At 42.1% G+C, this 72,089-nt stretch overlaps 3 protein-coding genes across 3 annotated transcripts; 2 read left to right on the top strand and 1 right to left on the bottom strand.

The window, feature by feature from the left end:
• Positions 1 to 2,038: 2,038 nt before the first annotated feature.
• Positions 2,039 to 13,637, top strand: LOC143285729 (trypsin-1-like). The gene is made up of 6 exons (XM_076593137.1): positions 2,039 to 2,193; positions 3,320 to 3,521; positions 6,885 to 7,003; positions 8,061 to 8,192; positions 11,820 to 11,980; positions 13,319 to 13,637. Exons 1-6 carry the CDS (start codon positions 2,136 to 2,138, stop codon positions 13,499 to 13,501), a joined length of 855 nt encoding a protein of 284 aa, XP_076449252.1. The 5' UTR covers positions 2,039 to 2,135; the 3' UTR covers positions 13,502 to 13,637.
• Positions 13,638 to 28,667: 15,030 nt separating this feature from the next.
• On the top strand, positions 28,668 to 40,977 carry LOC143285728 (trypsin-2-like). Its single transcript, XM_076593135.1, has 6 exons — positions 28,668 to 28,772; positions 30,369 to 30,582; positions 34,526 to 34,647; positions 37,185 to 37,316; positions 39,023 to 39,183; positions 40,492 to 40,977. The coding sequence occupies exons 1-6, from the start codon at positions 28,712 to 28,714 to the stop codon at positions 40,663 to 40,665; spliced, it is 864 nt and encodes a 287-aa protein (XP_076449250.1). The 5' UTR covers positions 28,668 to 28,711; the 3' UTR covers positions 40,666 to 40,977.
• Positions 40,978 to 45,241: 4,264 nt separating this feature from the next.
• On the bottom strand, positions 45,242 to 68,884 carry LOC143285959 (trypsin 3A1-like). The gene is made up of 8 exons (XM_076593410.1): positions 68,770 to 68,884; positions 68,401 to 68,525; positions 59,334 to 59,502; positions 58,299 to 58,497; positions 55,464 to 55,573; positions 54,597 to 54,728; positions 46,070 to 46,227; positions 45,242 to 45,749 (listed from the first exon to the last, which is right to left on the bottom strand). Exons 1-8 carry the CDS (start codon positions 68,882 to 68,884, stop codon positions 45,579 to 45,581), a joined length of 1,179 nt encoding a protein of 392 aa, XP_076449525.1. The 3' UTR covers positions 45,242 to 45,578.
• Between the last annotated feature and the right edge of the window lie 3,205 nt (positions 68,885 to 72,089).

Genomic DNA, 72,089 nt, shown 5'->3' with positions numbered 1-72,089 from the left:
ATCATAAAAAAAATGGAGCATTTCTGGCAAACCTTGTGAACAAGCTGAGACTTATAACTGTGCTTTGTGATATTTTTGTGGCAAATGGACACCCAACACTTCACAGCCAAATTGATGCAGACACCCTGATCGTTGAAAATGTTGAAACTGCCATCAGACATACAGCTGATCATCCTGTTGTTGTCATTGTTGAAGACACCGAGTAGCCGACCTGCTGATTTTGCTCTGATACCATGCCAGCCCAAATTTTCAGATCAGGTTCAAAGCCAAAGATAAAGAAACAACGAGTGCGGGTCATCCAAAGGCTACAACAGGAAATTAGAGAGAGGATATATATGCCAGGCATTACTGTTTGTGCATGCCGTCACATGATAATTATGCACAACCTCAAGCTAGTTTGGGATGGGAAAAAGCATACCCACACTAAGGGAGCTGAAGGCAGAAAACATCTTTCAGGAAGGAGTGGTGTCTGCAGGCGAGATTGTCATCATCTTGTACAATGGAAAGTAGGTCTAATCACCCAGCTTTGTACAGGTCCACTCTGTGCCACCAACCAGTGACGCCAGCAAGTGTCACAATATCTGGTCATATCTTCAAGTACCACAATGGGTGCACTGTGACTGCAACCTGAATCCAGAGGGCAAGGGATGGCATGAAAATGACGACCAGCTTGAGCCTTTCATGGCTGACCCGCCACCTGCTCCAGACACACTTCTTTAAGTAATTGGATACAGCTGCCAGTCAGACTATGATTCAGGGTGGTGGAGCAACAAGAAACATGGACTGGCCTGCTCTGTTACATGTGGTAACTGCCGCAGTGTTACTTATGCAAATTCTCCTGTGGTTATCTTTGGAGGAAGTGACCGAAGAATACCAGGGCAAACTGATCTCATGCTTACTGGTGACTGACACACAAATAAGCCTTTTATTGTTGTGATTTATGTTATGAATATGATTTGATGACATATTTGAACGTAATTTTTAAAGACTTTTCCAATGAGGTGCAACTTCTGCATGTTCCCGTGATAATTTGTAAAGTAGGTCATTTGTTCAAGGTATCGCGTAATGTGACCCAAATTTCAGCTAGTAGGACAGTGACCTGTGGTTCCTAGGGTTGATTTTCAGATTCTACAAACCATGTACAGTAATATTCAGCAAAAGGAAAATATATTGCAGCAAACTCTCTTGTGATATCTTTGGATGAGCTGTTCCCCTAAGAATTTGTAAAGTATATCATTTATACAAGGTATCGCGTAATGTGACCAAATTTTCAGCCAGCAGGACAGTGACCTGTGCATCCTAGGGGTGATTTTCAGATTCTATAAACCATGAAGAGTAATATTCAGCAAAAAGAAAATATATTGCAGCAAACTCTCCTGTGATATCTTTGGAGGAGCTGACCGAGGAATACTCGGTTAAGTGGATCTTATGTTGACTGGTGACTGACACACAAATAAGCCTTTAACTGTTGTATTTTATCTTATGAATATGGTTTGATGACAGATTTGAACGTAATGTTTCAAGACCTTTCCAACGAGGTGCAACTTCTGCATGTTCCCGCACGAATTTGTAAAGTAGGTCATTTGTACAAGGTATTGCGTAATGTGACTTAATTTTCAGCTACTAGGACAGAGACCTGTGCGTCCCAGGGTTGATTTTCAGATTCTACAAACCATGTAGAGTAATATTCAGCAAAACAAAACAAAAATAAATACATTGCAGCGATTTCCACTTTTAGCATATTTTTCGTTAATTTATGTAGCCAAAAAGTGAAATACAAAAATGAGAGAGAAAGAGAGAGAGAGAGAGAGAGAGAGTGTGTGTGTGTGTGTGTGTGTGTGTGTGCGTGTGTGTCTGTGTGTGTGTGTGTATTCACGCGCGCTAACACGTGTTTGTCTTTCATATGTTTGTACACATCTGTGCGTGCGTGCTGAAACAAGAGACAGGCACAGACAAGAGACAAACAAAGTACCGGTCTGTAAGTCATACCCATCCAGCTGTGCAAACACCACAAGAGACAATATAACCACCGTGGCTGGGCTGCCCAACATCACAGCGGTGCACCGCTTCTTCAGAACCCATCACCAGTTGTACGGGACTGTGAAACGAGGCGAAGGGAACAGGAAACCTGCAGGATGAAGGCTCTTCTGGTCCTTGTTACATTGGCCGTACTGGTGCTTTCGTCTGTCAAAGGTAGTATTGAGTGGGACGTCTGTCAAAGGTAGTGTTGAGTGAGACGTCTGGCAAAAGTTGTATTGAGTGAGACGTCTGTCAAAGGTAGTATTGAGTGAAACGTCAGTCAAAGGTAGTGTTGAGTGAGACGTCAGTCAAAGGTAGTATTGAGTGGGACGTCTGTCAAAGGTAGTGTTGAGTGAGACGTCTGGCAAAAGTTGTATTGAGTGAGACGTCTGTCAAAGGTAGTATTGAGTGAAACGTCTAGCAATGTTAGTTTTGAGTGAGACGTCTAGCAAAGGTAATATTGAGTGAGACTCCTTGCAAAGGTAGTATTAAGTAATACTGGGTGAGACGTACAGCAAGTATTGATTGAGACGTCCAGCAAACGTAATACTAGGTGAGACGTCCAGCAAAGGTAATATTGAATGAGACGCTTAGCAAAGGTAGTACTGTGTCCACAACAGGGAGGCATCAAGCACCGGGCGGGACCTGTGGTTGGAATGAGGCAATATACTGAGTCTTTTAAAAGAAGAAAAGAACAACAAAAGGAAAGAATAAGGAGAATGACTGGACAATATAAGACAGAGCAGAAGTTACAGAACCACCTGCAACAAGGCATGCAATGAAAAGGGGAAAGCAAATATATGGGCAAGGTGTCTGACTGACCACTACAGTTTTCTTTGCTCTTTCTCCTACAGTTAGTTTTCGTGGCCAAGATATTGATGTTTTACATAATATTTGTCTTTTGATTTGAAGTATTTAGCTTGATGGATATTCTGATGGCAATAAATAATGAAAACAGACGACGACAACAACAATGATCCATACGAAGAAGAGGATGAAACAGGACAAGTCAAATGGCTTACACTGCATGTCTGTTTACCAAGTGACGTTTACCTCATGTCTGTTGACCAAGTGACGTTCACCGCATGTCTGTTGACCAAGTGACGTTCATCTAATGTCTGTCAACCAAGTAACCTTCATTTAGTGTCTGTCGACTAAGTAACGTTCATTTAGAGTCTGTCGGCTAAGTGACGTTAATTTAGTGTCTGTCGACTAAGTGACGTTCATCAAAGTGACGTTTGATTACATGTCATGTTCTGCTTTGATAATCAGGTTTTATTGTCACAATCTCCACTCACAGCACATTACTGCGGAAACAGCCATGAGCTGGATAGCATCAGACGTGCGAGATCACACAGCCGAATTGTTGGAGGCGAGCTGGTCAGTAAGTGTTCTGTTGTGCCCTGGCAAGTGCGTTTGATAATTGGCGACAACCTGTGTGGGGGATCCATCATCAGTGACCGCCACATCCTGACTGCTGCTCACTGCCTTCATGAAATGCAGTAAGAAGTTGTCTTGCAAAGATGTGTTGTAGTAGTAGTAGTAGTAGTAGTAGTAGTAGTAGTAGTAATCTTCAATTTAACGTCTTTCCATTCTAAGTGATATTAGATGAAAAATGAAAATAAAATGAAATGGAATAAGGAGGGGGAGTACGAGGGGGGGGGGGGGGAGCGGGGAAGAAGGGTGTGTGTGGGATATGTGTGTGTGTGTGTGTGTGTGTGTGTGAACGTTAAAAATATACAAGTAAAATGATAGAAAAAGCTAACATCAAACAACTATAACAAATGTTCTATTGGACAGCATATCAAACCTGCAATAGCAGCTAACATATTGAAATTGTCTAAAACACATTTAAGTGAACTTCCCGAAAAGTTTGGTCAAAATGATTTCAAACATTCAATTACTGGGTGTTTGCTAGAGATGGGTTCTCCATTTATGCATTTTAGCCTCTTTGCTGAAACTTTGTCACAAAGGTGTTCAGCTTTATCCGGTTTGACAATGCATTAATCTTATTAAATTACTACACGTATCCGATTGATTGATAGTTTCCAAATTTATAAACATTAGTTATGCTATCACTTGATATTTTACTGGTATATTTTGTTGGTATATTTCTCTGACTTTGCTCCACAATGCTTGTTTTAGTAATCGGTAGCCCTCTTGTACAGATTCAAACATGTTAAGTTCTGTGGTTCCATGTTCGTGTTTGGAACTTTTCTTGCAGCCCTATCAGCCCATTCATCATAGAAAAGACCAAAGTGCAAAATATAGTATGTGTTCCTTTCAAACTAAAAAAAATTATAATCTGACTGATTTCCATTATAATTTTGGACTTGAAGACTTGTTCTTACAATATGATGTTTAAAAAGCACATAACACGGATTTGGAATCAACGCAAAATAAGACTTGTAGAAGGCAAACTGGAAGATGAAGATTATGATTTAGAGCTATAAGAACAGCAATCTGTACAGCTATGAATATTGATTATCACCATATAGTATGAATGTGTGTGTGTGTGTGTGTGTGTGTGTGTGTGTGTGTGTGTGTGTGTGTGTGTGTGATGCCAAGTATTAATGATTTTATTGAGGGTAAAAGAATGAGCTTATACAACTTTTAAAATCCTGCCTTCAGAAAAAAAAGGAAAGTGTGTGTGTGTGGGGAGGAGGGGGGGAGGGGGGAAGGGAGGCGGGTGTGGGGTGCGTTGGTGGTAGAGGTAGAGGTGAATTGGAGGCCTCTTTTATGAATGTTGAAGCACCCAAACTGTCCACAGATGGTTTTGTATCACCGTGTCGAGACATACAATGCACAAAACGGTGTCGACTTCGCAAGAAACACACACACACACACACACACACACACACACGTGTCGTTAGGCTGGCTCTGAAGGCCTGATCAGTGCATTGGCCGCCTCCCCCCCCCCCCCCCCTTCTCCTTTCTGGCATTTTAAAGCGTATGTACTGCAGCGCATATGGACCAGTCAGCACGCTAGAATACATCCTTGAAACAAAAAGTGATGCTGACACGTTGTAAGTTGTATTGATGGGGTCACATGAATTCATACGAAATCATACTGACGTCACAAAAGTTGTATTAATGACGTCACAAAAAGTTGCATTTATGTCGTCACATGAGGTAAAAGTATTGATGATTTTATATAAAGAGTTGTGACAATAACATCACGCTAAAAATCGTATTGATGATGTCATTAAGATGTGTTGATGACGTCACGGACATAATCGTGATATTGATGCCATGTTTGTCTGTGAAGAGTCTTCTCATTCACTCCCCCACCCCACCCGTTTCCAGTTTTTTGTGGGGCCTCTAGCCTCCTATTTCCATCACGCTTTTTGCTTTTTTTTTTTTTTTGCTTTTTTTGTGGGGCTTACAACCCCCATTCTCTCCCACTTTATTTTACTTTCAATTTTTGGTCGAGCCTCCAAACTCTTTTCCTTTGTTTTTTTTTTTGTTTTTGTTTTTTTACTCTCACGCAGCTCATTTCGCCCCATCCCCTGCCCCACCCACACACGGCCACACCCGGGTTCGTCTGTCGCAGTCCCAGCGTCGGCAGTCCACAGGGAACCATCGATGTAGGTCGCCAGGAGGCCACACACCAGTGGAGACCCTGCACTGCTGCTGAGTCACTTCGTTGGTGTTCAGTGGTGCCTGTTCTGATTTAACGTACTTAAAACACCACCTACTAAGCCCCCTACTGACAACAATGTTGGCTTAGTCGCGGAGCCAACCTGAATGAGTGTCTCCCGAGAGTGGAGACCGCCACCACGTCCCTCCAGTGAAAGTCCCCCATGAATCTGCTGACACCGAAGACCTTGCCAGGACTCACCCGTAGCACGGAAGTGGAGGGGTGTCGAAACTGAGGTCACCATGAGAGCAGGACATGTAAGGCTACATAATTTGGAACTTTAAAAAGATATCTGATGGAGGAGGAGGATGACGATGATGATGGCGACGATACTGCTATGGAGGTCCAAATATTTAGGTTCGGGACTACGGGACAAGGCTGCACTCTACGCTTCCTGTCATAATGATATCCCGGCGTTAACCAGGCCCGAGAAATACAGATACTTGCACTGATGGAAAGGAAATTAGAGCAAAACACCCAAAGACGCATAAAGCCCATAGCACACACACTCCTGGGTTAGAGCCGGCCGTGGGCCGAAAAACACACCTCTACCGGGATTAGAACCCACGTCCCTGCAGCCGTCAGTCCGCGACGCTAACCGCTTCGCCACGGCGGCTGGTGGGCCTCCAAACTCTTATTAGTCGTTCGTCTTTTTAACGACAGAACGTTGTGACACCCACATCCGAACCTTTCACGCCCATACATTGATGCATACAGTAGAATGTTAATCTTTATCAGTATCAAGCAGGTTCTACTGCCAGCTTGCCTCAATGTCGGTTTCTGTTGGAATCGTTCAACACGCTACAGCTACTTTTTTGTACACACACACACCCACACACACACACACACACACACACACACACCTATCTATCTATATATCTATCTCGATCATGACGCGGATGATGACGATGCTGTTGTGTGGGTCCATTTAGATTTGAGACTACTTGCCAAGGCTGTACTCTCATAATGTATTCAGGCATCATCCGGAGAGAAAGATACACCTGAAGTGCTGGTCAGGAAATCGGAGTTGTGTTTGTATTTGAAATCTGCATTCTTATCCTGAGTGTGTGAATAGAGGAACAGAACCCAGCCGTTATTTCGGTTGTACTAAAGACTACAACGTGTGTGTGTGTGTGTGTGTGTGTGTGTGTGTGTGCTTGCGTGCGTGCGAGCGTGCGCGCGTGTGTGTGTGTGTGTGTGTGTGTGTGTGGTTTGCCGGTCCTAGGGATGAGCGAATTACCGTGACAGCGGGTGATATTGAAATGTGGGTCGACGAGCTGAATGAAAAAACCTTCGAAGTTGAACACTTCATAATCCATCAGGATTATGATCCAGGGACTTTCGGTAATACGTGAAATTGTGTGTATCTATAAGCCTTTCTGTGTCTCTGTTTGGACTGTCCGTGTATGTAAAGTACAGTCGTGTATTGACCTATTGCTCAGTGGTCTCCCATCTTCTTGTGTAGTGCTCTGTGCATGGACTCTGTGCGCCTAATTATTCCCCTTTGACTGTATTGTATTGTGTGATGCTGCATCGTATTGTGTCGTCTCGTATTGTGTGTGTGGCAGCGAGATACGTGTCTCTTAATTTGCTGGTAACCTTGACTTTTACGTTATGGAAAAAAAAAGAGTGTCAAATGTATGACAGTCAGTCGCGTTCGACAATGACCAGCAGAGGAGGAAACTGCTGTCCCGACAATCTGGGCTAGAATTTTTTTTTTTTTTTTTTTTTTTTTTTTTTGTGGAGAGTATCTTGCCCAAGGTATATCTCCACTCTCTCGGCCAAGAGTGTTTTAGGACAGTCAGTTTTTCGATGGTTCCCAAAGGCCAACTAACTCCCAAGGCTGCAGCACTAAGAGCCAGTGCAATTTTGCCTCCTAGTTTGAGAGTCATTCAACAACCTATCATGATTATAATCATCATGACTGTTGTTAGTCTTTATGTAAGAATACAACTTCCCAGAGCTGCTATGGATGGTGAAATGGTGGCTGGAGCGGCAGAGATATAGAATCGAGGGTCGTTAATGAATGACTAATAGTCATCTGATTGAGAGTTTATAAAGTCTGACAGAGGTTTGGTGTGGAGAACGGAAAGAAATGGTACCGATGAGTACCGAGCTGTATGGATCGCTGTGGTTATTTGTTATTCTCACTGTAAAGTGATGGAGTTGAAGTGTTGCTGCTGCTGCTGTACTTTCCTGCTCTTCTTCAACCCCTCTTCTTCCTCCACCTTCTGCTTCTTCTTCTTCTCTTCCTTTTCTTGCTGCCTTTTCCGCTGCTGCTGCTATTAGTTTTGTTTCGGGTATCCGTTTGGCTATATTAATGATGTGGTTATTGTTCTTGCTCTTGTTGCAGCAATTGATGCTGCTATGAGGTATCCCCTATGTTTTCTTTTCCCAACAGAAAATGACATTGCTCTCATCACACTCGGTGAAAAAATGGATTTCAACAAATGTATCCACCCCATCTGCCTCACTCCAGTTCATACCCCAGCTGGCGAAAAATGCACTGTTTCTGGATGGGGGACTACGTCCTGTGAGTTTTGATGAAGATAACAGCGACAATGACGATCACGACCGCAACACCGAAGACAACAACGACTAAGACAACTATCATACTGATGACGGTGTTGATGGTGATGGTGATGACGACGACGATGGTGATGATGACGACAATACGGACAACGATGGTCATATGATGATGATAATGACGATGTTGATGATGATGATGATGTTGATGCTGCTGCTGGTGCTGCTGCTGCTGATAGTGATAATGATAACCGGAACATCATACAACTTGCATCCAAAACTAACTCCACTAAATCATTTGCACCATGTCTTAATGTTCCCAAAATGGTGTTATGGCTCTCTCTATGGATACCCATTGACATTACTTATGAAGAAGTCAAGTATTGCCTTACTTAAATCACTGAATGGTTGTGATTTTCATATGCTCTATCTGAGCTGAAATTGTAGCAAACTCCGTTTCATGTGATTACTGTGAATGCACCCAGGCATGAAAAGGTTTACACATTTTGTTGCATTTTATCCTTTGAACACCAAATGGAGAACGTTTATAAAAACTGTGGGTTGTAAAATAAGACTCACTTAGGAAGAGGAAGAGCATTTAGTGATCAGAAAAGGAATGGGGGATGGAAGGCTGGTGATGCTTCTGGTCACTCTCTTGTGTTTAGGCCTGCTGGGTGGAGTGTGCCAAGGTGGGCGATTACGTGGAACTCCATGTGTTTTCTGTATGTTCTGTCGAGTTGGTTCTGCCATACAGCTGCAAACTTGGCATGGGTGTGACTGTGGTTGGCGCTGTTGAAGTGTTGACCGATGGGGTAATTATAGTTAAGCCTAACTGATCGCAGGTGTTCTGTAAAGCGGTCATTTAAGGTGCGGCCAGCTTCACCCATATATAATTTGCCTCACAGGGTGCAGGTCAGGACCTCGCCCATTTATGAAAGGGAAAGGGGAACGGTGGAAAAGGGAAAAAAAGGACGTAGAAGTCGCTGAAGTGGCAGAAGACGCAGAACCGGATTAAGTCGTAGAGGACGTAGAAAGTCTGCACAATACACTCGCCTAATTCTTAGTTTGCAACATATGCAGTCGTTAAGACATTCTTTTTTTACTGGACAATCTTTGTACTGGACACATTCTTTTGAATCTCTTTTGAGCCTGGGTCGACGGTCCATTTCGGTGACAATAACAGTCGTGTGTGGTTTTACTCAGAGACCAAAGAAAACACAGGTTCGTTTCGAGAACTCAAGGACTTCATAACCAGACTGACCATTTCAGCTTGTCGACCTTTGCGTTCTTCCCTCGAAGACACTTTTCACAATTTTGAAACTTTTCTAAATCTACCTCGAGAAAACTTTGACAATAGTCTCATGACGCATAGTGCCGTACGATATCTGATGAGAGTCCTGACTAGTAAAATGTCTGCCATAATTTTCCCTGTGACTTATCAAGAGGTGCCTAGCTGTTGCCACACCATGAGCGTTTTAACACTTCTTGTCTTTTTTGTTTTGGAACCACGACCTGACTGTGTCTGCCTTCAAGTCCTCGGTAAAGCCACTGCAGAAGCCCCTTTTTCCACAAAAAACTGTACCGTGCCTTTCTTTCCAGATGGTCTGATTTCAGCCCTGTCAGCAAGAGCAGAATCAGTCTTTTGTGCTGTTTGCAGTTCTGTTCGAGAGGCAGTCTTAATCTGTCCTTGGTCTTCAGACGACGCAATCAGTTTTTCATCCTTATTGTTCTCTTGCCTTGTCTACGCTGGAACACAGATGGTGGGGTCTGCATAGACAGACGACTGATGACAATTGCCCTGCTTATCGATGAGGGGCCGTTTTCAAGAGACCGTCGTGCCTGCGGGTAAATGTGTACCTGTGGGTAATTTCCCTGAGGCAAGGCAAACTGCCGGAGGGTTAGCAATATCCGGTATTCAGGAACACAAGAGCACACCAGCGGGTCTACAACCCGAAGGCAATTTACCCTTACTATCTGCCAAGGGTAACTGCCCACGAAGCAGAGGTAAATATGGCGGATCCTTTTGTGGCATTGTTTCTGAGGGAAGACAGGCGTGCTTTGTGGACAGTACATGTTTTGCGAACTCTCTCGACTATGCTCTGAACTGTGGTGTGGTGAGAAGTAAAACTCGGAGCATGCACAGAAGGGAATCACCGGGATTTATAATTATAGACGATGCTTTAGCTGCCTGAGCGCACCAATACGAAGATAACTTAACCATACCCACGGGTCCCTACCATGTCAAAGGTAACTTGCCAAAAGGCAAAATGAATTTTGTCTTGAATACGGCGCCAGTTGGGTTCCCATGATGTCACAAACAGCATCCTAGAGCACTACAATATGTGCTTTTCCCTGATAGAAGGGCGAGCCCAGGTTAACCAACATGAAACAAATGACAAGGTAAGCTATCTGAATACTGTTAAGCTGGTGACAACTTCCTCTCACGCACAAGCACAAACAACTACCAACATTATACACTCGAGAAAAACCAGCCCAGAATGAATTTAGGTGGTAGCCACACAGCCCCCAAACCAGAAATGCCACACCCACTCGGCAAAGGAAGGTGGATTGAGATCGACCGTGACTACAACACATTCACAGAGGAAGAAGGAGGAGAAGAAGGAGAAGGAGGAGAAGGGAGGAACGCAAGAAGTTTAATGCGAAGGCCACCAGCACATATAAGATAACGATTTGAAGAATTAGGAAAAACCAGATTTAACAGAACTTAAACCTTATTGCTCTGCCACGCAATTTGATTTTAACAGTTTGAATTAAACTTCACATAAGTTCCTCTCTGGAACGGAAAGCATAGTAAATAAACGTGGCAACATCTCTCATTACAGACTTGTCTTCATTTTGTAACAAAAATGGAAATGGCAGAGTGTTACTATTTATATAATGTTTATATATACTTATCTCGTAATTTACCATATACATGAAAATGAACTTCAGTTTCTAGATCATTACAAAAGGGACAGATTTTTGGTGTTGACATATCGTTATATCTTTTATTTACTTTAAGGTCGTTAACGCCTAGACGAAACTTCACCAGAACCACTCTGAATTTTGCTGTTATACTATCTTGCATGTATTTTTCTGGCTGTAATAAATATTCGTATTTGCGGTATTCCTGAAAACGATGACTATTTTCCAACTCTCCGTTCCAGTTTTGTTTATTGCAATTGACCTTTCTCTGAACAATTTTAAGATATATATATATATATATATATATATATATATATACACACACATATATGCACACACTTTTTTTCTCCCACCCCTCCATATATGCATACTTCAGAAAAACACTGCTTTACCTGAAATGCCCAGTTTTGAGATTGTCTTTCTTCGTTCACATTTCTTTCGTATGCTTGCTTTGGTAATGTAGTCGGTGTCATTTTTTGTATTTTAGACCAGTATCTTACTGCACTCAAATAACTATCAATGTAAAGCGGATATCTGCCTGTCTCTCCACACACCATTGTGTTTGGTGTTTTTCCACGGACACCTAAGAAATGTTTACAAGCAAAGAGAGAGAGAGAGAAATTTGAAACTGATAACTGAAAAAAAACCAAGCCCGGAAGGTACAGAAGTCATGACTTTCCCCAAACACACCTGATTCTATATTCTCCAGCTGGAGGCGATATATCTTACAACCTGAAGATGGCACATGTCATTACCACCATTGGCTCCGGATGCAACAGCACATTCGGCATTGAAGATAGTAACTACGTGACTAACCCAGACCTTCAGATCTGTGCCGGTTACCCGTATGGGGGACAGGACTCTTGCCAGGTGAGTGTGTGTGTGTGTGTGTGTGTGTGTGCGGGTGGGTGGGTGGGTGGTTGTGTGCGCGCACACGTGCGCACGTGTGTGTATGTGTGTGTGCGTGCGTGCATGTGCGCGTGTTTGTGTGTGTGTGTGTGTGTGTGTGTGTGTGTGTAGCCGCATGTGTCTGTTCGCTCTCCCTCCTCTCATACTGATTCGTCCTTAAATGTGCAAGTATTTAATAAAGAAACATCCTTCAAGCATTTCAGATACGAATACAACACACACACACACACACACACACACACACACACACACATATATATATATATATGCATCTATATATATGTATTATTATATATATATCTATATATATAAAGACATAGTGTTTTCGTTTATTTATTTATAGTTTGTTCATCTAAGATGATGACATTACATTGAAAATAAAAGATAATATTAATATCATTATCATTATTATTTGGATTATTGTCATAATGAAGATGATGATTGTTATTAGTAATCAAATGATGACTTACGATACTTATGTACTTGTTTCGTAGGCATTGTCACTGTCTTTTACGAGACGAAATTCCATCATAAGAATGACGAGATCCAAAAACACGTGAACACGAGATCGTGTAACATAATGTTTTTACGTCATCATTGGAACTTTGTTATATACAACAACAACAACAACAACAACAAAGTAACCATTTTAAAATAATCTGGAAAAGATAATGGTACCTCTGAAAATCGATGAAAAATTCCCCAGAGCACAAAACAAAGTGTAGGCCCCGGTTGAAGTGTCCTGTAAATTCCAAGGGATGGTAGCCGGTACAATGGTTTACCCCAGAGACACAGCACGACGCATTAGTAGATGTATATTTACAATAAGCTCCCACCGAGGTCACCGCGTTAAGTGGAGACATTGATCCTGAAATCCAGAGTTAAGCTAACACACCGATGACACTGAATACAACAAAATAAAAAACAGAGAAAAGACTGAATATTTGTAGAGCTGTTGATTCCTGTTGCGGTTGCTTACCAGGGGCAGGCCACTCTCTAAAGACATAGCGTTTGTAATGATAACACTAATAACAATGACATTGATATACTCACAAAATAGCATGCGAAAGGGGATTTACATCATACAGACACACGGGTTGATGATGGTGGTGGTTTGTGTGTGGTGGTTTCTGTGTGTGCATGCTTTTATATCTCGTATATCGTTTTATGTTAATTAACATCACATATGTATTAATCTTTTCTGAGATAATGAAGCATTATGTATTCTGTAATCATTAAGAAGAGCGACAGATATTTTCCCCGTTCTCATCTCTGAATGTCTGTAATGAACGCCAACAGGGAGATTCCGGCGGTCCCTTGGTCTGCTGGAACGGGCAAAGAGGACATTTCGTGCAAGCTGGCGTGGTCTCCTACGGCAGGGGATGTGCCTCAGCCAATCTTCCTGGAATCTACACTGATGTGGCCGTCTATCTCGACTGGATTGATGGCTATCTGCAGAGAGTTGGACAGACACTGTTCTGAAGTGTCACCTGCTCCAAGTCCGACTTCTTATACACAGGTCTTCTTCTGATGATCGACATCTTCGATTAAGTTGTACATCATGCAGGTGTCGGAAAAGAAGAATTAAATGAGTATACTTAATAAAATGTTGATTGTGCGTGCGCGCGTGTGCTTGTGTGTATGTATGTGTATGTGTGTGTGTGTGTGTGTGTGTGTGTGCGCGTGCGCGCGCGTCCATACATGCGTGTGTGTGTGTGTGTGTGTGTGTGTGTGTGTGTGTGTGTGTGTGTGCTGTCAAAAACTCGTGTAGCAAGATGTTAAAGGAAAAATACTTCGGGCCAATGTGTATTTGCTGATTAGGCCTACACCTTGCGTTTTGAGTGACGGCATGAAATTTGAATATCCTAACAACTTCTAAGGTGCGACAAGCTGAATCTTTCAACAGCTCTGAGTTACGTTTGAATATGGAACACCTTTTCCAAGATCATAACGACATTGTGCTTGATTTCGATGTAACTCTTTCTGAATCGGATCTATGCAGCTACAATCATTTACTTTTACTTTTTATGCATCACTTACAAAAAGCTTTTGATACAATAAATAAATATGGCCATTGAAGGAAATCGAACATCAATGTAGAGAAAACTATAACGGCAGCGTAAACGGAACACAAAAGTGAAAAGCATGTGTTAACGTTTGGACACAAAGTCATTGTGATGTATCGCGGAACACCAATTGTGTTACGCAATGCATGTTTGACAAACGTTTGTTCCGAGCTAATCGCGAAGCCATTCTGTTTTCAGAAATCGCGCAGTTCCCTTTCATAAAAGTGTGACAAGAGTGTTCACTGGTTGAAACAGACATCGAATCTTCAAACGTCATACTGATGAGAGTTCACAAACGATCTTCCTGTCTGTTTTGAAACAATTTTGTGAGTCTGATTTTGAGCCCAGAACAATTCAACTGGGTGGTATTTTGTTCTCACGCATCTCTAGAGAGCAATTCTCACGAATGAGAATAGGAAGACAGACAGAACAAACACACTGAGAATGATAAGAAGAAAAAGAAGTAAAAGCAGAGTTAGTTGGAAAAGAAGACGGTGAAGACAAAGAAGAAAAACGCGGAATAGAAGAAGAGGACAGAAATTAAAACGAAGAAGAAGACAGAGAAGAGGGCGGAGATGAAGACAGAGAAAACGGAGAAGACAAAGGAGAAGAAGGAGAGAAAGGAGAAGAAGAAGACGACAAATGAGAAGAAGACAGAGAAGTTGACGAAGAAGAAGTCAGAGAAGTTGACGAAGAAGAAGACGAAGGAGACAGAGAAGATGGAGAAGAAGGAGAAGGAGTAGAAGGAAAAGAAGAGAAAGAAAGAAACGGAGAGGAAGAAGAGAGAAGAGGAAGAAGAAAAAAGAGGAGGAAGAAGAGAGAAGAGGAAGAAGAAGCGGAAGAAGAGAGAAGAGGAAGAAGCGGAGAAAGAGAGAAGCAGAAAAAGAGAGAAGAGGAAGAAGCGGAGAAAGAGAGAAGCAGAAGAAGAGATAAGAGGAAGAAGAGAGAAGAGGAGGAAGAAGCAGAAGAAGAGAGAAGAGGAAGAAGAAGAAGAAAAAAAAAGAAAGAAAGAAAGAAAGAATGCACTTTTTTTTTTTTTTTGCATAGTGTTAGTTCAAGATGTGTGTGTGTGTGTGTGTGTGTGTGTGTGTGTGTGTGCGCGCGCGCTTGTGAGTTTAATGCTTTCAGTATAGAAAACCAGATCAGATCGTGGTTTTTTTTTCATCTAAGGTTTAAAAGATATCACTGTAGTAAACTTTTGTCAGCTGGCCCATTCAGTGTCAGAGAGGCGATACGCTTGGAAACATAGATAAATAAATCTACGTTAAAATGTGTTCTGTATTTGTTATAATAAAGCTTCGGGTTAAAAAGAGAAAAAAAGGGCCAGAGCGCAGATTCGGGTGGGAAGAAATTGTCTTACTGCATTATTGCGGCTCCATGCTTTTTAAAGGGCGATAAATCGATTGCCGTATTCGAAGTGATAACGCTGTTTAAATCATTCTGGTGTATCTCGGGCATTTAAAAATTCTTTAAGGGCAATTAAGAAATCTTTAAAGCCCGCGGTAAAGGAGACGTGGCTATCGCTGCAACCACACTGGAATGTTTAGCCGTTTTTCTGTGGATCTAGATAGATGTACAAGTTTAGTTACACCGGAGATTAGAAAAGAGAGATAAACCACTCGCGGCAGGCCCCTTCTTACTGTCTATAACAGTGCTGAAGCCGTTTTGGGGCACACACGCAGTGCGGAAGGGTGGGGGTAAATCACCCTCTCCTTCCCCACCTGAAGGAAACTGGTCGGTTCGACGGTTCAGCTGCAGTAAAGCGAAAGTTCAGTTACGCCTGGAATTTCCCACGTGTAGTAAGATTCGCTGTATACAATGAAAACCGATTCATTTTTGCTTTGGTTTTTAGCACGTTTGCATCTGCTTGAATGTAGATAATATAAAAAGAAAATAAAGCAACTCCCCCCACCACCAACTCCCCCCCCCCTCCCCCAGCGCAATGTTGCACATGAGAGAGACAGTTATAAATTATTGAACTGCGTTTTCGTAACGCTACTTTTTCTTCACACTTTCTGGTTTACATCACCATTTCTTTAAAAAAAAAATATATATATCAAAACATAAAACACATATTCAGCTCTGTCTCTCTTCTAACATCTGTCTATACATACATACATTAATACATACATACATAATTTCATATAGATCTATCAGTATGTAAATCTAAATCTATCTATATGTACATAATCATATATATAATTCATATATATACGAACACTTCATGTTGCCCTAGCAGACCGTTGAATTGTGCTCTATCTCTCTCTCTAAGTCTCTGTCTCTGTCTCTCTCTCTCGGGAGTTTTACATGGCTGTTAAAAGCATCTACGATTCTGTACTTGTATGTGTTCGTGACAAAGGTATTTATTCAGACATTTTTCAGTGTCCAAGAGGGGTTAAACAAGGTTGTATGCCAAGCACACAGCTGTTTTCCTTTTTCATCGGTGAATTGGCAGTGGAGTTATCAAAGAAGGGGAGACATGGAATACAAATGATACCTGGCGCAACAGATTTGCTCTTAATGCTATTTGCTGATGATGTTGTTCTCTTGTCTGACACACCCATAGGGTTACAAAATCAATTAAATGCCCTTAAGCAAGAAACAGACAGACTACAACAAACAGTGAATCTCGTTAAGACCAATATTATAGTTTTCCGCAATGGAGGTCATCTTTCGACTCGTGAAAAATGGTGCTGTGGTGATAGGGAAATAAAAGTAACCAATACATATAAATATTTAGGAATGTTATTCACAACAAAATTGAGTTTGACATCTGCGTGGGATGAAGCAAACAGAAAAGGGAAAAAAGGTGTAATCCAAATTATAAAATCACTCAGGAGACTGCGTTCGACTGACGCTTTCCTTTCGTTTGGGCGGGGCAAAGGCAGCTCATGAATAATGAATGCGTGCCGCGGCGCAGGCTGCCTGGCTTCAGCAATTTCTGCAAGTGGTTTATCTCTCTTTTCTAATCTCCGGTTACACCCACCGGTAAAGTACGACACGGTCGATTCAATTTCTCTTTTATGTTCATTCTAGTTAATTGAGTATCCACTTTAAAAGATTCACATGCAGTGAACACGTTGATGATGTAGTCTGTGTCACTGTATGTGCTCTGTCCAGAATTTGTATTTCTTTCCATTCAATTGCGAACAAGAAAATCGAGGTCACGCCATCACTGGGCCAAGCATCGCCCACGTTACTGCAACTGGGATGCGGTTATATGTGTTTTCGGAATCCCGGAAATGGCCTCAACGAAATAAACCGTTAATGATACGGGAAACACGGCTTAATTCGGGAGACTTACAAACTGTTATTGGTATGACTGTGAAGATTTTTTCCTACGATTTTTAAGCTAAATTTGGTATTGACGGACAAATATTTCCAGAGAAAATGGCGATGTTAAAGTTTACCACGGACACACACACACACAACACACACACACACACACACACACACACACAACCGAACACCAGGTTAAAACATAGACTCAGGTTTGTTTGTTTTTTGTTGTTGTAGTTGGTTGTTTTTTTTACACAAGTGAGTCAAAAACAGTAGAAAGTGGTGTTTCAAGTCATAAAACAATATATATATATAAAGCCTAAAACTGAGAAAATTGTCTGGAGATACACCACTCTAGACAAACTGTGTGTATTTTCAGCCTTTCAGAGTTATTTCCCTTTTTCTGATGGCGTCATCACTGATGTCACTATGCACGTACGTGATACGTCTGTGGCACTCTAGGGGACTCATTGAGGAAGTAGAGCAGATGTGGCTGTGTGAACGGAAGCACTGACACAGTGCTGATGATGTATGAGAATGAGGAGTATGTCGCGCGCACGTGGCACCCTACAGTCACAAAAAATAGGTAACTATAGATACCTTTGAATATGTAAGATTCCACTTTGGCAATACAAGTAACTTTTTATAAATGTACAAAAAGAGTATACAAACAAGAACAATGGACTATTTTTTCACTGTTAGTTTGTCTTGAAATCATAAACTACGTATCAAGGTTGTCTTTTTATTTATTTTATTCGATGCTAATATCAGCGCTTTTATGTAATAATAAAATTGTAGAAAATTTGAAGCTTAATTTTTTAAGCAACTGCTTTGCTTACATCGTAGTTACTCCATATTAAAAACTGGAGTGGGTCCACATGATCAGCCTCAGCAAGAAACTGTTCACAAAACCACTCGTTCCATATATTTACACACACACATATGTATGTATACATATATCTATATGTACATATATACACATTTGGCCCGTTTAACAGTTAAGGCTACTGGATATTATTCACAGGTATCGTGGTCGAATGGGGATGGAAGCAATCAGTCACAAACGATAAAATGTGACAAAAAGACCGAGTCGTACCCTGAGTTACGCAAGTGAGTAGCCTTCTTTGACTGAGATATCGGTTTAACTTGGTAGTCATTCTGAGCTGGATTGACTTGAAGGAACGTGGATAAATAAAAGGGATAATAGACAGGATTAAAGGACTAAAAATATTAAAGAATCAAAGGATCCCTGATGCTCACACAGGCCAAGGACACATATAGGCCAACCACAAAGGTTTTTTATTTTTTTTTATTCTTTTCATTTTATTTACATAGAGAGGAGAAGAGGATGAAGACAGTGCCTGACAAAAGACACAAACAAAATCAATGTCATAAAAACCTTGTCAGAAATGCATGATGGCAAATGCGTATACATAATGCAAAAACTATCCTAGGTTTGGTACTGGCAACAACATAACAGACAATGCACATATGTGAAGACCAAACACTGGCACCAAATGGCCTTCCTAGTACATTTAAAAAATGCAGTAAAAAGTGACTGAGGCTGTGATGATTTAGTGAATGTATACTGACATTATAGATTATGTGACGTTTAAAATGTATCAAAATGCATCTTAAATGAATCAGTTATGGGACACTATTCAAGAGCAAGCTGGACAGTTTCAGTTTCAGTAGCTCAAGGAGGCGTCACTGCGTTCGGACAAATCCATATACGCTACACCACATCTGCCAAGCAGATGCCTGACCAGCAGCGTAACCCAACGCGCTTAGTCAGGCCTTGAGGAAAAAGAAAAAAAAAAGAAAAAAAAAGGTGAATAAATGATAGATAATCTTACACAAATAAATAAATAAATAATAACTATAATGTAAAAAAAAGAAAAAAAAAAGAAAAAAAGCAAATAGATGTAAAACATGAAGACACACATTCACATATACACCCACACATGCATAACAGATATGCACCGAACATGCAGTTTCACATATATGAAAGCACAGTCAAATACATATAAACGTACATGAGCTCCAACACACACACACACACCACACACATTACCCTGCACCTCCTCTACCCCCCTCCTCCACACACTCATTTCTAGTCTGCGTATCACAGCTTCCACGGCACACACACATACACGCACACACACACACACACACACACACACACAGATGAACACTTACTTGTACAAGCGCACACACATATGCCCATATCTCCACACACATATGTACAAAGATATATATATATATATATACGTTCCAATATCCTGTTGCTCCCACAGTGTAGACATGCATACACTCACATACCTCATCCTCTACCCCACCTCCCCTCGCACCCCCACCTCCCCCTCACACACACACACACGCACGTGCACAGAACTCTACTGACACTTGTGTACACTTACACTCTCGCGCATGCACAAATGCACTCAAAAATACAGACCCACACATGCACACAAACATACACACACGCACAGAGGCTGCCACTGATTGGCCGCAAGAGGGATGGGAAAAGATCTCTGATGCCAAGAAAGTGGCGTCTAGTGTGTTGCTCAGTCTACTGTATTTGGAAAAGCCCACAGAGACTCTGTTCCGTCTTGAAGAAATTTGCGCAATGTTGGTTTGGAAATGATGCCGATATTTGTTTGATTAGCAAAGCATCGTGCTCTACCTTTCATGTTAGATTTACGGCCACTCCCTCTCTCTGCTTTTATTTCTTTGAGGCGATCGATGGTGTGATGGCCTTGTACCTGTTCTTTTTGATATTCTTTGACTTTTCTGAGGATTTCCGATTTTCCTAGATGTAGGCCGCTCGTTGGTGTTGCGTTACCAGCAAGTCTGTCAGCTCGCTCATTTCCCTTAACACCTGCATGTCCCGGGCAGTATGACCATGTGAGTTTTTTAATCTGAAAGTTGCGCATTGCCTTATGCCACTCTGGGCTTCCCATTCCGTTTTCAATTTTCTGTATGAGGTTCATTGGTGGACAGCATCATGGAAGTAGTAGTTGTACTCAGGCCCTGTAGGCATCACGCTTATATCACAGATCGACATAGCTAACAGTTGGGACAACAGGAAAATGAGGGCTGTATGATCAATGGTTTCTCCATTGCAAGGGGAAGTCAGGTACAGCTAGCTTAGTCTTGTGAAGGAGTATGACACTCAAACTGGGAGGCAAGATTGCACTGACTCTTTGTGCTGCAGCCTGTGGTCTAGGTGGCTTTTGGAAATCATCCCAATGCCGACTTTCCTAAAACGCTCTTGGCCAAGACAGTGGGGCAGTGTAATTTGGGCGGGACGCTCTCCAGTATAATCCAATTGTAGCTCATATTGTTGGGACAGCAGTTGCCTCTGCTGCTCTGATGGTCAGTCGGACATGACTGACAACCATACAGTAGTAGACTCTGTGTTATATGTATCAGGTGGTTTAACCAGTAACCAATGTTAACCCCACATTACCCTGTGTAGTAGTAGTCTTCAGTTTAACGTCTTCCACTTTAAGTGATATTAGACGGGGGAAAAAAAAAGGGGGGTGGGGGGGGGGGGGGGGGGAGGTGCGGGAGGGTGGAGGGCGGGGCGTGGTGGAGGGAACGGTATTGGGCAGAGGGTGAAAAATGGTGTGTGTGTGTGTGTTCGCGTGTGTGCGCATATGTGTGTGTGTATGTATGTGTGTGGTGTGTGTGTGTGCGCGCATGCGTGTGTGTGTGTGTGTGTGTGTGTGTGTGTGGTGGGGAAAGATACAGAGCATTCGAAAAAATAAAGCATTAAAAAACGGGAGACATAGGCACAATATAGAAGGAAACGCTAACATCAAACAACTGTAACAACTATAACAAATGTCCAATTGGACTATGCAGCAAACCTTCTGCAATAGCAGATAGCATCCCTGTGTTCATCACAACAGGGCACCACACACACACACACACACACACACACACATTATAGAGGATTAATCACATAGCTGTATCGTTCTATAAACATATGGGGGTCAGTGCAAAGTGAATATTAAAGTAAAGATTTGGAGGACTTAGCCTACTGACTAAATTGAAATATCCGGTTGAATCGAAGAAGCCAAACGTCAACATTGCTGCTAAGTATGGGCTGTGTTCCACATTAAGATATAATACTGCACAGCTGAGCAGATGTATATAGCAGACAGCTTTCTTGGTAGGTTTCCCCTACCATGTAGACGTCAAAGAGTTGCAGACTGACGCACATGTGCTGAACCATATCTACTTAAAAAAAGTACATTCCTGACCACATAGACACAACAAGATGGTTAGACCTTTAGAACCTACCAATGCTGTTGGTGGGAAATAGATAGAAACCAAATAAACGAATAAGTAAATGAATCAGAACAGGCTAGAATTTTTTTTTTTTTTTTTTAATGCACAGAAGGCAATAAATGAAAAAAAGGGTCTCGTTAAAAAAACCGTGCACACTCCCACACAACTAAACAGAATATATATATATATATATATATATATATATATATATATATATATATATATATATATATATATATATATATATATATATATATATATATATATAGCTAAGCGCACAGCTGGCTTCAATGACTGCTCCACGCACGAGCTGAAGAGCAGACGCCTTTTCCGCAACTGACCCGCCAGTCTTTGATGACTCACTCATAATGCATGACGCCATTCCAAATGTGAACGCAAAGCCCCTTTTAAACAGAGGCACCAAACATTTATTAAATCAAGTTTCTGTATCATTCACAACCAGATTAGATCAGTTGTGCTAACACACACACTTTAATTTGTCAGAAGCACATTTGATTTCAGTTTAATCATTCGTTAGTATAGGGATTTCAACTGACACTAAGATTACGTCATTTTGTTTTTCGTCACACATAATGCTACAGTTTACAAATTATATAAGCTTATGTGACTGCTGTTGGAAACTAAAACCACGCTATTACAGTGTTTGAAAGAGAACAGATCAGGCATTTAGAAATTACAAGGCTGATTTTCATTGTCGACACCTAATTAACGACAATCACTCCACAACCAGTGTTGCTTGACAGCTTGGCCGAAGTTGAAAAGTGTGTTTGTGACACATAATATCTCACTAAATATCTCTTTTGTCGGATCAGTAAACTACAAGTTTTATATACTGACAGAATTGATGGAATTCCATCTTTAGATCTATTCCATTTGTGTTTGCCTACACTAAACTGGCTTACGCAGTTTGTAATTTTCAGCGACCAACGCACTAAAACTGATCCTTTTCAGGTGACTTAAATTAAGATTATATAAATTCATCTTAAATAATCAACACTTCATTTTATACTCATTAGAAAGGTGGTGTTGAGCTCTTTTATTTGCGACCTATCCAACGTAAATCGGTTCAGGGATCATCTAGAAATAAATTATATCACTAAACACCTGACAACAAACACAATTTTGGTCAGTTTCCACCTGATCTCTGTGGCTGTCTTCATGTCTACACTCCATCTCGCTCACTACGATCGGCTTCGGATCCACTCTGTTTACGCATACCCATATTCAAACACTCGACTGTTGGCCGCCGTTCTTTCTCTGTCTCTGGACCTTGCGATTGGAATGAATTTCCTCATTCACTTCGTCAAGTCTCCACTCTCAGCTCTTTCAAGTCTGGCCTTAAAACCTGCCTGCCCTTCCTTGTCTTTAGTTTCTCCAGTTTTAGAGTTATGCATGCGTGTGAATGACTGGTGCGAAAGCGCTTTGGTTTGTCTCTGCACAAGATTCAGCGCTATATAAATACCATTATTATTATTATTATTTGCTTCACAGCACAGGCGGGTGCCTTTGCAGTTCGTGTTACTTGCATAAATAGGTGAAACGTGTAAACGCAGGTCACTTTCCGGCTGAACCTGCCTACAGCCGTAACCTGCTGTCTCTCTCTCTCTCTCTCTCTCTCTCTCTCACTGTGTAGCCCAAAAGGCCAGCGTCACATATCATTGCTGTAAGTACTTTGTGTCAAATGTGTTGATTTGTAAATTGTATTTTCGACACAATACTTGTGTTCATATGAGTTTGTTGATATTGTCTTTGGTTGGTTTACTTGTTTCAATTATTGCTTTGACATGTAGTCACAGCTCGGCTATGATTGATCCAGGTAATCGCCATGTTGACATGATAAGTTTGTAGACAGATTTCATTCTTTCGAACGTCAGTCACTGACGTCTCTGCCCACTGATAGTTTATTTCAGTGTTCTGGGGAATGACATATTCTTTCTCATTTACTCACACTGATGAAGGTTCGGCTTTATTTATCAGGCGTTTAGCGTTTAGGTTTAGCTGAGGAAATTAAAATGTAGATCATTGGCCTTCAGCTGAATGCACTTTCTGGTCAAGCCATGATAGTTCTTCCAATCCTTGTACTGAGCACTGACTACTGTTTGGTTTCTCAGTTTGCCGGTATTTAATATCAAAGCCACTGATTCTACTATCTTTTCTATTATTCATGTATTATTTTACGTGCTGATATCAATTGTAATGCTACAGTGTGTTACACTAATTTTCAGTACTATAGCTTCACAGTTACAGTGTATAATGTATGTGTAGTACTTTGCTGTGGTTATTACAAGATAATGTTGGATTAATATCAGTTATTGGTTAGCACCATCTGATATGTATCACAGTCTGTTAATTGTAATTTAGCTATCATGCTCTCTCCTATACTCTCTCCTCCTTACTCCAGTATAGTGCTACATGCTAACTGATTCATTTGAGTCACTTTGACACAGTATGAGCTTTACTTAAATCTATACTGTCAGTGTGCTTTCACCGAATCAGCTTAACTTTAACCACTTTAATTACACTATTTAAATGTATTAGAAATGTGATTTGATGTCAGTGTTTGGTCTTCACACAAATGCATTATTTATGTCATGTTGTTACCTACTCTAAACCAAGTAGTGGTCTTTCCATCGTAATATATGATGTGCTTACTATCCACTTGCATTCATGACATGTACTTATGACCTTCGTTTGTTGTGAATTTCAGGCACTTTCTTCTCTTCTTCTTTACTTCTCATACTATTGTAATAAAACAATAGAAAACCCCTTTTGTGACTGACCTTCAATATGTCCTTAGCTGGTGCGCGGATCTTTTCTACCCTTTTACCTTCATACTCATTAATTCAGTAATAGTCTAAATTCTTTTGTACCGTCCCCTTTTATATATTTGTATTTCTTTTTCTTTTTTTTCTTTTTTTTGCTATCTTTTTTTTATCACAACAGATTTCTCTGTGTGAAATTCGGGCTGCTCTCCCCAGGGAGAGCGCATCGCTACACTACAGCGCCCCCCCCCTTTTTATTATTATGATTATTATTATTATTATTATTATTATTTCCTGTGGGCAGTTTTATTTGTTTTTCTTATCGAAGTGGATTTTTCTACAGAATTTTGCCAGCAACAACCCTTTTGTTGCCGTGGGTTCTTTTACGTGCGCTGAGTGCATGCTGCACACCGGACTTCGGTTTATCGTCTCATCCGAATGACTAGCGTCCAGACCACCACTCAAGGTCTAGTAGAGGGGGGAGAAAATATCGGCGGCTGAGCCGTGATTCGAAAAAGCGCGCTCAGATTCTCTCGCTTCCTAGACGGACGCGTTACCTCTAGGCCATCACACCACTCGGGGCTATCGCCGCTTCAAAAGTGGCGTCGCCAACAGGATTTTGATCCATGACAGTTAGATCCCAGGATAGATCCAAGATTATTCCTTTATTTTTTAACTTTTTAAATCCTTTTATCAAAATTCATAAATAAAATACCTCCCCCCCCCCCAAAAAAAAAAACCACACAAAAAAACACTACACTCAGTTTACACACACACACATTATATATATATATATATATATATATATATACATATATATATATACATATGCATATACATATGTGTGTGTGTATATATATATATATATGTGTGTTTGTGTGTGGAGAGAGAGAGAGAGAGAGAGAGTTGTAAATCCCATTTCAACAGAGGGCACCTGCATTCATTTGCTCAGCTGCACTTACACCCAGCTCCCAAAGTCTTCACGCACACACAGACGGGAGCGTATCGTTGTGCCGACCCGTTTACGGATTGTCTTTTGTCACAAAAAAGACAAAACAAGATGGGCAAGCCATACTAATAATCTCCCTTTTTATTTGACATTTGGGTCACAGTAACGTCACAAATGGCGCAACTGGGTCCAAACGTATGCATTCGCGAATCCTCATAGGCTACGACCTTTGTTTCAAATTTCGTAAAGATCGGTTCATAAACAGCTGAGAAAAGCTTGTTTGCGTAGAGAACTGCGCATTCTAAAAATAGAACATGATTTACGTCATCGTGAGCTTATTACTTATACCGTTTATAGTCCCTAGTATAATGAACACGTAACTGAAATTTGGAGGAAATCCGTTGATAAACAGCGGAGATATTAGTGATCAAAATTTTGGCAATTTGCGCCACTGTGACGTCACAAATGGCGCAAATGGGTCTCAACTCATACATTCGGTAGACATCATAGCCCCCGAGCTTTGATCCAAATTTTACTAAGATTGGTTCATAAACAGCCGAGAAAAGCTTGTTAAAAAATCATCGAATAGCGGGACGGCGGCATAACGGGTCGGCGGCATAGCGGGACGGCGGCATAACGGGTACCCCCCCCCCCCCCCCCCCCCCACACACACACACACACCGCACACGCCACCTTTAACATGTGTTCAGAATTCGATCAAAGACCATATATGAAACAGTACTGCTGAAAAAATAACAAAATTGTCCAAGGTCACAACAGTTCAAATCACCCACAAAGAAAGAAGTGGGAGCGTCGTGAGAGTGGTGAAAAAAAGTTTGCGATGTCTGTGATGTCAGCAGTGAAGCGACTACATGCACGGTTTTCACGTGGAAGATTTTGTAGTCTGCGTGACCGTTTTTACAGTTCAAGGTTTTGTGTGCACAGCTGGTTTCTCACACGTAGGCCCTACATTACTCGCACGACATCGTTTCTCATTTGCATGAACACAAACTCACTTTTTGATTTTGCCGTCATACTGTTCAGTCTCTGTTCCAAAAGGAAATTCAAACCTCGTCATTCTCGTACTGTCACCGTTATTTTCTCCTCTTTCAAAGTTTCAGATAGATATATTTGATAAGCACCAAGAAAGCCTGGCAGATATTATTTCGCAGAGGCTTGCACTTAAACAAATTTCAGATTGTAAAAGCAGTTGACTTGCCAAAGCCCCTTCATGTTCTAATGTCTTGTCTTGTCTTGTCTTTTATTGTAACACTCTATGTCACAACAAAATTTTATGATTGCTTTGTGCGAAATTCGGGCAGCTCATCTCTTCAGTGCGGTGCCACCCATGTTTCCTTTTTCTGTCTGTGAGTGTATCTGTTCTGTTATCAAATAGATTTTTTTTTCGACAGAATTTTGCCACGGACAACTTTTCTGTTTTCCTGTTGTTGTTTTTTTTTAGGTGCGCTTAGTGCATGCGGCACATGGGACCTCGGTTTATCGTATCATTCGAACGGGTAGCACCCTGACCACTACTCAAGGTTTGTTGGAAGGGGTAGCACTCAGACCACCACTCAAGGTCTGTTGGAAGGGGTAGCACCCAGACCACCACTCAAGGTTTGTTGGAAGGGGTAGCACCCTGACCACCACTCAAGGTCTGTTGGAAGGGGTAGCACCCAGACCACCACTCAAGGTCTGTTGGAAGGGGTAGCACCCAGACCACCACTCAAGGTCTGTTGGAAGGGGTGGTACCCAGACCACCACTCAAGGTCTGTTGGAAGGGGTAGCACCCAGACCACCACTCAAGGTCTGTTGGAAGGGGTGGCACCCAGACCACCACTCAAGGTCTAGTGGAAGGGGTAGTACCCAGACCACCACTCAAGGTCTGTTGGAAGGGGTAGCACCCAGACCACCACTCAAGGTTTGTTGGAAGGGGTAGCACTCAGACCACCACTCAAGGTTTGTTGGAAGGGGTAGCACCCAGACCACCACTCAAGGTCTGTTGGAAGGGGTAGCACCCAGACCACCACTCAAGGTCTATTGGAAGGGGTAGCACCCAGACCACCACTCAAGGTTTGTTGGAAGGGGTAGCACCCAGACCACCACTCAAGGTCTGTTGGAAGGGGTAGTACCCAGACCACCACTCAAGGTCTGTTGGAAGGGGTAGTACCCAGACCACCACTCAAGGTCTAGTGGAAGGGGTAGCACCCAGACCACCACTCAAGGTCTAGTGGAAGGGGAGGGGAGTAAAATCCCGGCCCGTATATGGAACTCGAACCCGTGCACACGCTTCCTAGTCAGGCGTATAACCACTAGGCCACCGCTCCGCAATAGAGGACAGTGTCTGCTGTCTTGGGTTTTTCCTCGCACACCATTAAAAAAAATCCCAAGTAAAATCACGCATAGGAGCACAGCGGTCCTTGAATAAACCCCCCGTGGACAACATTGGAAGATCCAGTGTGATGTTCACTCCAGAAAATCAGCTGGTTTTGATAACTGCTATTTAAATCATCACAAGGACAACGGGGAGAAAGTCTGTGTTCCCCAGGTCGTTGTTCCCATGGAGCTGACCCCGGACAGCACAGGGGAGAAACCTCCTTTCCAGGGAAAACCATACATAGATATGCTTACTGTTGTGTTTCTTTCACATGTGCGTAACATTGTTGTGGACATTGTGTCAAGATTCAGTGGTTGGGAGGGGGCAGGGGAGGGAGGGGCAGGGGGCGGGGGGGGGGGGGGGGGGGTCACTGATACAGTGCTGCCGCAACCAACAGGGAGGGGAGTATTTAATGAGGTATGTAGAGGTCCACTCCGAGCAACAAGGGAGAAAAACCACAACCCGAACTTCTGCCCTGCTGTAAGCCAAGGACACTACCAGAAACAGCAAGAGAAAACACAGCCCGTGATTATGTTGCAAACAAAATAAATAAACCAATAACAAATTCTTGTCTCGTGCATGACACAAGGCACATGGTCAGCGTAATGATACACACACACACACTCTCTCTCTGTCTCTCTGTCTCTTCGTATTCTCTGTGTGTGTGAGGGTGTGTGTGTGTGTGTGTGCCTGCGCGTGCTGAAACATGTATCAGTTTCAAATGTTTGCGCACATCTTTGCGAACGTGCTGCAAGGGGCATAGACAGATGACGAACAAAATCTCAGGCCCCGTATGACGAATCCGTCCAGCTGTGCACACACACACACACACACACACCACACACACACACACACAGAAAGCAGTATAACTGGCATGGCACACCCTCATAGCAGCACATCTGATCTCTGGACGCCACCACTGGTCACCAGGCAGTGACGATGAAGGCAGTACTGGTCCTTGTCACCCTGGCCGCACTGGCGGAGGTGACCCTCGGTGAAGGTAATCTTGTACAACCTGTCCACAGCTATGCACTGGACTGAACAAACTCTGGTGTCGTTTGAACGATGTGTGTGTGTGTGTGTAGAGGTATTCGATGGAGTGGTGGGTGGCGGAGAGAGGGATTACTGAGAATTAAAAAAAAGGGAGGGAAGTGGGGAAGGGGGTGGGGGGTGATTGGAGAGAGAAATCACGTCCATTCACGACAATCTCTCGCCAATCTACTCTCACAGGCAGGCACTTAACCACAAACATGGAGGTGGAGGTCACTACAAAAGCAGGGTGTGAAAGACCATTGAATTTGGGGATTCGTTTATATATTTGATGATGATGATGGGGACAATGACGATGCTGCTACGTATGACCATTTAGGTTTAGATTCCTGGCGTCAACCAGGTTCGTGAGACACACACACCTGCAGTGTTGGTCAGGAATTTTTAGCTACACTAGCAAAGACGCACCCGTGAAGTGGACGACCTTGGTCTGTAGAATTCAATTTTTTCGTTTGAGTCCGTAGCACACTCAGCTCTGGACGGGAATCGGCCACAGGGTTATAGAATCTGATGGGGTTTGAACCCAAGTCCTCCAAGTCACCAATCCACGACGCTAACCACCTTATCACGGCGGCTGGTCTAAATGATTTTTTGAAATAATGCATGTATCTCTTTTTTTCTCTTTTAAAGTGTACAATTTTTAAGTTAGTATGCTTATTTCCATGTAATATGTGTATGTACATTCGCAAACATTTCCACTGTGATGAATCAATGAAGTGAAAGATTACAGCACAGCACAACACTTTAAGAACTGCCGTGATGATAAACATCCTGCCGGCCCAGTATTGTGTCAGCAATAACCACGAAGAGGCTCTCCACTCGGCGACCTTCATCTTGCGTCTGTCGACCAAATGACGTTCAGTTTTGTCTCTTTTCCGCAGTATGATGTGTTTTGCACTGGCGACAAGGCATTGAAATTATAAACACTGGGATGGGCACTAGCTGTCAATTCTGCAGTGCTATTTGCCTATATGGCCATTTAAATATATTTTTTGTTTTGCTTTGAAATTGTTTGTTTTATCATTTTTAACGATTTTTTGTTATCTGGGGATGATAAATTAAGCGAAAGGGCTGGTGTCTTCAGCACAGCCTTGTCTTATTTGCCCTAAAGAGGCCAAATGGTTAGGATACTGTGTCATAAACTGTTTTTTTGTTGTTTTGTTTTGGGGTTTGTTTTTTTGTTGTTGTTGTTGCTGTTGTTTTGTCGTTGTTGTTGTTGCGTGTGTGCGTGTGTAGGTGTGACAGTTTTGTGTTGACGCGGTTGAGCATTTGTATGGTTTGACAGTCCTGATACGGCCCTGAGCGGTCGGCTGGACGATAAGCAGCAACAGACAAAAAGCAGTTGACGTTCATCTATCGTCTGTCGGTCAGTTGACGTTCTTCTGGTGTCTATCGACCAAGTGACGTTCATGTAGTGTCTGTCGACCAAGTGACGTTCATCATTTAATGTTTATGGACCAAGTAATATACATCTAAGAGACGTTTTATTACATGTCGTGCACTGATTTGATGATCAGGTTTTGATTGTCACAATCTGTGCCCACAGCAAGTCGCTGCGGACTGAGCCCTTCCTTGGAAAGAATAAACAAAAAGGCGAATTCACGAGTCAAAGCGGGCCGTATTGTTGGCGGCGAGTTTGTGAGGAACTGCTCCATTGTGCCCTGGCAGGTCAAACTGATCATCAACGCAAACCTGTGTGGGGGATCCATCATCAGTGACCGCCACATCCTGACTGCTGCTCACTGCCTTCAGAATGTCATGTAAGAGGTGGAAAAGATACCATGTAAAGAGGTGTGTGTGTGTGTGTATGTATGTGTGTGTGTGTGTGTGTGTGTGTGTGTGTGTGCACGCACTCGCTTGCACCAGCCACATTGTATTGTATTGTATTGTATTGTATTTGTTATCACAACAGATATTGCTCTCCTCGGGGAGAGCTATCGCCACAGTGCAGCGCCAACCTTTTTTCTCTTTTCTTTTTTTTTCTTCAAGTGTAGTTTTACTCTCAGAATGGATTCTTCTGCAGAACATTTACCAGAGAATACCATTTCGTTGTCGTGGGTTGTTTTATGTAACAGTTTATACCTAAACAAATTTTCCGCCAGTTGGACAGGTCGATTTCTTTTCCGTTTGTTTTATTTTTTTGTTTTATTTTGCGAATCTATCATCCTGTTCAACACAACACTGAAAGCATAGTGGGACAGTACTTTGTGTATGGTTTATGATCGAAGTAGCGACTGGAGAACCAACCAAAGACGAACACGAAAGCTGGTCGTTTCTGCTGGCTGGTATTGAAATGATTTGAAATGACTGGTAAGGCAAATTTCGTGTAAAAAAAAAATCACTCCGTCCCCCTCCCCCCAAGAAGAAACACACACATACACACACACACACACACACACACGCGCACGCACGCACGCACACACACACGCACACACACACGCACACACACACACACACATATGCACACACACATGCACACAAACAAATTATATATCAGAGGAAGTAAAAATTACATCCGAAAACAACCTCCCAAAAAGAGCTAAAAACTTATCTTATTTAAAACCAGTTCAGTGCCAGAGAACTTTGTAAAAATGTGCTCTCCCCTTGCCAGGGAATTTTGAGGATTCGGGGGTAATAAATCACAACAAATTCTAGCACAAAAGCTATGGGTGATACAGAAAGAAAGTAAACGTTTTTGTGACGAAAATGAGTGTAGATTCTGCTTCTGGGCTCTTTTACCCAGTTAGGTTGATTGTAGGTAACTGTTCAGGCATGTAAAGTCAAGATAATGATTTTTGTGCAACAAAAAAGTCTATTTCCACCTCTACATTATAACATCCATAAAGAAATGAAACAAAATAAGCTAGAAATAGCATGCCTATTGTCAGATTATACCTGTAGAAGAAATTAAAACAGACCATAAGTTTATAAAAACAAATCACAGCTTGTGCAGACATGTAAGTAAATCACTGTCCCAACAACGACTAAGGTGGGTAAAGTCAACGTAAAAGGTCAATGACAGTTCCAGAAACTGAGCTGGAAAGCTTTTTGACAGTAAAGAGCATTCGGGAGTGAGAGTGTGAAGCTCCTTGAGTACATTCACTCCTTTCAAGTTGCACGTGGGCCGATTAATTCTTTCCATGCGAACGGCGAAAGAGACGACGTTTACAGCGTTTCACCCCAATTACCATCATCAACTATTGCAAGCGGAAGGCTCTTATACTGAAGACGTGAATGTTGACAAAGATACCACAATTCTGACGACGGAAGCTAAAGGTTGGGTCATTCAGACACCCACTGGACATCCGAGGGGTCTGTGTAGAGGAGAAGAGAGGACTGGCCGTACTGAGTGAGTTAAAGTGTCTGCGTGCATCTGGCTTGCCACCTCTTCAAACAAGTCAACCATCTGATTCAGCGAAAAAAAAAAGCGTGAAAAACAAAAAGCACGTGTTTCACGTCCAGTGCAGGTTCAACCCTACGTTTCGTGAAAATCGTGGGGCATTGGTGGTTGTCGATCCCAGTCTGCATTGAAATGTGAGCACTCCCATTCCCTAAAACCACGCCCCCTTTATGAACTCTGGCTGGCATTCGACCTATCGTCTAACATCACTCCCCTTCCTCTCCTCCCCTTCTTCCAACGCTCGCTGCTCGTATTCTGTCAGTCATAGCTACTTGTTCAACAACGCGTCTGATTGGATAGATGGAATGAATTACCATCAAATGGGGCTGTCAGTTTCGTCCCTGTCATTGTCAATCACCTTGTTTTCAAACCAATCATCAGACAAGAGAAATCCTCCATCGCGAAATCTGCCCATGATCACAAGCAGAGCTTTCAGAATTGTGTAAATCTGCTGATTGTGACTATTTGCTTTACTGGACACAGTTTTCAACACATTTTTTTCCCCCATGATGCAACCCCCTTTTCCGCGTGCATATCACGTGGTCAGTTAGCAAATTATTATCCAGTAGAAAGGGGTCTTATACCTGATGACTGTTCATTTAAATAGTATTTTTTATAATCTAGACACATCAGACCAACTGTTCAGAGTCTGTTTATGTGAATTGAACCAAACTCCAATGAAGAAAAAATCAGAACATATGCAGGACGTCAGTGGACGTCTTATAGGCACTATGGCAATACTTTTTGTAGGACGTCAGCTGACGTCTTATAGGCACTCTACTGGTTAACACCCATTGTTTGTGTCAAACCTGTTCGAAAAGTCTTAAATTAATTCAGATGACGTAGACACACAGACGACAGTAAGTCCATACCCCATCTGGGAGATGAATAAAGCACATTTTGATGTTAATCATACTGACATTAAAAAGAAGGAAAATCCGAATATCATGGCAACGGAAGTCGGAGTACAACTTCAAAATAGATACTGTGATCATTGACAGATCTACATAGACGGCTCACTATTAGACAATGGCCAAGCAGGTTCAGCTTTCGTTATACCAGAACTGAAAACGGAAAGATCGTTCAATATTCACTGCTGAACTTATTGCTGTTCTTATGGCTCTAAATCATATTCTTGATCTTCCAATTTGCCTTCTACAAGTCTTGTTTTGCGTTGATTCCAAATCTGTATTATGTGCTTTAAACTCAAATTGTAAGAACAAATCTAAAATCATAATAGAAATTAGCCACATTTTACATCTTTTAAGCTTGAATGGAACACATATTAGGTTTTGCTGGGTTCCTTCACATCTTGGTATTCTCTACAATGAATGGGCTGACAGGGCTGCAAGAAAAGGTGCAAAAAACAAACAGGGAACCATAGAACTTTATGTGCCTCTGTACAAGAGAGTTATCGAATACTAGAAAAAACACCGTGGAACAAAGTCAGAAAAATATACCAGGAAAACGGCAAAGCTTTAAACCATAGTGTAATTAATGTTCAATAACCGGGAACTATCAATCAGTCAAATACATACAGTAATTCAGTAAGATTAAGGCAGATTCATACATTATCAAACCGGATAAAACTGGACGCTTTTATAACTAAGTTCAGCAAAGATGTCAGATGCATATGTGGAGAACATATTTCTAGCGACAATGTAATATTCAAATGCCAGAATCTAAAATGTTTTTTTGCCAGACTTCACGAAAAACTCTTTTGAATGTGTTATTAACAATTCCAATATGCTGTTTGTTATTGCAGAAGGTTTGCTGCGTGGTCCTATAGGACATTTGTTATAGTTTTTTGATGTTGGCGTTTATAACGTTTCCATTTTCCCTAGCGTTGTCTCTCCCTATTCACCCTCTACACATACACACACTTTTATCCCTCCCCCTCCCACAACCCCTACCCCCACGGTTTTTTTCCGTCTAATATCACTTCAGATGGAAAGACGTTAAACTGAAGACAACACACAGACACACACACACACACACACACACACACACACACACTCTCTCTCTCTCTCTCTTTCTCTCATACACACAGACATACACACACACACACACACACACACACACACACACACGGAAAGTTTGATGGATAAGTTGTAAGCAGAAATTTATACAGACAACAAAAATAAGCCCAGCATGAGTATGATTTTATTCACATCTATATCCTGACTGTATACTTAGAGGATCAAGTGCCTAGCTGTAATAAGGGTTTTACTCAAGAAGGTATGTATAATTTTTCTCTCTCTCTATCTGTGTGTGTGTGTGTGTGTGTGTGTTGCGGTTCAAAGGGATTTCAGTTGGATTTCCGTGACAGTGGGTGATCACAACATGTGGAGGACAGAGGCCACTGAACGAGCATACAAAGTCCGAAACTACCGCATTCATCGTGATTACAATCCTAAGACTTACGGTAATACGTGGACTCTGTGTACCTGTGCCTGTCGGTGTCTGTCTTCGTGACTGATTCTGCATCCGATAGCAGCGATATATTGACCCATTGCCCAGTGCCTTCCATCTTCTTGGGTCGTTCTCTGTTCATGGACAATCAGCATTATAGCTTGTGTGTTTGTGCTCATGAAGATTCTTGTGACTCACTTTTTTCAGACTTTCATGCGTGTTATCTTGATAAACTGCATAAAGACGACGACAATAATGTAGAAACCCTTAACCTGTCTGTCTACTGTCTCACAGCATCCTTGTCACTCAAAATGCCCATATCCATACACCTGTGTCTTGTCACAGAAAATGCCCATGTCCTTATGCCTAGGTCTTGTCTCTGGAAAAGCCCATGTTCACATGCCTTTGTCCTGTCACTGAAAATGCCCATGGTCCTTATACCTAGGTCTTGTCACTGAAAATGCCCATGTCCATACACCTGTCTTGTAACTTAAAATGCCCCTGTCTATATGCCTTTGTCCTGTCACTGAAAATGCCCATGTCCTTATGCCTAGATCTTGTCACTGAAAATGCCCATGTCCATATACCCGTGTCTTGTCTCTGAAAATGCCCATGTCCATATGCCTCTGTCCTGTGTCTAAAAATGTTCATGTCCATATACCTGTCTTCTGTCACTGAAAACGCTGTCCATATACCAATGCCCTCACACTGAAAATGCCCTTTTCCATATACCAATGCCCTCACACTGAAAATGCCCTTTTCCATATACCAATGCCCTCACACTGAAAATGCCCTTTTCCATATACCAATGCCCTCACACTGAAAATGCCCTTTTCCATATACCAATGCCCTCACACTGAAAATGCCCTTTTCCATATACCAATGCCCTCACACTGAAAATGCCCTTTTCCATATACCAATGCCCTCACACTGAAAATGCCCTTTTCCATATACCAATGTCCTCACACTGAAAATTCTCATGTCCGTATACCTATGTTCTGTCACTGAAAATGCCCACGTCCATATACCTATGTCCTGTCACTGAAAATGCCAGTGTCCATATGCCTTTGTCCTGTCACTGGAAATGCCCATGTCCTGACACTGAAAATGCCATATCCATATACCTATGTCCTGTCACTGGAAATGCCCATGCCCATACACCTGTGTCTAGTCGCTGAAAATGCCCATGTCCTGTCACTGAAAATGCTCATGCCCTGTCACTGAAAATGCCCATGTTTATATACCTATGTCCTGTCACTGAAAATGCCCATGTCCATATACCTCTGTCTTGTCACTGAAAATGCCCATGTCCATATACCTCTGTCTTGTCACTGAAAATGCCCATGTCCATATACCTATGTCCTGTCACTGAAAATGCCCATGTCCATATACCTATGTCCTGTCACTGAAAATGCCCATGTCCATATACCTCTGTCTTGTCACTGAAAATGCCCATGTCCATATACCTCTGTCTTGTCACTGAAAATGCCCATGTCCATATACCCCTGTCTTGTCACTGAAAATGCCCATGTCCATATACCTCTGTCTTGTCACTGAAAATGCCCATGTCCATATACCTCTGTCTTGTCACTGAAAATGCCCATGTCCATATACCCCTGTCTTGTCACTGAAAATGCCCATGTCCATATACCCCTGTCTTGTCACTGAAAATACCCATGTCCATATACCCGTGTCTTGTCACTGAAAATGCCCATGTCCATATACCCCTGTCTTGTCACTGAAAATGCCCATGTCCATATACCCGTGTCTTGTCACTGAAAATGCCCATGTCCGTATACCCGTGTCTTGTCACTGAAAATGCCCATGTCCATATACCTCTGTCTTGTCACTGAAAATGCCCATGTCCATATACCCCTGTCTTGTCACTGAAAATGCCCATGTCCATATACCCGTGTCTTGTCACTGAAAATGCCCATGTCCGTATACCCGTGTCTTGTCACTGAAAATGCCCATGTCCATATACCCCTGTCTTGTCACTGAAAATGCCCATGTCCGTATACCCGTGTCTTGTCACTGAAAATGCCCATGTCCATATACCCCTGTCTTGTCACTGAAAATGCCCATATCCATATACCTCTGTCTTGTCACTGAAAATGCCCATGTCCGTATACCCGTGTCTTGTCACTGAAAATGCCCATGTCCGTATACCCGTGTCTTGTCACTGAAAATGCCCATATCCATATACCTCTGTCTTGTCACTGAAAATGCCCATGTCCGTATACCCGTGTCTTGTCACTGAAAATGCCCATGTCCGTATACCCGTGTGTCCCTAACTTTCCTGTTCCTCCTCCTCCCACTTGATCTGCTTTCTCCTTCCTCATCTTGTTCTCGTCCTCCTACTCCCCGATTCCTTTCTTTCATCTGCTGCTCTTTCTGCCATGGCTACTGTATCCTCTGTCATCTGTATTGTCTGTGCTGCTGGTGTTGTTATAGTTGCTCTGCAGTCTGTGGTGGGGTTGTTGTTGGTGATGCAGCTATTGTTGCTGCTGTGAAATATCCCTTTTTTCTTCTTCTTTTTTTCACCAACAGAAAATGACATTGCTGTCATCAAGCTGACTGAAGCCATAGAGTTCAACGAGTGTATCCACCCCATCTGTCTCACCCCAGCTCATCACCCTGCAGGAGAAAACTGCACCGTGTCTGGATGGGGCACGACGTCCGGTGAGTTGTAGTGACGACGACGATAACAACAATGGCGTTGACAACGGTAGTAGTTGTCGTCGTGATGACGGCTGTGAATACGATGAATGATGCTGACGATGACAGCGATGACGTAGGCGCTGAAGAAGAGGATAACGTGGGCCAGAATGATGATGACGAAGATGTTGATAATGTTGCTGTCGTTGATGATGATGACGACGACGATAATGACGACGACTGTGACGACTGTGAGTGTAACGGCGAAGAGAACTATGACAGTGATGCTGGTGACGACGACCATAGTGTTTATGATGATGATGACAAGGACGACCATGGTGATAATGACGACGACGATGGCGATATGAAAATCACGTACCTCTCTCATTAATTATTTATCACCTTGCACCCAAAGTTGATCATTACACAAGTTCGTCAGCGTCATGTTTTCGGGCTCGAAAGATAGAATTACGATTATCTCGATGAATAATCATTGACCTTACAAAAAGACTGGAATATTATCTTTACTACTTCACAACAGACTCACGATTAGCATGTGCTCAAACTGAGGATAGGTTGCAGTAAACTATATTTCACGTGATGTGTTGGAATATGCTCTGCAACTGAAAGGCTTACAAACGAAATCAACAAAACTTATTGTTTGTTGGTTGGTTGTTGTTTTGTTATTTTCTTAACTTTTCTTTTTCCTCTGTTGATGAGTTCTGAAATGATTGGTCACTGGAATTTATACACGTGCAGATTTTCCTTAATCATGTGCAGTTGCTCAAGAAGTCAGTCTCAGATGTAGACTACTATGATGTTAGAAAGCAAAACACGTGTTGTTTTTTTACATTTTGTGTAAGCTTTACAATTAAGCACGCCATGTTGATATAGTAGAAGTATACTGGCACCTGGTGCGAGTATTGTATCTGTCTGGTGCAAAGGTTTTCATTGGTGTGTGGTCTCTGCGCGGACACACACAAAGACCATGACTTCTCGTTCTGCTATGGAAGGCGTGAATCATGAAAATGGTGTCACCGAAAGCACGTCGAAAATAATAATGATAATAATAATGATAATCATACTACTACTACTGATAATAATAATAATAATGATAACAGTAGTAGTAGTAGTAGTAGCAGCAGCAGTAAATATAAAATGAATAAATAGATGAATAAATACAATAAAATACTAGAATATAAATAAATAAATAAATAAACGATATGAAAAAGATTTTGAAAATAAAATGTAGATAAGTAATTACCTAAAAACTTTTTAAAAAGATAAAACATATTCTCTCATTCATTTCCAGCCTAAAACCATTCGGAATTTAGTAGGAATAACCGATCCAGCGACACAAAGCAGATGACACTGCGGAAATAGCGTCCAACGAACCGATCTGATTCACTTCAACAGTCTTACAACACAAAATAATGTACCGTAAAGCTTTTTGATTTGCTCTACCAGTTTGGCAACATATAAAACAACGTTCCGTGAATTTCTTATTTGCTTCACTTTACCAGTGTTACAACATTAAGTACTTTCTGTTTCACTCTACAAGTCATACAACACAAAGTACTTTCTGTTTCGCTTCAGCAGTGGTACAGCACAAATTCCTTTCAACACAAAGTACTTTCTCTTTCGCTTTATCTTTTTTCACACAAAATGACATTTGCAAAAGCTTTCTGTTTCTGTTAACACTAAACCACGTTGTGTTTTGCTTTGTCCAGCCGGAGGAGAAGTGTCTGAATACCTAAAGATGGCACACATGATGACCCACAAGGGGCGTAATTGTGAGGATCTCTTCGACATCCAAGACGAGAACTACCCAAGTAACCCTGACCTTCAGATCTGTGCCGGCTTCCGTGAAGGTGGACACGACTCTTGCCAGGTGTGTGTGGCAATAATATTAATACTAATGATAATAATAAAGGTACGCACACAGGCAGGAATTCGGTTCACACAGATACTCTTTTAGATTCGACGTTAACTGCGAATATATTTCCGTAAAAAAGCTCTGTCACCATAGCAAGCAACATGATAATATCGAAATTCAGTGTTTGAACGTAACACTTTAGAATCCCTACTTCACCCACCCACCTCCCCCTTTCCCTGTTCAGTGTGGCTGTTAAGATGCCCCTCCACTCCCACCCCGACCCCACCCTACTCCGTTAATTGATAGTGTGACAGTAGTAACATGTTTTACCAGCCATCATGGCGGTTAGTTACCGGCACCGACTGATGACGATGATGACGTGAAGTGGGTGTATTCTTTTTGCACTTCTGGGGGGCTGTTGTTGCCTCATTCCTTTCGCCGAGTGTGATATGGGCTCGAACGGGAAAGCTAGGACACCACATAGTGGACAGTCATCCACTTCACGGATACGTCTCTGGAAGACTTGCTTAAATGTTCTGATCAGCACCGCAGGTGTCCGTATCTTTCGACTCTGGTTCACTCTGGGATGTATCATGAAAGGATTCACAGTCGACAGATTTGTGCCACAGTCCCAAACCACTACTGAAGCATCGTCATCAGGCCCATGCTGACAGGTTTTAAACAGTACAGAAACAGATTGTGCTTTTCTTGCCATGGTGACTCATGGTGACCCAGTTTCAAAGACCCCTTCATTTTCATGCCTGAGGTGAAACCGCGTCTTCAGTGTCAGCAGATTCATTAAATGAAGGCTGTTGCTGTGGTGGCGGCCTCCACCTTTGGTGGGTAAAGTGTTCTCTCACGGTGTGTCTCCATGACAAAACGATTGTTGTCGTTAGTCGGGTGATTACCAGGTATTGTCCTGCATATATTGAATCAGAACAGGCAGTACTGAACACCACTGACATGACTCAGTATGGTGGTGTGTGGCCTCTTGGCGACTTGACATTGAGAGTTTCCCCGTGGACTGCGACAGAGTGAAATCGTGTGGCTGTGTAAGAGGATTCAGGTTAAAACAACTTTGGGGATACACCACCCAAACTGCGCTTGACAAAAGAAGTGACAATCTTGTTAGATCCATTTGTTTCGTTTTAATTCCTCTTGAGCGCCAAAATGACTGCAGGTAGGCAGCCTGTTGTGCAAATGACATGTGTTTGTAAAACGCTTTGAGCTTGGTTTCCCTCCGAGGATAGGCGCTATATAAGTACTCATATCATCATCATCATCATTATCATCATCTTAATTGTCTGTGATGAACACGAACAGGGGGATTCCGGCGGTCCTTTAGTCTGCTGGAACGATGAAAGAGGATCCTTCGTGCAAGTTGGCGTGGTCTCCTACGGCAAGGGGTGTGCCTCGCCCAAACGTCCTGGTATTTACACCGACGTCAGTCGATTTCACAAGTGGATAGAGCATGTCATGCGCAGGCCTTTGCTTTAACAGCTTTCAACTGTCGACTGCTGCGAAACCTTCTCTGACAGGTTTCTCGAATGTTTTATTGATGTTTGATGATGTGATACTCGATTAAATTGTACATCACACAGGAGTTTGAATGGACAAAGAAGAAAGGCATGTCCAACTGGGAATATAGATTGTGTCAAGAAGAAGAAGAAGAAGAGGAAGAAAAAGAAAGCGTGTAGACGGAAAGACATTCCTGTACTATTTTCAAGAGTGTAATATTCTGCTGGAAAATGTTGTTTGATGAAGGCAAGCAGAAACAACCTGCAATAAAACTGATATGCCTCAAAGAAATGTTGATCTCGTGTGTGTGTGTGTGTGTGTGTGTGTCTGTGTGTGCGTGTGTGTATTGCGTGTGTGCGTTCGTGCGTGTGTGCGCGCACGCGTGTGTGTGTGTGTGTGTGTGTGTGTGTGTGTGCGTGCGCGTGCTTGCGTGTATGTGTGCGTGGGCATACGCGCGCGCGTATGTCTATGTGTGTGTGCTTTTTTGTCTAATGCATTGCATTTCACTTCAAGCCACAACATATTCCTCTGTGTCTTTTTCTGAAGTCATGCTCATGACGTCCAAGTATTTATCTTCCTTCCACCCCGTTTATTACTTCTACTGGTCATAAGAACTCTCTCTCTCTCTCTCTCACTCTCTCGCTCGCTCGCTCTTTCTCTCTCCCGGTTATGAAACATGCCCTGGTGGCATATATCCCAACATATATCATCAATTCTTATTGAAGATATCACTTATCTTACCACAAATATTATTAATACTTCACCATAAACATAACTGCAGATCTCGTCGCAAGAATAATCATGCTTCATCACACATTCCGTCAAAGTACTTCATCACACATAACATTACATATCTACTTCATCACATACATCATCAAATATTTCAACACATATACTACTACAGATATCAACGCACAGTTCACCACAAACCTCATCGCATACCTCACAAAAATATCACGTACGTCACGTAATCTTGTCACAAACATCATGACATGCTGCATCAAAGCTCCCCATACATATTTCCCCGTGCATATAATTTATCATCTCACCACAAATATGATCACATAACTTAATATGTATATCATTACCCATTTCCCCACAAAGATCATCACATACCTTCACATAAACATCGCACATTTCCCCAGAAATATTACAGCGTATCTCCCAATATAGGTCATCATATACCACACCACAAGCATCACTTACCTCCTCATAAATATCATCAAAAACCTTATCTCCCCACACATATTATCACTTACCTCACCAGAAATACATATATTTCTGCACATATATCATCACATACTTCACCACAGATATCATGTATCGTCCCGAAAATATCACTACTTACCTCATTACAGATTTCAACACATTTGCTCATTGATATCATCACATCTTCGTCGTTTCTTCATCTCCCTGAACTCTTGTCGAGTTATTGGGGCACCACACTTAACGAACAGTTCATCTGATTCCTCGAGGTCTGATAGTTGTGTGTCTGCAGATGGTTTTCCGTGTTGTTCTGTGACGTTGTCAGTCCATAGTTGTTAGTCTTCTCCATCTCCTTCCTTAAACAGTGCCTTGGCGGTTGTTTTAGAAAGACCGTTGGATCTTGTAACGTGACCATACCACCGTAACTTTCTTTTCTAAACTGATTTCAGCGGATCTTTATACGGGTCAATGTGCTGCTTGATGGTAAGGCACACTTGTTCGTTGGTGATGAGACCAGTGTGCCTAATGTTGTGTCTAATATCTAGTATATTTCGATAACATCCCATGGTTTGATTCATTCTTTCCAAAGCAGTCATGATCGAGGGACCATGTCTCATCACATGCATCATATTGTGGTTGTTGAGTTTGAGGGAAGAACTTTGTGGAGATACACAGCTTTGGTTTCAGCTTGTCAAGGAGGCGTCACTGCGTTCGGTTGAATCTATAAACTCTGCACCATATCTGCTGGGCAGATGCCTGACAGCAGCATAATCTAATACGCTTGTCAAGCCTTGAGTGCATGCATATGTATTTGTGTATATATCAGAGTGGATTTCTTTCTTTTCTGTCGTCGCCATGGGTTCTTTTTCAGTGCGTCAAGTGCGTGCTGGTCCTCGGTTTATCATCTCATCCAAATGATTGGACGATCGGTTTGATTTTCCAGTCAAACATGGGAGGGGGGGGGAGAGCGGGAATCGAACCCAGACCCTCACAGACACTGTACTGGTAGATAAACATCTTAACTATTCTGCCACCTTTCTCACAAATAAACGTCTTAACTATTCTGCCACCTTTCTCACAAATAAACGTCTTAACTATTCTGTCACCTTTCTCACAAATAAACGTCTTAACTATTCTGCCACCTTTCTCACAAATAAACGCCTTAACCATTCTGCCACCTTTCTCACAAATAAACGTCTTAACCATTCTGCCACCTTTCTCACAAATAAACGTCTTAACTATTCTGCCACCTTTCTCACAAATAAACGTCTTAACTATTCTGCCACCTTTCTCACAAATAAACGTCTTAACCATTCTGCCACCTTTCTCACAAATAAACGTCTTAACTATTCTGCCACCTTTCTCACAAATAAACGTCTTAACTATTCTGCCACCTTTCTCACAAAGTAGAATTACATATAACTGTATCATAGACAGTGAGATTACATAAACACCAAACAACAACAACAAAGACATTGAGAGAAGTTTTTGTCCTGTTTATGGTGCTTGCTATTGAATATGATGTATAGCTGGTGGTGGTCCGGCTGGGTGTGATTTGTCACAGCTCTACATTTCTCTTCGATGCCTTGTGTATATCATTGCACATGGGAAAACGCTTTGAGATTCAGATGTGATATTTGGTCCAGGGACACTGTCTCAAGACTTATTATACATGTGTATATGTATGTGTGCATGTATAGATGTGAGAGAGATAGATAGGTATATATTGTATTTGTATTTCTTTTTATCACAACAGATTTCTCTGTGTGATATTCGGGCTGCTCTTCCAAGGGAGAGCGCGTCGCTATACTACAGCGCCACCCTTTTTTTTTTTTTTTTTCCTGCGTGCAGTTTTATTTGTTTTTCCTATCAAAGTGGATTTTTCTACAGAATTTTGCCAGGAACAACCCTTTTGTCGCCGTGGGTTCTTTTACGTGCGCTAAATGCATGTTGCACACGGGACCTCGGTTTATCGTCTCATCCGAATGACTAGCGTCCAGACCACCACTCAAGGTCTAGTGGAGGGGGAGAAAATATCGGCGGCTGAGCCGTGATTCGAACTAGCACGCTCAGATTCTCTCGCTTCCTAGGCGGACGCGTTACCTCTTGGCCATCACTCCATTTATATATCACTGACTGAATCAGTTAAAACGCGAAATACCTAAATTGTCCAGGTTATTCACTTTCACTGTAACCCCTACAAACCCCGTGACCAAACTGTCATATTAGTAATGAGTGGTTGAGTTAACTGAGCACCAACTTCTCAACACTCTTGTCTCCCACACCACGCCACAGCAGATTGTTCGAGGGACATACTCACACAATCCATTGTGCATGAGGGAAATCTTTTTTTTTTTTTCTACTCAGAAAGTTGGTAAAACCCAGTGGGTAAGGGGGTCGGAAGCACATGGGTTGCCCCCCCCCTCATCCCTCCCCGTCCCCTTCCACAGGAAATGGCGTATCACTCATTACGTTTCCTGTCGGATGGAGAGGCAGGAAACAGGAAGAAGGGATGGGGGTTGTAGTCATTTTTTGGTTTTATTTCTGAAGAAGTAGACGCAGTGCGCATGTGTTACGCCAGAGCTCGGTTGAACAGACGATCACAGCGGTAAGGATCTTTTCTACGTCTTCGGCTCGTTTCGCTTCCCAAACTTCGCGCATGTATGATCACTTGTATTGTTCGCTCATGTGTTTAGGATTTTTTTTTTTTTAGGCAGTATGACAGACCAGGTTGGTTGGTCACTGTTGTAACTGATAGCATGCTGTGTAGGCAGTGGGAAAATGATTATTTGAGATCTGATTGATTGTAATTCATCTTTTTTTTTCATAGTGAAGTTAGTTCTGCAGTGTGTGAATATACTGTTACGCCCACAAATGTGTGAAATTCTGTGATGTGTTTTCTTCTCTTGTCATTCTTGTTTTAAAACAAAAATAGCAAAGTTTTTTTTCCTGGTGTGGACTTCCTTCCATGGTTCTTCTGTTGTACCAAGGCAGTGCGTCGATTGAAAATGTCCCCCTTCATAAAAGAGCATCGTAAGAAAAAAAATTTGGTGAATGATATATTTTGTTTTTAGTTACATCGACTTGATATGATAGGAGCTAGTGAATAACTCTGTATATATATATATATATATATATATATATATATATATGTGTGTGTGTGTGTGTGTGTGTGTGTGTGTGTGTGTGTATCTATGCAAACAGGCATGCAGGCGTATACACATATTTATATGTTTTCGCAAACAGGCACACAGGCGCGTGCACACACATACATTTACTCATATTCACATACATGTGCACGCACGCACCCACACACACACAAACGCACACACGCACGCACACACAACCATTTTGTTGAAGCATACTCGTTTTATTGCAGGTTGTTTCTGCTCATTTTCATTAACAACAGTGTTCACCCCAAACATCATACATCTATCAGAACGAGAAAACATGTTTCCTCGTCAACATAATGAAAATTTGCATTCGTCATCATCATCATCTTCTTCCAGCTGTTTCTGACACGACCTTTATCCCGTGAACAACTGTCCATGTGGACTCCCTTATCCTTGACACAACCTGCCCTGTCGTAATTAAAGCGAGTATACCCATCATAAGAGACTTATCCATGCGAGGAATCTGTCCGAAGACACCTCGGAGCTGACGACGCTCATTGTAAAATAGCGGACTTAATGAAAAGGGAGTGACATTGCCCATTCGATCCAATCCATGTAAGCGGAGACTTTGGTGTAGATCCCGGGAAGCTCCGTAGCACACTGCGCACCATAGGAGACCACGCCCACTTGCACGAAGTGGTTATGTTCTTTGTCCCAGCAGACCAACGGACCGCCAGAGTCCCCCTGTCGGAAATGTGGGATACGGTCCGTGAATATATCATGTACACCCACATAAAAGGGATGAATCTGCCCTGACATGCCGTCACATACACATACTCCGAACACTAAGACAAGCGAAAAATGTCCATTACTTTGATGACAAGGAGACAAAATGTCAAGAAGTGTGGAATTATATGTTTACTGAATTTAAACAAAAAGTTTCCTTTAAAAAAAGTTAGCTCAATAGTTTGCATGTGCATGCAATTATTACAACAACAACAACAACAACAACAACACACACACACACACACACACACACACACACACACACCACACACACACACCTGGCATGAGTCCGTGCGACCATCAGGGAAACCGGCACAGATCATAACGTTTTGGTTACTTGGGTAGTTCGCATATGGGATTTTGTACGCATCCTTGCAGTTGTCATGAAAGGTCGGCACGTGTGTCATTTTCAGCACATCCGAGACGTCGCCTTGCCCTGGTGAAAGGAAAACACCGTGTCATGGAATGTCAAAGTGCCGGGTGAAGTTTAGTTTAAAATGTTATAAGCAGACTACAACAGAGAGAGAGAGAGAGAGAGAGAGAGAGAGAGGGCACACACACACACACACACACACACACACACACACACACACACACAAAGACACACTGTACATCAATTATCAATCAAAGGCATCAATGTAACTTTCATTTGGGTGCCTTCTCACTGTGGAATTTTTGCAAATGAAAAGGCAGATCAGGCTGCGCGAAACAGCGAAGGCTCAATCCTCCTCAAGATCCCATTAGATTCACAAGAGTGTTATAGGTGTATTGAAAAAGTGTCAAGTAATCGACATAAACACAGGCTAAAAGATTTAGACTGCCAATATTACCGTCACTGTATGAAGACAGTTACATTAAGCGACCCCATGGGTTTCTTAAATGATTTATCTGTCTCCCAGTCAAGACTAGTTAGAAGTTTAATTCATCGATTCCATTTGAATGCTCTTCGAACTAAATTTTGCAAAAATATACAGTGCCTGTGCGGAAAAGAAATCAATGTCTGGCACATACTTGTCCAGTGTCCAAAACAAGATAACATACCCTTCTCCCCCCCCCCCCCCCACCCCCTTTTTTTCCCTCGTCTGATATCACTAAACAGTGAAAAGACGTTAAACTAAACTAAACTAAACACACACACACACACACACACACACAAGACAAGAAGAGACAAGACAAATAGTTTACTGAACTGGGCCATTTGCCCATGTCAAAGGGAACAGTGGGGTCGGGATGAAAATCAAACGAAAAAAAACAACAGCGGATATTGCATGCTAAGGGTTTTGAATTTCATTATCCGTCCATGTAGCACGATCAATCAATCAATCAATCAATCACTTTATTGTCTGAACTAGAGTACAGAAATTCGCCTCAAGCTCGTCGTAAAGAAATTAAACACTTATTCTAAGAGATAGTAGCTTTTAAAAGTGAAGACATTCTTTCCATTATTGATTCAAAACACGCGAAATGGTGGGAAAGAGTATGCGGTTAGGGACGAAAAGGGCGTTACACTATGCTGTATTTGTATTTATATTTATCTTTATCGCAACAGATTTCTCTGTGTGAAATTCGGGCTGCTCTCCCCAGGGAGAGCGCGTCGCTACACTACAGCGCCACCCATTTTTTGTGTATTTTTTCCTGCGTGCGGTTTTATTTGTTTTTCCTATCGCAGTGGATTTTTCTATAGAAATTTGCCAGGAACAACCCTTTTGTTGCCGTGGGTTCTTTTACATGTGCTAAGTGCATGCTGCACACGGGACCTCGGTTTATTGTCTCATCCGAATGACTAGCGTCCAGACCACCACTCAATGTCTAGTGAGGGAGAAAATATCGGCGGCTGAGCCGCGATTCGAACCAGCGCGCTCAGATTCTCTCGCTTCCTAGGCGGATGCCTACCTCTAGGGCATCACTCCACATTAGCACTATCAACATCACAGTAAATTTGCTAACATTATGAATACAAAGGTTGGACATACGAATTCATTAGCTAACAAGTGTTAATCTTAAAATCAAACTTGTTTATATATGCACACATACACACGTATCTTTCTAAGTAATAATCTTAATTGGAATGCCTTATTTATGTAGATTGCGACTTGCATTGAGTATTTCAAGCTTCATAGTAATAACGCTAATCTAAACATAGATGGTTAATTGTAAAATTTTTGAAGAATAAACTGCTCTCTAATCTGATGGTATCTAGGGCAAATGAGCATGAAGTGGATTTCTGATTCATACACACCCTCACAGAAAGGACAATCCAAACGTTTCTCCTTCGCCTCGCGAAAACGGTTCAAATGGCATTTTAAAGATGAAAAACCGAGCCTTATTCTTGTTAAATATTTCCTAACTGTGCTATTCTGTACAACCAATAGATAGTGAGACAGGAAGTAGTTTTCTTTCAAGTAAGAATGAAATTCATAAAGTTCTTTTGTTTTTATGTCACTGTTCCAGCCTTGGATACAGCAGTCAATCAACTGCTGTCTAAACTCAGCCAAAAATGCTTTCTCATTACCGACTCCTTGCTATCCCCACACAGAGCCAAAACCAAAGAGATACAAAACAAAGCCTACATTAGATACCCAGTTATTCTTATCTTTACAGTGAAGGTTATGTAGCATTTTGTAAGACTTTCGTGGAATGCGATCGTCAGTCTTGTTCAATTTAGCCAGTATTTAATGTGCCGAACATATATGTTTATAAACAGTGGGAATCTTCCAGTTTCTCCACAAACTAATGCATTTGGTGTCCGGATGCTCACGTTCAGTAATCTTTCAATTGCAAACAAATGTACTAGTATGATGATAGAATAGTCAGCTGTGAGGCCCCATACCTCAGAACCATAAGTTAATATGGGCTTTATCTGGCAATCGAAAAGCTTATATTAAAAAAAACAACAACAAAAAAACAGTTCAGGTGATTGATTACCTAGAGACCAAAGTAGTCGTAAGATACCAACCGCACCCCTTTTTTTTCGAGCTGCCATATCCTTAAATGCGAAGGAAAAGGACAAACCGGTTAAAACAAATTTACACCTAAATATTTCTACTGGTTGACAACATCCAGTTGTGTTCCATTGTAGACCCATTTTTCTCTCGCAGAGAGATGACCACCCTTTCTAAAGACAATCCCTTTGGATTTTTCCACGTTAAATATCAAGCTTCCTGGCAGTGTCACTTAAGATGATCAATTACTGATTCAGACCAACAACAGTATATGACACAAATATAACTCAGCAAAGAGCAAAATCATAATTTGTATTTGCTTAGGTGTTAATGTTTTACCGCGTTTTCCATTTTGAACAATTTCGTTTGCCAGCTCATTGATAGAGAGCGAAAATAAATCAGGACTACAAGTTTGTCCTTGTTTCAGTCCTTTAGGGCACATGAATGCATCAGTGAGTTCACCGTCTGCGCGAACTCTTGCCTTAACGATATTGTACACTCTGTACACTTTACCATTGATACAATATTTTCTGAGGACTGACCATAAATGGCACCTATCAACTTAATCGAACGCTTTTCTGAAATCTATAAAAGTGCAGTAAAGCATTCCCTGACAAATTGTTTCAGAATCAATGACAAAAGAGTGAAAATATGATCTGTTGCGCTATAGTTCTATCTATATCCAGCTTGGGCATCATACAACAACTTGTTTTCTTCTATCCGAATTGTTAAACGTTTATCAGAATGTAACTATAAACTTTTCCGCAGACATAAAGCAATGATAGACCTCTGTAGTTATCCGTATATATATATATATATATATATATATATATATATATATATATATATATATATATATATATATATATATATATTGCTGGTTAATAGCTTCTGACAATGCGTGAGGAAATGTACCTGAATCGAACAGTGTATTGAAGTAACTTGTCAGAAACAGTGCGACTTCTGGGGGTGCGTTTAAGAAAAAAACACCTCTCCGAAAAACCCATCAGGTGCCGCTGCTTTGTTGTTTTTTAATGCGGAAATAGCGTTTAGTACTTCTTGGTGCGTGATTGCACACTCTAGTGCTTCACACTGCCCCTCTGTGCTAGGATCACTGAAACCATAGAAGTAAGGTCATGTTTGATCAGAACTGTTCTCCAGGCATTCTTGATTAAATAAATTAGCAAAGTGGAGAGAGAGAGAGAGAGAGAGAGAGAGAGAGGGCTTAGTTTCTTAAAGACGTAAAACGATATGTTACTTTCACATTTCTGATAATTAAAAAAAAAGGTAAACGAAGTAACAGGTTCATGTGGAGGAGACAACCAGGGCAAAAAATATACCGACAATGAACCGCCATCTGAGGAAGCACTCTGTTATGTATATGTGTGCGCGTGCACAAATCCACCAAGTGACGAAGTGATGATTTTTGCGTCTGTGAGATGCACATTCCATGTGAACACGTGTGTGTGTGTGTGTGTGTGTGTGTGTGTGTGTGTGTGTGTGTGTGTGTGTGTGTTTGGTTTTGTGTGTATGTGTGTGTGTGTGTGTGTGTGTGTGTGTGTGTGTGTGATGTATCTATATGTGTATGTGGTCGATGGGGTTAGGTATATTCATTTTTTTACAAACTTACTGTAGAGTTTCAAGGTAAGACTAGTTCGTTAAGTTTGTGCACAGGTAAGGTACCTGCTTCTTGTTTGTGTGTTCGTTTGTTTTTAACAGATGTGATGTAGCGTACTTATATCATGGTCCGAACGCTCTGACGCCTCCTTGAAACTGAATGCCCCCCTCCCCCTCTCTCTCTAATCCTCGTTATATGAAAGATGAAATGAAAGATCCTTGATTTTAGCTTTAATGGCGCGACCGATCGGAGTTTGTTTTTCTCGTGTCATGGCTTTGGTCACACAGGTATGGTCAGAAGAAAAGGCTGCATGCGTGATTAAATTATTCCTACAATATTAGTTATAGTATACCTGGTAAAATTATTGGCTGTAATATTTTCTAAGACAGGAGACACTCGCTTCCTGGAGAATAAATGACTGCCATGTGCGCGCGAGTGTGTACTGGCGTGAAACACTTCGGAACTGCGACATTGTCTGTGTTTCATGCAGTCCAGTTTAAAGTGCCAAGGTCAGTGTTTTTCCTCCAACATCGGCTTTGACGCAATCATTTTTCGCAACATTTGTGGTTTCGGCCCAGGTAGTGACGTCAGTGTCGACTTACCGGGTGAAAATGTGGCCTGCGGGGGCGTAAACCTGGGGTAGGGGGTAGGGGTGGTGGGTTACTGGGGCACAAAAAATTGGTCGACATATGCGAGGGGTCCATTCACAAGAGACCGAGTTAAGCGAGGAAAATTTATAGAGATAAATAAGGCCTCTGACTTGGGCCAAAGAACTGCGTCGATGTACACGATGAGATTTCAGTGATGTCGACGTAGCGGAGTTAAATGTACTTGGTCGAAATGAATACCACGTTCGTGATGTACGGTGAAATTCACTAGCTGTACTTGAATGTTTAAGAAAAAAAATGTTACCATTTGCAATAATTCGATTTGTAATGCAGGTAAAGAGAAATAAAGTCCAGCATTCGCCATCTTTGATTACCTTGGGAAGAAGTCATATAGCATGTACCGTTTTCATGATATTCATTTCACCCCCGAAAAACTGCACACCACAGCACGTCACCCAGCACCATAATTAATAATAACAATTATCATTATGATAGAAATGATAATAATCCAAATGATGATAATAATATCATTTATTTTCAGTCTAATATCATCATCTTAGATGAACAGACTATAAATAAATAAACGAACGAACCCAGCACCATTGGTTGATTCATTGATTTCCACTTTCACCGTGTATTAAGTGCATAGTCGCTACTTTCGCTTACAACCCTGTTACATGGGGTTGTAACACAATATCAACACCTGTTCCGGGAGTTACTGCCATTTCTTGCACCGACGTCTGTGGTCTACGCAGAAAACGCTTGGTCCTGTAAGTCTGACTGTACTGACGAACGCGTTCGTTCGTTTATCTATTTATAGTCTGTTCACCTAAGATGATGATATTAGACTGAAAATAAATGATATTATCATTATTATTTGGATTATTATCATTCCTATCATAATGATGATTGTTACTATTAATTAGAAATCGGCATTTCTCTATATTCGAATGAAAATGGGGGGGCGGTTGAGGTGGAGGGGAGGGGGAGGGCAAGGGGGAGGGGACTAAGAAAGAAAGAGAGAGAGAGAAAGAGCAAGACAGACAGAGAGAGATACAGAGAGAGAGAGAGAGAGAGAGAGAGAGAGAGAGAGAACAGAATGTGGAAAAGATAGAGCACAAAATCTAAAATGGAGAGGGTGAGCGTCAGTGATTGGAGAAAGAAAAAACACATAATATTGGAAGGGTGTGTGTGAGAGGCGGGACGGGGGAAGCGGGATTAGGACCAAAAAAAAATCAATAATCAAATATTGTATGCACTACTTCTGTAGATTATTATTTGAAAAGAGGTTCATGTGGGGACCTACAATAAACAACCAACTGGACTATTTAACACATTATTAGCTAACTTTAATAAAGAACAGTTTGAAATATATAACGAACGCTTTATGTCACACAGTGCCTTGCTCATTATGTTATTGTTATCATTGAATCCTCCTAAAAAAAAAAAGCGGCCCTGACAGCCAGACCGAAGGCAATGATACAGCTGATTTCAATGATGATAGTGATCATAATAATAATGGATACCTATATAGCACACTATACAGAAATCTGCTCTGGGTGCTTTTCAAAACACGTTTGTTTACACAACACATTACATAAATGTTGCGTATACACACCAAAATGTGACTAACAAATCAACACACACACACACACACACACACACAGTGCATATATACATTTTAACATACATGTGTACATAGCAGCTGCCCTCCACACATACGAACACATAGGCACACACAAAGACGAACTTGTCTAATATCACTTAATGTGGATAGACATTAAATGAAATTGAACAAGGACGCACATGCACAAAGACACACACACACACACACACACACACACACACAAAAACAAAAACCGCGCTCAATACGAACACACACAAATACACATTCATACTCATGCATGTGTATGCGTACACATGCATATGTATGCATACAAGTCAAGCACACCACACACAAAGAAGTGGACCTGCCACAACTGAACTTATTGCTGGGGGAAGAGGTGAGTTTTGAGATCAGATCTGAAAGAGGCTAGGGAGTCAGAATGACGGAGATTATCAGGAAGCTTGTTCCACGTCTTTGACGATTGAAAAGAAAACGATCTGTGTCCACAGGTCTTACTTCTGACGTGAGGTATCCTGAGAAGTCGAGTATCAGAGGAAGAACGGTGCTGGCGAGACGGATTATAAATTTTGAGTTCAGAAAGATAATTTGGGCCAAACTGACTGCAGAAAAAGTCAGAGTGTGTAGCTGATAGTCTGTTGGATCAGAAACAGGCAACCAGAGAAGAGACTGAAGGAGACGAGAAACATTGTCAAGTTTATAAGTGCTGCAAATGAGTCTGGCAATGTTATTTGTTGAAGTCTGTCTAACAAATATTTGGAAAGGCCGGCAATAAGATAATTGCAGTAATCCAATCTTGGGAGAACCAAAGCGCATACAAGTGTTTTGGCTGCATCTATAGAGAGATAGTGGCGGATAGAACTGATTCTACGCAGTTCCAGATAGGCAACATTACAGATATTCGAAATATGCTGTTGGAAGGAAAGAGACTGGTCTTGGAATACGCCAAGACTGCGAACAGAAGGAGTAAGTGAAACAGATGTGCTATTGACCAGAACAGAGTCAGGAAAGGAAGGATGTTGACTAAACTTTTTTTTTTTTTTGACAGGATATAAATTCAGACTTATCGTCATTTTGTTGCAGCTTATTTAGAGTTATCCAGTCCTTTAGGTCAGCAATGCACTCCTGTGTTTGAATCAATGTCAGCTATGGAGTCCGACTGATGAAGCTGAGTGTCATCAGCAAAGCTCTCAAGCGACATCACATGATGACTGATGACATCCGACACAGGAGCCACATACAGCACGAAATGAACAGGACCTGGGACGTAGGATTTTGAACTTTCTGCGACTGGACTATATCTTACGTTCAATAAGGGTCTTATTTGTTGTTTATATTTTCGAATGAAGGGTCTGACTACTTTGACAGCGATGTATTCAGGTGTGCATTCAAAAGTTTCTTGAACAATTCGATAATTACGTTAACGAAATTTGGAAACTGAAAGATTCCCGTTTGGAATTAGTTGACACTGCCACAAGCATATTACAGGCAAATATTAGCGATTACTGTCATAAAAAAAGCTGTCGATTTTTGTTTGAAGAAAGGAATTAAGATTTTCAATAAGAGAAAAAACAACAACAACAACAAAAACCAAAACAACAAAAAACAAACAATTTTTTCATGTTTTGATGCCAAATATGAGAGTAATGGTAAACATTTATATGTATGTTCAAGGTAAGTCTAGCGTACTGTGCGTATTGTGAGTGTTTCCCAATAGGATTCTATTAAGTTTGTATCTTAAATATTTCCAGTACTCCAGTACCTTACCCAATGCCACATGTATTGTAACGCGCGTTTAAAGCGCAGGGCAAGCGCTATATAAATGCACATATATATTATTGTTGTTGTTTATGATTATGATTATTGCTAATATTGTTGTTGGTGGTGGTGTTATTATGATCATGATAATAATAATTATTGTTATGATCATATTATCATATTATTATTATACTGACCATCACCATCATCATCATCATTACCGCCAATATCATCGTCATCATCGTCATAACTCACATGCTGTAGTCCCCCATCCAGACACGGTACATGTGACGTTCTCGGGAAAGAAGTTTGGAGTCAGACAGATTTTTCGAGCACACCGCCCGAACGGTATGGATTCACCCAGAGTGAACATGGCGATGTCGTTTTCTGCAACAGAAACAGAAGAAGATATATACATGTCTGTGCCAGTGGCTGCGGCAGCAACATACATCACAGTAGAATAGAAACAACGTTAACGGCAACAGAAGCGATAACACCTGTTTAGTCATTCGGATGAGACGATAAACCGAGGTCCCGTGTGCAGCATGCAATTAGTGCACGTAAAACAAAAAAACCCACGGCAACAAAAGGGTTGTTCCTGGCAATTTTCTGTAGAAAAATCCACTTCGAAAGGACAAACAAATAAAACTGCACGCAGAAAAAAGGTGGCGCTCTCAGTGTAGCAACGCGCTCTCCCTGGGGAGAGCAGCCCGAATTTCATACAGAGACATCTGTTGTGAAAAAAACAAACAAAAAAAACAACCCCTCTCCCCCCCCCCAAGCCCCCACCTCCCCCCCAAAAAAACAACGAAATACATCAACATTATGTCAGCAACACGAACAGCTACAGAACCAATAGCAGCAGCAACTGAAAGGAAATAGAAGAAACAACTGAAACGATAAAAAAAGAGAGAAAAAAATGCAGTAACAAAAACTAAAAAAAGAAAGAAAAAAATTAACGACAGCAGCAACAACAACCAGAAAGAAAACCGTAAATAACAACAGCAACAGCAGCAACAGTAGCAACAGTAGATGCACACGAAATCTTCAGTCAACCGGATCCCTCCACAGAGCCGAGAACAGACGGGCAGAATGATACACACGTTTCTATGTACATATTACCTTTCGTGGCACCGTTGTACGCTTCATGCACTGTGATCCTCTGGACTTTTACTGACTTTCCTCCCAAGATGTGTTTGTTACCCACATACACTTTGACAAGGTCAGGTGTGCTGGAACCGACATTTTTGACACACACACACACACACGCACACACACACACACTCACGCACGCACGCACACACACACACACACACACACACACACACACACACACGCACGCACGCACGCACACACACACACACACACACAAACGCACACTTTACGTTTGCAATAGGTAGATGAACGAATGGAAACTCATTCACTTTGAAAGGATATAACACCTTAAACTGGCACTGGACATTATTTTCATCAAACTGATTTTCGTTATTTCACTGATACATCTCGTTCTTACGTTTGATGTCGATCAATCAGTACTAATCAAAAATATCTTCAAATATTAAGCAAACAATATTGGGATCTAGATGAAGTTTAAAGACTATCAGATTCCAATCTATTAACTTGTCAGCTTAGTGCATCATATCTTTATGAGACAAACTTTATCTTCATCGTCTATGTATGATTTGCATAAATCATCTCTGGAACTGCATTTAATAAGTAGCAGCTATTGATAGATATGACCTACACTTTTCAGTTCAAAGTTTGGTTTTCTTCAAAAGCGTTACAGTCAAAAGATCCCTTGAGTTTGCGTGCGATTTCATATTGATTTAAAAGCACAAGATTAATCCATATCTTTTATTTACCTGTGTGCTAGCTGAATTGGTAGCGTAAGTAGCATTGACGTGAAGTTGTGTACCTTGTGAATGGAGAGAGTTACCACTCTTACTATTTGTTAATTCATATCGCTGTCCTGATTCCGTGGTACTATTTCCTTTCCATCACGAATCAATCCTTCCATCTATGTTGTTCTTCTTTCTTTGCCTGATTGAAAGGATATAATGATCAAGAAAGGGATAAGAAACACATGATGCTTATGTTGGTATCGGACTGTAGCCTTCGTGTTCTGCATTGATCGAAAATAGTAAACTAATTCATTTCGTAGTATACCACTTAGATTTGCAACAACAACAACAAACAAACAAACAAAAACCCGAAAGAAAAAGATAACCAGTGGCATAGTTGGTTGTGAAAAAATGTACAGTATTTTCAGTCAGAAATGGTTGATATTTTGGAAGAACAAAGGAAATTGTAAGACACATTCCATCTGACCAACATGAAAGAAGAAAAACAACGTCCAAAAAGACTTGCGGACCAAACAACAAAGTCATTCTTATTTCAAACCATACTGACATTTGTTCATCAGTTACCATGCTATACCGCTGTTATCATTTAATGAATATACCTCATGATACTAAATCTGCTCAAAAACCTCAATATATTGTATGCGCATGTGTACGGTGAGCGCGTATGTTTTGCAGCTGAATGGCTCACGTGTGATTTCCGCTGAGCAACAATACAATTAACACCGGAGCTCACCATAAAAAACGTGTTTTGCGAACCGAAAGTTTCTTGCTGGAAACAGAGCATTATATGTTTAGCAGCTCACATCGTTCGGTATTTCACTTTCCATGTGCACATCACGACTTGATGACTCAGAGAAATAGTGAATGAATCGCACAACAGATCTTTGTACATCATTTACACGATAATCATTTGGGGCAAGCCCTTTGTTTTTCGAAAAATAGATTATGTTGTTTGAGGTGGATCTCACATGAATTTCGATAATTTCTTCTCCTTGCCTTAAGTCAGAGTGATCTAAAGTGTGTACACATCTACAGTCATTGACTGAAAAATCTAAACAAGTTCGAACCTATATAGCAACTCATTGTGAAAATGCGTTTCGAATTATCTTTCAAATAAAGTGACTGCGGGATTTTTGCATATCGGAAATCGACACCTGGAAAAAAAAAAAAAAAAAAAAATCAAACAAGAATGCGTACTTAAGCAAAGTATGACTATCACAGACCAAAGTTCTAGGCAAAATGAAAGATCTGCTGATTTTGATGATGGTAACGCGGACATGATGTTGTAAGTGATGAGAGCAATACACGAAACGTTTTCTTCGCTTCCTTTCAATAATATGTTTCCGTGAACAGTTGCATGTGTTTGACATTAGATTGTTTTCTATCTCGTTTTTTTCCTAAAAGACTCCTTGGGTAAATGCTGACAGTGTAAGATCTTAACACAAAGTGTAAAACTCAAAAGCGTTTCCATGCCCTGAGTCATATTTTGAAATGTAATGTTTTATATCAGTGATCCTTTTTAAGAACATAATTTCCCATAGTATATCTAGATGAACGTCCCATTACAAAGCATAATTTCGATGCATTTGAGAGATGTGTGCATGAATGTAACCTCTGTATCAATATACCTCCAAAGAAAGCAAAAGAGTTACTATTTGAACTTAAAATGATAAAATGACTACTGTTGATCAGTGTGTCAGGATGTCACATAAAAGTGCTACGTTTTGTGAAGAAGAAATAAAAATGTGACAGTAACCCGACTCTGGAAATACATACTTTAAAAAAAAATTCTTCCCTTCCCAGAAAAGCATTGTCATTATAATCAGAATATTTGGAAAAACAAAACAGAAAACAAAACAACAACTGATTTTCCCTTCCTATTTTTCAGCCACATTTGGTGTCAAGAGACTACGTATTTCCAGAAATAATACGTTAAAGTTTACCATGGGCACACACACACACACACACACACCCGAAACACAGTGTTGTGCAAATTATTAAAATACTTCAATGACGTCGCCAATACTACACCTTACATGACAACATCATTCCGCGAGGTCATCGCTACAACTTGACATCCACAAAAGTTTCTTACATGTCCGGTCCGAGGCAGTGGGCAGCGGTCAGGATGTGGCGTTTACTGATGATGGACCCTCCGCACAGGCTGCTGCGGTTGATGTGCAGCCCAACCTGCCAGGGCACGGTATCGCAGTCATCGACCTTCCAGCCCCCAACGATACGGCTTCCGTACGAACGATGTCTCTCCAGTTTGTGGCTGTTCCCGCACGTAAGATCTAAAAGCAGTACACAGCATTTTGTTGAACGTCACTGTGTTTAACGTCACTTGGTCGACAGACTCTTCGTGGACCTTACGAGATGTCACGAGACTGTAAAGACAGGATGTTTCTTTTCAAAGAGACGACAGGGTTTCCAAACTGTCATGGACGTCAGTCAACACAGATGGAGTGTGGTGTGGTGCTGCGTTGTGTGTTGTGTGTGTGTGTGTGTGTGTGCGTGTGCGTGTGTGGTGGATCGTGTTGGTTTGTGCAACTCTCGTAACAACAGATCCCCCTATTTATGTATGAGTATGCAATACTATTGCTGTCGCTTTCTTGCATCAAAGTTCCATTGTCCTTTTCAGCTTTTGTCCTGTTTTCCTCTTTAGGCTGGCTCTAACAATGACCAGGTTCAAACGGAATTTAAAACAAATATGAAGAAACTGCAGATTTGCTATACAACAAAACTCACAGACAGTGTTTTTGAGAAATATTATATCTTTCATCTATTTTGTTTTATGTGAATGAGATACCTTCTCTGCGTTGACTGTTTGAAGTTGTGCTGTCCGGTCTGCAATGTTCCGCGTGGTCCAGCCTGCTCTTGACTTACCTTGTATTCCCCTTGCCCTGTCAACTGTCCACTGTCCTAACTCGTCCTGCACCAGTTTTTCAATATCCTGCGCAGCATTTTCTGCTCTGTTTTCTATTGTCCAGTCGTCGGTTTTGTTTTCTCCAGTCTGAGAAGTGTCCGCTAACTTTTTACTTTACTTTTTTAAAAGTCAAAGCTAAGTTGTTCAAACAACACCGTCATATTTCAGCCCACCACTGTATCATAACGACATGTTTTTTTTTACCTTCCATACTTGGCCTAGCGTGTGCCAGTGCCACCACAACGGCAAGGATCAGAAGTCTCATCTTGACGGACTGGACTCGGCGGTTTTCCCTTTGCCTCGCGTCGCTGAGCTGCAGAGAACTGACGATGGTCTCCGAGAGCAGACACTGCTGTGAGGTTGGACAGCCCCGCTGCCATATTTATACAGGTTTGGGGGGTTGTACAGCCGGATGGATCTGGGCCAGATGGTGGGCCAGAGACTTTTTCTTTTGTCCGTTCTCTTTACATTTTGCACGCGCACATTCAAGCACTTGCATGTGGCAGAAACACTATTGCGCGCGCACACACACACACACATACACACACACTCAGACACACACGCGCGCACATACACGCACGATCATACACGCTCACACAAACACTCGCGCGCGCACGCACGCACGCACGCATAAACACGCTGGATAAAAAAAGAATAACGGCAGTGACTGTACATCGATCTCCATTTTGCAGACCACTCAGCTGTCTATTTTTTTTTTATAATCTCCCTTGCATCGAGTGAGATGGTGTTTCACAAAAATGCAGTATTTTGTTGTTGATTTATTGTGTTTTATTGTGGTATTTGTGATGTGCTCACCTGCTGTTGGACAACCCGCTGTTACTTGCACCCTTTACTTGAACCTCGGGAGATGTTCGGATCGTGATTTAGTGTGCACACCCTTTCGAAGACTTCCCTACTGCTGGGACCAACAATCTACATACACTATCAGTGACTCTCTTCTGCTTGAACTAGCGATCTGCATACCCTTTCGAAGACTTCTCACTGCTGGGACCAGCACGATCCATACCCCATTGAAGACTCCATTCTGTTTGGACCAGCGTTCTAGGTACCCTATTGGAGACTGTGCTGTTTTGGACCAGTGTTCTAATACCCTATTCGAGAATTCCTGTCTGGACTGTCATTCTACATACCCTGTTGGAGACTCTGCTGTTTAGACACATCATTCTACATACTCTATTGGAGACTCTACTGTTTAGACACATCATTCTACATACCCTATTGGAGACTCTACTGTTTAGACACATCATTCTACATACTCTATTGGAGACTCTACTGTTTGGACACATCATTCTATATACCCTATTGCAGACTCTACTGTTTAGACACATCATTCTACATACCCTATTGGAGACTCTACTGTTTAGACACATCATTCTACATACCCTGTTGGAGACTCTACTGTTTAGACACATCATTCTATATACCCTATTGCAGACTCTACTGTTTAGACACATCATTCTACATACCCTATTGGAGACTCTACTGTTTAGACACATCATTCTACATACCCTGTTGGAGACTCTACTGTTTAGACACATCATTCTATATACCCTGTTGGAGACTCTACTGTTTAGACACATCATTCTATATACCCTGTTGGAGACTCTACTGTTTAGACACATCATTCTATATACCCTATTGCAGACTCTACTGTTTAGACACATCATTTTACATACCCTATTGGAGACTCTACTGTTTGGACACATCATTCTACATATCCAATGTATTAATAAACTGATGTTGTATTGTATTCATTGAACTGTATTGCATATCAACATGGCCTTCTGTACATCTAGCAGTATCATTTCGTTATGTCAAAGATGGTGTCTGGTCGAAGGCTTGGTTCTGAGGGGCGTTACGAAGGCTGCTCTTTTTTTGTTTTGTTTTGAAAGCTACAGGAACATTACCTGAATCCAAGCGAAAGCATCAGACAGAATGACAAAACTTTGTTATTTGGTTATTATTATTATCATTATCATCATTATCATTACTGGTTATTCAAGAAGAAAATTAATCGGAACTAGACCTGTTTCTGAGGTGGCTGGTTTCGCGTTTGAAATTTGCTTCACTGGATGCTCTCTAGTGATTTGTTGGAAAGACAAAAATGAAGTCACTAAAAGTACAAAGACTATTGTGATTTTCTATACTATCCCCATATAGCATATTCCTGGGAATTTCTTCCAAGAGGTGAACCAGGACTGTTTTGACCTGTCAGTCACATGGAAAGGGCATTTAACATTGTTTTGGATCAGATGACACTTCTGTGAGCTGTGTTTGGAAATGTTTAGAAATCTGAAGACTTGTATCGTGTTGCATTGTATCGCATTGGATTGGATGCACTGCACTGCACTGCACCTCACTTGTATTGTATTGTATTGTATTGTATTGTATTGTATCATGTCGTGTCATGTTGTGTTGTTCTGTATCGTATTATATTTTTTGTCACAATGCCCCTAGCCTTGTCCTACATAATAATGCACACGTAAACCTGTAAGGACAGACTACAGAACCTGCCTTGAAAGACTGATCATTCGACGTCCAGGATTTTATTTCAGATGCTGTAAATAACACCACAAAATACGTTATCGACGTAAACATTCTGCAAGGATTTTATTTCAGATGCTGTAAATAACACCACAAAATACGTTATCGACGTAAACATTCTGCCAGGATTTTATTTCAGATGCTGTAAATAACATCACAAAATACGTTATCGACGTAAACATTCTGTCAGGATTTTCTTTCAGATGTTGTATATAACATCACAAAATACGTTAAAGTAGGTTAAAATGTCACCACAGGGGTGTTGCTGGAACTTCCACATCAGGTGCAGACCTCCGATGTGCCGCGAATTCGGGCAGTAGTTTTCTGCGTCAATGGAGTCGTGGGGAAGTCTTTTTTCAGGGACAGTTATGACGATCTTCACCTCAGTGAAGACTGACAATCACTTTGTCTTGCTCCACAAACAGTTATCGTGGTCAGTATAGGCCTCGTTAGGTGGTACTTTGCATGCATGGAATCATATCATCTTCTTTTCGTGCGTGGGCTGCAAATCCCACGTTCACTCGTATGTACACGAGTGGGCTTTTACGTGTATGACCGTTTTAACCCCGCCATGTAGGCAGCCATACTCCGTTTTCGGGGGTGTGCATGCTGGGTATGTTCTTGTTTCCATAACCAACCGAACGTTGACATGGGTTACAGGATCTTTAACGTGCGTATTTGATCTTCTGCTTGCGTATACACACGAAGGGGGTTTAGGCACAAGCAGGTCTGCACATATGTTGACCTGGGAGAACGGAAAAATATACATCCTTTACCCACCAGGCTCCGTCACCGAGATTCGAACCCGTGACTCTCAGATTGAAAATCCATCCTTTAACCACCCGGCTATTGCGTCCGTCATCTAAGAGACTCATCAGCAACCGATTGTTTCACGATTATGACTTGACACTAACACTTCCCTCTGTATTTTTTTGCCACATGGACTGTAGAGCAAACACAAACTAGGGAATGGTCAATTAAGTAGCTAGCCGTGAGTAGAGAGGGACTGTAGAAGATCATGGCCAAGTACGGATGCCCTCGGAAATTTATTTCCTTGGTCAGCCAATTCCATGAAGGCATGCAGGCTCGAGTCCAGGACAATGGCGAAACATCTGCTCCTTTTGCTGTCACAAATGGTGTCAAGCAAGACTGCGTCCTGGCTCCAACGCTGTTCAGCCTCATGTTCTCTGCAATGCTTACTGATGCCTTCAGAGATGGCGATGTTGGAATCGGCCTAAAGTATCGAACAGATGGCAAGCTGTTTAACCTCAGAAGGCTTCAAGCAAAAACGAAAGTCATGACAGACATCATCAGAGACTTTTTGTTTGCTGATGATTGTGCCCTCAACGCTGGATCTGAAGCTGACATGCAACTCAGCGTCGACAAGTTTGCCACTGCCAGCAGGAACTTCGGCCTTACCATCAGCATGAGGAAAACTGAAGTTTTCCATCAGCCAGCCCCAGGGAAACCCTACGTTGAGCCCAACATCACAGTCAACGGTCAGAGACTCAGTGCGGTGGAGCGGTTCACATACCTTGGCAGCACACTGTCACGAAATGTGACAATCGACGATGAAGTGAACGTCAGGATTGCAAGAGCAAGCGCAACTTTTGGTAGACTCAATGCAAATGTCTGGAACAGAAGAGGCATTAGTCTTGAGACCAAGCTAAAGGTCTACAGAGCAGTAGTTCTCCCCACACTACTGTACGCCTGCGAAACTTGGACAGTGTACCAATGACATGCCAAGAAGCTGAACCACTTCCACACAACATGCCTCAGGAAGCTACTGAACATCAAGTGGCAAGACAGGACCCCAGACACAGAGGTGCTCGCAAAAGCCACCCTTCCCAGCATCTTCATCATCCTGATGCAGTCCCAGCTTCGCTGGGCTGGACACGTGGCACGCATGCCAGACCATCAGCTGCCCAAAAGGCTCTTCTATGGCGAGCTGCAACAAGGGAAGAGATCACACGGAGGTCAGAAGAAGCGCTTCAGAGATACTCTGAAAGTCTCTCTGAAAGCGTTTGATATCAACCCTGACTCCTGGGAGGAATCTGCAGTGGACCGTGACAAATGGCGCGCTGCTGTGCACAAAGGCGCCAAGTTGTGCGAGGCCAACAGGACTGCTGCAGCTGTTCAGAAGAGGCAGGCCAGAAAGTCACGGGCAAACAAGCTCCCTGATAATGGTATGCCTGTCTTTGTCTGCCCCAACTGTCAGCGAACATTTCGTGCGCAGATTGGACTATTCAGCCATCCGCGCATTCACAGATAGATTCATGAGCATCCTCCCCCCAACCCCAACACCACCCTCCGCCCATCCCCCAGCTGGATGACAACGATGGTCATCATCGATCTCGATGGACACACCACCACCAGCTAGCCACCCAGCCACAGAAACATAAGGGCTTGGTGAGGAAAGCACAAGCATTATGAATGAAATGGGCCACAGTTCTGGTGCACAAACAGAAAGAACAAGAACACTGAAGATGAACTCAAGTTACTGGTAAGTTTGTTGCTGAACTCAGGAAGCTTCTTCACATCACCTGAAACAAAACACCAGGTGACGCTTACCACCTGTATTTTACCGATACCAGTTTTCTGTAAAAAACGATAGCAAATACAGCGTGTCTTCAGATAGTCTGCCACCAACCGACGCAGCTGCCGGGCCGTGATAAAAAGAATGGTAAAGTGGTAGAGTTGTGTTGTGTGAACGTGACGAAAGGTACACCTTACAGAATGGGAAACATCTTTGTTTTAGTGTGAAAAACAAGAAACAAGTGGCACACACACACACACACACACACACACACAGTTTGATTACGACCTGTCTTAAACAGTTGTCTGATTGATCTGCCACGTTGGGTCTTCCTCAACAGTGTTGCTTTATTTTACATCAGACTGGTCGCCACGTTGGGTCTTCCTCAACAGTGTTGCTTTATTTTACATCAGACTGGTCGCCACGTTTTTGTCCGATAAGGGTTGAAGCGTTTAATGATGCGTACAGTCGTATTTTACGTGCAGAAAAGCTATCAATCGGCTTTTTTTTTAATTTAGAGGTGTGTTTTTTGCATAAACAACACACGGAGTTCTAAGTGAAATGGTCTCTGGTTAGTTAGTGTTTAGAATAAATGGTAAGATTTAAACCTGAAGCAAGTAAAATAAATGTTATCAAGAAAGAAGATATAATAAACAACTCTTCGTCTTGAAGACAAATACATATATAAAAAATCTTTCAATTGTGTGTCGGGTTTACTGTGTTAGACACGAATGTTAATTTTCAGAAATCGCAGCAGTAGTAACAGCCCAGTTAGTATTGATACCCTTTGTGTGTGTGTGTGCGTGCGTACGTGCGTGCGTGTGTGTGTGTGTGTGTGTGTGTGTGTGTGTGTGTGTGTGTGTGAGAACACAGAGAGAGAGAGAGAGAGAAGCCGACCAGAAGGTACTCTAACAGCACATGTCTTGCATTGCCTGTGAGACCTGTCTTGTCATGTGGCGTCCAGTTCATATTGTTAGGAATTTTATCAAGTCTCTCTCTCTCTCTCACTATGTCTCTGTCTCTTTCTCTCTCTGTCTGTCTGTCTCTCTCTGTGTCTCTCTCTCCATATATATTTGTATGTGTGTCTGAGTGTTTTTGCAGGCCATCTGGCCCATATGAACAGGAGAAATGCTTGAAGATAGCAAAAGATAAAAGTGAGTGAAAAAAAGAAATTTTTACTGCTAAAATCACGTGCACGTCAAAAGACACATCTAGTTCCATGTGACAACACGTAAGTATATTTTACAGTAGTTGTAATGTAAGTTTACTTTTATTTTCTAAGTTTCAAACATTCATTAATGTATACTTCTACTTTAAATGTCAGTTTAGCTGACTGGTTGGCACACAGTAACTGTACTTTAAAATCTGATGGAAATCGATAATGATAAAGGGGTAAGAACCGTTTACGAAGAGCAGCATACCGAGGACATATCAACATGAAATGACACAAATCTTCAATACATTGACCATCACATTGTTTGCAGAAAGGATCACAGAACTGTTTTGTGGCATAGGACATACTGTTCAAGGGTAGCCGATTGCACCTCAGTAAACACAACACACGACGATGTTCACGTGCACCCAGCTGACCTACATTAGCCAGCTCTCACGATTTCTGGATGATATGCACAATAATCAGGGTAAGATGAGAGTGAATCGTGCCATTCTTGATAGAATGAGTCCCTCAGTCGCTGTCAAAACAGAGATAAAAAAAAACATGAAAAGTTCCCAGGATCTTGCATTTCTCAAACATACCCAAAACCATATGTGCACAGCAGTGTTCTTACTCGTGTTGCCCAGTTGTGTCTACCAGATTGATCATGCATTTGCAACAGTTTGTAACATTGTTTAGGGTATCTGTTATCAGGCATAGAACGAAGTCTGCACCAGTATTTCATAACATGAACATATATATGTGTATCAATGTAGACTGGAAATCTGCCACATTCTCCAAGAGCTATATTGTTTTTGACATCCCTCCCAAGTCCCAAAACCAGCTTACAAATTTTGATATGTACTTTTTCAATAGCATCATATTTCTGAAACCCCCAGATCTCTGAACCGTATAGCAGATTTGGTTTTACTTTTGTATCAAAGATTTTGAAAAGAATAGTAACTGGAATCCCTTGAAGTTTAAAATATAGTTTTCTGATCCCTACTAATGCTCTCATAGCTTTACCAGATAAGTTTTCTACACATCTTGTCCAGTTTAATGTTGCAGACAGTACAACGCCGAGATAGTTGTAACAAGGTTCATCTTGAACCTGCTTACCAGAGTAGTACCATTTCTCACATGTTTTCATCAAACCACCATTTTTAAACACAACTACTTTGGTTTTGTCCATATTGACTACCAACCCCCACTTCTTGCAATACTTTCCCAAACAATCAATTTTCTTTTGAAGGTCTGACACAGAATCAGAGACCAGGACAATGTCATCTGCATACATCAACAAAAAGATTCCAATTGGATCGGCAAACATGTCAATACCCCTTGCTCCACATGTTGCCAAGTCAGCTTCTAACTCTAAAGATGGAAAATAACAAACCGCCTGAACATATTCAGCTGCATGTATTTATTTTGTTTTGCTCGCTGACACTCCACGTCCCAGCACGGTGGCTGTGCACGAGAATCTTGCACTTTCTGTGTTGACCTCATTTCGGCAGTTGTGTTTTGAAGGAACGAGACAAGGCACGCTGACCCAGTGTCCGTGTCAGTGTCAAGTGCAGTCAGAAAATCATTCAATTCAGTCTCTTCATTTTCTCGAATATAATCAATAAATGTTTGAGTATACCTATCTTTCCAAATGAACCTGATTTCCTCTTCTAGTGTATAGTCTTCAAAATCAGTATCAGCAGTGTTATCAGTTTGGTTATCCAGTGAAAGAACAATAGGGAAGTGGTGTGTGTGTGTGTGTGTGTGTGTGTGTGTGTGTGTTTAGGGGGTGTTAGTAGTAAAACAGCATATCTCATCAATGCTCGTGATCGCCACATACAATATGTTTACCGATTGTGGTTGATCTGTGAACGGGTATGTTTTCTTTAACCTCTATTCTAAAAAAGCGATGAACGATTCCAGGCCACATGCATTTCATGATGAACCTCGGATGAATAAACAATCATCTGTTTTATCAGTAAATTTGTGAATAGTATGCGTATATTTCATCTCGAATAGCAATTACCCCTTCATTTTGACGCCATTGTCAAAACCTTCAGTTGATAAAAACTGTTTTGACACATATGCTTACGTGTTGAAAAATTTACCCACCATTTACTTTTATTTTATTTTATTTATCTATTCATCTATTCATTTATTTGTTTGTTATTTTTTCAACTATTTATCTATTATTCATTTATTTCATCTGTTTATTCATCTACTTAAAGATCTAGACTGTTTTTTGAAACGATCAACAAAGCCATGTTTTTTTTTTATTGTTTCTTTTTTTTTCTTTGTTTGTTTTTTGTTTCTTTGTTTCTTGCTCTCAGTAAAGAAGAAAAAGAAGCAGAATAAGAAAACAGTTGTTGTGTTTCAGTCGTGAAGACTAGAACAGAAAGCTGGCCCCACCGCGTTCAGTGCACGTGACGAAACAGCCGTCCTCCAGAACCAGAACAAATACGTTTGTTTTCTTCAGAAACAAGAAAGTCACGACAGTACACACACAGACACACAGACACAGACACACACACACACACACACACACACACACACACACACACACACAGAGACTAATATACAGGTAAAAATAACTTACTGAGACACGTAGAAAGACAGAGAGACAGGCAGATAAACAGACAGAAAAGCAGTTACAGAGAAAGATAACAGAAAGACGTAACGTTACACACAGACAGACAGACACACAAACACACGAGCATGGAGAAACACCGCTTTTGATCGGACATTAGACACTGAGACAGATAAACAGACAGAAAGACAGTCACAGAGACATGTAATATGCAGAACGACAATTACTAAGAGAGGGACTCAAGATTCAATACTCAACATGGTTTATTCTCTTTGACATCCATCACTCGTGAAGGGGAGTGTAAACAATATATAATCTGTTATAACTGTAATATACAATCTGTTAAAATTGCTCACAAACAAAAAGATTGAATAAGCTAGCCATCAGCAATTCATCATCTGTAGGGGGCTCTGGATAGAGGTAGTACCTTTGATGTCTGGCAGCTGTGCTCCTTCGGGAGCAGACGGGCATCACTGGTCCTCATCCATCTCCTAAAGCTCTCACGTGTTGGCTCCAAGCGCCACACCCTGGTACACCGCCTCAGCTGGCGGGCTAAACCACGTGAGGGGGTGGTGTTGACACTGCACCACTAGGGGGCGGAAGAGCTGCACAGCCAGCCAACGGCTAGGGCGGAAGGGCTTCCAGCAAGCTCAACGACTAAGTGTCCGGGGTCAAGGCGACCACCCAGGTATTGGGTGACCTCGGCTGTGACCAACGACCTGGAGAGGGATGGGCTCCGCCAGGCCACTCAGCCCAAGACACACCATGATGATGACAACCCCCACTCATTCCATACCGGATCGGTCGCCGCCCGGGTCACCAAGGACCGCGTCTTCTGCTGCACACCAGGGCAGAGGCGAAAAATATGCTACTGGTAACACCTCAGCAAAAATCAGAGGCAGAGACAACATCGTGATTGGCACATGGAACGTCAGAACTCTCCGTGCAGCAGGAAAAATCAAAGAACTGACATACGAGATGGAACGATACAACTGGAACATCATAGGGCTTTGTGAAGTACGCTTGAAGAACATTAAAGATCTCACAACTGAAGAAGGCCACAAACTGTACTACAGTGGCAAAGAAGACCGCCACGAGCATGGGGTAGGCTTCCTCGTCCTCAAGAACATCACAAACTGCATCTTGGGATGTCGCCCAGTTTCAAGCCGCATCATCACCATTCGGCTCAAAGCCTCACCATTCAACATCACGATCATACAGGCGTACGCACCTACCTCTGACTACGAGGACAGCGAGGTTGAGGCATTCTACGACCAACTACAAGACATCGTGAACCAAGCACCACGGAAGGACATACTTGTGGTGCAGGGCGACTGGAACGCAAAGGTTGGAGCAGACTCACAGCCAAACTGGCAAGGCAACTGCGGTCCTTTCTGCAATGAGGCATCCAACGACAGAGGTCTCAGATTGTTGGAGTTTGCCAGATACAATGACCTCATATTGGCAAACACACTTGGAGCGCACAAAAAATCCAGAAGATGGACCTGGCAAAGCCCTGGCGGAGACTACAACAACCAGATCGACTACATCCTGGTGAAGAAACGCTTTCGGTCCTGCAGCAACATCGCCAGGACCAGAAGCTTCCCAGGGGCAGACGTGGGCAGCGACCACAACCTGGTCATGATGACCTTCCGACTCCGCCTCAAGAAGATCCCAAAGCAAGGTACCACACGAATGAGATTCGACCTCGAGAAACTGAAAGACCCAGAGGTTGCAGAATCTTTCAAAGCCATGATTGGAGGAAAATTCGCCGCACTGACCATCTTGCAGGACGAAGAGGTGAACATCGACAGAGAAACAACTGCATTTAACACTGCAGTGACTGAGACTGCCAAAGACGTTCTGGGCACAAAACGACCAGTGAAGAAGCCCTGGGTCACCCCTGACATCCTCGACCTATGCGATAAACGAAGAGCACTGAAGAACAAGAAAGGCACCCCTGAAGGAACAAACAAATACAGGACCGCCAACAACAAGGTCAAATCCAGCATGAGAAAAGCAAAAGAAAACTGGATAGAACAACAGTGCTCAGAGATTGAAGACAACCTGCAAAAGAACAACTCAAAAAGAGCGTACGCAACTGTCAAAAACTTGACAACAACCAAGCAAGGACGAGTCAGCACCATCCAGGACAAATCAGGGAAATGCCTCATTGAAGAAAAAGACATCCTACAGCGCTGGACTGAATATTGCTCCGAGTTGTACAACCATGACACCAAAGGTGACACTTCAGTTCTGAACTGTCCCCCATCAACCAACAACGACAGCCAGCCAATTCTTCGGGAAGAAGTAGAGGCAGCAGTGAAGACACTGAAAGCAGGGAAGTCAGCTGGCGTCGACAACATTCCCGCCGAACTGATTCAAGCTGGAGGCGAAGCGGTGATTGATGCCCTCACCACCATCTGTAATAAGATCCTGCAGACGGGAGAGTGGCCAACCACCTGGACACAATCATTGGTCATCACAATCCCCAAGAAGGGCAATCTACAACAGTGCAAAAACTACCGCACTATCAGCCTAATCAGCCACCCCAGCAAGGTCATGCTAAAGGTCCTTCTCAACCGACTGAAGCCGCAAGCAGAAATGATCATCGCCGAAGAGCAGGCCGGCTTCAGAGCAGGGAGAAGCACACCAGAACAAATCTTCAACCTGCGCTTGCTGTGCGAGAAATATCTCCAGCACCAAAGAGGCCTCTACCACGTCTTCATTGACTTCAAGAAGGCGTTCGACAGGGTATGGCACGCTGCCTTATGGGCCACCATGCACAAATTCAACATCAGTGAAGACATCTTCCAAGCCATACAGAACCTATACGAAAGAGCAACCAGTGCAGTCCTCTTCAATGGTAGCACGGGTAACTGGTTTAGAACCACGGTCGGAGTCAGACAGGGCTGTCTACTCTCTCCCACTCTTTTCAACCTCTTTCTTGAAAGGATCATGACTGACGCCCTGGAAGATCATGTGGGAACTGTCAGCATTGGAGGCAGAGTAATCACCAACCTGCGCTTTGCCGATGACATTGATGGCCTGGCAGGAGAAGAGAAAGAACTCGAAGAACTCGTGCACAAACTTGACAAGACATCATCAGCCTACGGCATGGAGATCAGTGCCGAGAAGACCAAGGTTATGACCAACAACAGCCAAGGCGTAACGTCCAACTTGCACGTAAACGGTGAAAAACTGGAAGAAGTCTCCTCCTTCAAATACTTGAGTGCCATTGTGTCAGACGAGGGTTCGAAACCAGAGGTCCTGTCCAGAATCGCGCAGACTACTGCCGCACTGAGTCGATTGAAGACTATATGGAAGGACAAAAAGATCTCCCTCTCGTCCAAAATCAGACTAATGCGCTCCCTCATCTTCTCAATATTTCTATATGCTTGCGAATCCTGGACCCTCACTGCAGAACTCCAGAGAAGAATCCAGGCCCTGGAAATGAGATGCTTCCGCAAGATCCTGAACATTACATACAAAGACCACATCACAAATGAGGAAGTGAAAAGAAGAGTCCAAAACGCCATTGGCCCATTCAAAGACCTGCTAACCACAGTGAAGGAACGCAAGCTCCGCTGGTATGGACACGTCACACGATCAGACGGCCTAGCCAAGACCATCCTGCAGGGTACCGTACAAGGAAGGAGGAAGAGAGGCAGACAGAGAAAGCGGTGGGAGGACAACATCAAAGAGTGGACGGGCCTGCCATTTGCCACAACTCAAAGGGCCGCTGAGGACCGAGGCAGGTGGCGCGAGCTGACCAGGCAGTCATCCATGGTGCCCCAACGACCCACCCACGGGTCAAGGGATAGATGATGAGATGAGATGACACACAAAGATACATACATATAAAGATACAACGCTATGATCAGTACTTGATAACAATAATAGTCAATTTCTCTCTCTTCTTCTTTTTGTTCGTCAGATGGACACTCCCTTCACCGCGATAAAGGCAGCTGTACGCTGCAGGTCCTCCACACAGCCATTGAGCTTCCGGGTCACTGGATGGAGTTGAGTGGGGCCAGTAGCTCATGGAGGGGGCAGGACTGCAGCAGGTGATCTGTTGTCTGGCTGTCAGTCCCACAGAGGCACTGTGCTGAGTGA

Source organism: Babylonia areolata, chromosome 9 (assembly GCF_041734735.1).
Source record: "Babylonia areolata isolate BAREFJ2019XMU chromosome 9, ASM4173473v1, whole genome shotgun sequence".
Classification (NCBI taxonomy): domain Eukaryota; kingdom Metazoa; phylum Mollusca; class Gastropoda; order Neogastropoda; family Buccinidae; genus Babylonia; species Babylonia areolata.
Note: the sequence above shows the minus strand (reverse complement) of the source record. Positions and strands in the feature narration are given on the sequence as shown.

Coding starts and splice junctions, on each gene's coding strand:
- LOC143285728 (XM_076593135.1), top strand. CDS start 28,712: ATGAAGGCAGTACTGGTCCTTGTCACCCTGGCCGCACTGGCGGAGGTG. Junction 28,773..30,368: donor GGAGGTGACCCTCGGTGAAG/GTAATCTTGTAC, acceptor CTGTGCCCACAG/CAAGTCGCTGCGGACTGAGC. Junction 37,317..39,022: donor TGGATGGGGCACGACGTCCG/GTGAGTTGTAGT, acceptor TGCTTTGTCCAG/CCGGAGGAGAAGTGTCTGAA.
- LOC143285729 (XM_076593137.1), top strand. CDS start 2,136: ATGAAGGCTCTTCTGGTCCTTGTTACATTGGCCGTACTGGTGCTTTCG. Junction 3,522..6,884: donor CACTGCCTTCATGAAATGCA/GTAAGAAGTTGT, acceptor TGCCGGTCCTAG/GGATGAGCGAATTACCGTGA. Junction 8,193..11,819: donor TGGATGGGGGACTACGTCCT/GTGAGTTTTGAT, acceptor TATATTCTCCAG/CTGGAGGCGATATATCTTAC.
- LOC143285959 (XM_076593410.1), bottom strand. CDS start 68,884: ATGTTGTCTCTGCCTCTGATTTTTGCTGAGGTGTTACCAGTAGCATAT. Junction 68,526..68,769: donor CCCGGGCGGCGACCGATCCG/GTATGGAATGAG, acceptor CACGTGGTTTAG/CCCGCCAGCTGAGGCGGTGT. Junction 45,750..46,069: donor GTCGCACGGACTCATGCCAG/GTGTGTGTGTGT, acceptor CATTTCCGACAG/GGGGACTCTGGCGGTCCGTT.